General features: G+C 43.4%; 1 protein-coding gene, 1 long non-coding RNA gene, 1 other non-coding gene and 1 pseudogene across 3 annotated transcripts in view; all 4 read left to right on the forward strand.

Moving 5' to 3' along the window:
• The first annotated feature begins 1,051 nt into the window (after window positions 1–1,051).
• On the forward strand, window positions 1,052–1,190 carry LOC117854361 (small nucleolar RNA Z247). The gene has a single exon (XR_004640287.1). It is a non-coding gene; the product is annotated as a small nucleolar RNA Z247 (small nucleolar RNA).
• An 8,838-nt stretch (window positions 1,191–10,028) lies between these two features.
• On the forward strand, window positions 10,029–14,182 carry LOC117853132 (3-oxoacyl-[acyl-carrier-protein] synthase I, chloroplastic). Its single transcript, XM_034735504.2, has 7 exons — window positions 10,029–10,547; window positions 11,872–12,303; window positions 12,560–12,733; window positions 13,159–13,272; window positions 13,346–13,447; window positions 13,553–13,619; window positions 13,707–14,182. Exons 1-7 carry the CDS (start codon window positions 10,116–10,118, stop codon window positions 13,772–13,774), a joined length of 1,389 nt encoding a protein of 462 aa, XP_034591395.1. The 5' UTR covers window positions 10,029–10,115; the 3' UTR covers window positions 13,775–14,182.
• Window positions 14,183–17,532: 3,350 nt separating this feature from the next.
• LOC140222482 (uncharacterized) lies at window positions 17,533–36,458 on the forward strand (annotated as a pseudogene).
• A 32,407-nt stretch (window positions 36,459–68,865) lies between these two features.
• Window positions 68,866–72,089, forward strand: part of LOC117851974 (uncharacterized) — a 7,377-nt gene continuing 4,153 nt past the window's right edge. The window contains exon 1 of the long non-coding RNA XR_004639689.2: window positions 68,866–69,056. This is a non-coding gene — a long non-coding RNA (uncharacterized lncRNA). The remainder of the gene's footprint in view (window positions 69,057–72,089) is intronic.

The following is a 72,089-nucleotide window of genomic DNA, read 5'->3' on the forward strand; positions in this document are numbered from 1 at the left end:
ACGATGAACAGTACTAGCACACAGGGCGCTGCAGGTCAGGTAGTAGTAGCTGAGCCATCACGCGTCATGTGCCATGAGATTGTGGACGCGACGTACGTGGGTCCGTACGCGTGTGTTTCTGCTCTGACCATCCATCACGAGTCGCGCGAAGCACCCGGCAGATCGAACGGTCGGATGGACACGACGGCCGGCCGGCAAGCACGGGATGCAAGTACATTTGCCTGCCTGCCGCCCGGCCTGTAGATGGCTAGATGGACCTGTCTTGTCCTAAGCTTGATCGTCTGGGAACCTAAATCTCTATTCTCTGGCTGGCATTTAGTACTCGATGTTAGAGATTGAGTTTTAAATGTGTTGGGAGAATATCTGTTCCCGGAGATACGTCTGGTAGTTTGTTAGCTTGTACTTACCGTATACTCCAAGGTCTGTAACAATCTATTGTATTTCATACGTAAGAATCTTTGACGTTCATATAACACGAACACGTCGCTGCCCAGGGCAATGAACGACGTTCCTCCCACGCTTATTGCCCCCTGAATACTTTCATGGTATACAAAGCCAAAACCAATCTATAGCCTCACCTCCAAACCACCATAGCCAGCTCCTCCAACTTTAGCTTCTCCAATCCATTGGTGAGCCACACCATTACCGAGAAGCTAGCCAAGAATAATCACGTGCTATGGGAAGCGCACGTGCTAGCAGCGGTGCGAGGCGCGCGCCTTGAAGGCTATCTGACCGGCGCCATAGAAGCTCCGGCAGCACTCAAAGACACCAAGGTTCCCAATCCACTTCTCAATGATTGGAAGGCTATTGACCAGCAGGTCCTTAGCTTCCTTCTCGGGTCAGTTTCAAGGGACGTGCTGTCTCAAATGGCGTCCAAGAAGGCCGCTGCCAAGATATAGGGGGATCCAAGAGATCTTCTCCTCCCAGACGCGTGCACGAGCAGTGAACACGCGGCTTCAACTGTTGACCACCACAAAGGGGGTCCATGATGGTTGCTGAGTACTTCACAAAGATGAAGGCCTACGACGACGAGATGTCGGCTGCCGGAAGAGAACTTGATGATGAAGAATTGGTGGAGTATATACTGATGGGTTTGGACTATGAGTTCAATCCGTTGGTGTCAGTAGTGGTGGCCAGAACCAGTGCTATCTCCCTGGGTGAGCTGTATGCCCAGATGCTCACCTTCGAGACAAGACTAGAGTTGATGCAAGATGGTGGTCAGTCAGGATCATCCGCAAACATGGTGAACCGTGGAGGAAAAGGGAGTGCAAACCGTGGCCGAGGTGGTGGCCGCAGGCGTGCCCCTGGGTGTGGACCTCCCAGCCCTCCTGGTTGAGGGCGTGGACACAGCCCTGTTGGTTCAAACCAGCACTACAGCAACAATGCAGGAAGCTACAGCAACAGCAGCAACAACAATAAGAAGCATGTCTGCCAAGTGTGTTTCAAGAGGGGACACATGGCGGTTGACTGTCGGCATAGGTTTGATGAAAATTTTGTTCCTGATCAAAAACTTGTAGCTGCTGCAACAGGATCTTATGGAGTAGATTCCAACTGGTATGTTGACATGGGAGCTACAGACTACGTGACTGGTGATTTGGACAGACTCACAGTTCATGACAAGTACAATGGAGGAGATCAGATTCATACAGCCAGCGGAGCAGGTATGGACATTAGTCGTATTGGTCATTCCATTGTTAAAACCCCTAGTCGATATCTGCATCTTAATAATGTTCTTTATGCTCCTGAATCTTCAAAAAAATCTTGTGTACGTACATCGCCTAGTTTCTGATAATTATGCCTTCCTTGAAATTCACCCAAATTTCTTTTTAATCAAGGATCAGGACATGAAGAATACTCTACTTAGAGGGACGTGTCACAAGGGACTGTATCCACTTCCTTCTTCACCTCCATCTAAACAAGCTTTTGGAGCCACAAGCCCACGTTTGCAAGGTGGCATAGTCGTCTAGGCCATCCATCTTCATCTATTGTTGAGGAAGTCATTAGTAATAATAATCTCTCTTGTTTAGTCGAGTCTAAAGTGAGTCTATTTGTCATGCTTGTCAGAAAGCAAAGAGTCATGAGTTGTCTTATCCTAAGTCTTCCAGTGTATCAAAGTACCCTCTGGAACTTGTGTTTTCAGATGTCTGGGGTCCAGCACCAGACTCAGTTGGGAGAAAGAAATATTATGTTAACTTTATTGATGGTGATAGCAAATTCACATGGATCTATCTTCTTCATTTTAAGTCTGAAGTTTTTCAAAAATTCCATGAGTTCCAAAGCTATGAGATTGTATTTGTTCAAACTGGGGGAAGGGAATATCAAAACTCAATTCCTTTTTTAATAAAGTGGGGATAGCTCATTTAGTTTCTTGTCCTCACGCTCATCAACAAAATGGTGCAGCCGAGCGCAAGCATCGTCATATAGTTGAAGTTGGCCTAGCTTTGCTTGCTCATGCCTCTATGCCCCTAAAATATTGGGATGAAGCCTTTCTTGCAGCCACATATCTGATTAATCGGGTTCCTAGTAAAGTCATTCAGAATTTCACTCCCTTTGAACTTGTTTTTCATCAAAAACCTGATTACTCCTCTCTGCGGATTTTTCGTTGTACTTGCTATCCCAACCTACAACCATATAATTCACACAAGCTTCAATTTCGCTTGAAGCAGTGTGCTTTTCTTGGGTATAGCAGTCTACATAAGGGATTTAAGTGTCTCGAAATTTCATCCGGACATGTGTATATCTCACGTGATGTGGTTTAATGAAACAGTGTTTCCGTTCTCCCACCTTAACCCCAACACAGGAGCCCAGTTACGAGCAGAAATTTCCCTTCTCCCGTCTAGCTTGATAAATTCTAGACCAGCTAGCATTGGGGTGGATCAAACTTTGAATTCTAGTACGACTAATAGTCCTATCTCTGGTGAAGCTATTGTTGAAAATCAGGAATAGGTACTACCAGCTGGAGGTGCACGTAGCAATCCAACTGCTCATGCTGAACACGGAGAGGTTTCTGGTGCTGAAATCCAGGGCGAACCCTCCCCGGTATTGCATGCTGCAGGTGGCAGCGGATCCCCTCCAGCGTCTGTGTGGCGTACGGCTCCCGTACACACGCGTGGCGAACCGGGCAGCGATGCATGCTGCCCCATTCCACGAGCTCAAGCGCGGGATCCAGGGGGTGCTTCTACAACATCGCCTACGGGATCTGTTGCGCTGCCTTACTCTATTGCAGAAGATGTGGCGTCTGGGGCTGATGCTCTAGATGTGGCGCCAACAAAACCTGTGCATCAAGCTCCTCCTGCTGCAGACAAATTAAAGACACGTTTGCAAAGTGGGATCAGAAAACCCAAGGTATATACTGATGGCACTATTAAATATGGTTTCTTTACATCTACAGGAGAACCACAAAGTTTAGATGAAGCCTTGAATAGTAAAAATTGGAAAGATGCAATGGATGTTGAATACATGGCGTTGATGAAAAATAAAACTTGGCACCTAGTACCACCTCAAAAAGGAACAAATATTATTGATTGCAAATGGGTCTACAAAATCAAGAGAAAAGCAGATGGAAGTTTGGATAGACATAAGGCTCGCCTAGTTGCAAAAGGTTTTAAGCAATGTTACGGCATAGATTATGAAGACACGTTTAGTCCAGTTATAAAGGCTGCTACTATTAGGACTGTTCTATCTATTGTTGTCTCTCAATGGTGGTGTTTACGTCAGCTAGATGTACACAATGCCTTTCTTCATGGTTTTCTAGAAGAAAATGTCTACACGAGACAACCTCCTGGTTACGAGGACTCATTCCTTCCAAATTATGTGTGCAAGCTTGACAAAGCTTTATATGGTCTCAAATAGGCGCCAAGAGCATGGTATTCAAGGCTAAGTACAAAATTATGTGATCTTGGTTTTAAGTCATCCAAAGCAGATACTTCATTATTCTTTTATACAAAGGAGATGTTATATTTTTCTATTTATCTATGTGGATGACATAATTGTGGCGAGTTTATCATCCAAGGTTGTTTCAGCATTGCTTAGGGACTTAAATCAAGACTTTGCACTTAAAGATTTGGGTGATCGACATTATTTATTAGGAATTGAAGTTGCAAAGGTATGTGATGGTATACTCTTAACTCAGGAGAAGTATGCTTCAGATTTGTTAAAAAGAGTTGGTATGGCATATTGTAAACCTGTTAATACTCCCATGTCAACTAGTGAGAAATTGACCATAGAAGAAGGTTCTTTACTTGGTTCTAGTGATGCTACAATATAGAAGTATTGTTGGAGCTTTACAGTATTTGATTCTGACCAGACCAGATATTGCATTCTCAGTTAATAAAGTTTGTCAGTTCTTGCATGCACCTACCACTGTTCATTGGGCAACAGTAAAAAGAATCTTGAGATATGTCAAGTATTCTGTGCGGCTTGGTCTTAGGATTACTAAGTCAGCCTCTACACTGGTTAGTGGTTTTTCAGATGCAAACTGGGCAGGCTGTGTTGATGATAGAAAATCTATAGGAGGATTTGCTATATTTTTGGGACAAATTTAGTCTCCTGGAGTGCTAGGAAGCAACCAACAGTGTCAAGATCTAGCACAGAGTCATAATATAAAGCTATTGCTAATGCAACAACTGAGATTATGTGGATATAAGTATTATTGCGGGAATTGGGAGTCCCAAGTCCAAGAGCTGCTAAGTTGTGGTGTGACAATATAGGAGCAAAGTATTTATCTGCAAACCCTGTGTTTCATGCAAGAACAAAACACATAGAGGTTGATTATCACTTTGTCAGAGAACGAGTTCTTGAGAAATTATTGGAAATTGATTATGTTCTCTCGGGAGATCGGTTTACTAAACCCCTTTCTGTTCGACAGATAGAAAACTTCAAGAGCAATCTAAACTTAGACAGGTTAGATTGAGGGAAGGTGTTAGAGATAGAGTTGTAAATGTATTTGGAGAATATGTGTTCCTGAGAGATACGGCTTGTAGTTTGTTAGTTTGTACTTGCCGTATACTCCAAGGTCTGTAACAATCTATTATATTCCATACGTCAAGATCTTTGACGCCCATATAACACGAACCCGTCGCTGACCACGGCAATAAGCGACGTTCCTCCCACACTTATTGTCCTCCGAATACTTTCACTCCATTGTTGGTCGATCCTATGGCTAGCTAGGTCCCAACAAGTTGCCTTTTGATGAGTCCGGCTACAAGTTCAGGTTCGGGACCTCTAGATAGCTCCTTCCTCGCTCCGTGCGTGCATGCATGGGCTGTCGAGAAGAGCTGTGCGCGGAAGCGACATCTGAGCTGCTAGGGGGGACATCTGCGTCCGTGGTGTAAACGCTAAAGCTCGGGAGGACCTGCAGTACTGGTCGGCTCGGGAGGGCAGTATGCGTTGCTTTCGTCGTCGTAGCGTAGGGGCTACCTAGGGGCGATCGATCTAGGTGCGACGAAGAGACACCGATCGTGAGAGGGTGAAAGCTGATGTTTCGGGTCCCCGGCCGGAGATCTCTCAGGTCGTGTCACAATCAGTGTAGTGCGCAGACCGGAGAGATACTGACTGCTCCGTCTGAAAACGTGAGTTTTCTTCAGTCAGGAGGGTAGGGATGTACTTGGGTCCATTTTGGATTCTCGACCTCGCATTATTTTCAGCCCACAAAGACGGGATTCGGGGGGCGACATGCTGTATGATTTTGGGCCCCCTACTTTCGTTGTGCGATGGGCCCAAGAAGTAATATCGCATCCGTGCGGCCCATGCATCATGCAGCAGCAGGACCGGCCCACAAAGAAAGTTAGAGCTGCTGCAACTGTAACCGGTCCAGGTCCACAAAGTTAGGAACACTGTACAGCGGGGTGGCACTGCAGGTCTGCAGGCTGGCGAGATCGATGAGCAGCGGTTGGCCGCCTGACGCCCTGAACCCCTGACCCTGACCTGATCGATATCGTCCGCGGCTGTCACGTGCTGGAGATCCAAGGCCTTGTTTAGTTGGCCAAATTGGGAGGTACCAAATTACTGTGCTGGTACTGTAGCACACTGTAGCGTTTCGTTTGTATTTGTGAATTATTGTCCAAACATTGACTAATTAGGCTCAAAAGATTCGTCTCGCAAAGTACAACAAAACTGTGCAATTAGTTTTTAATTTCATCTACATTTAGTACTCCATGCATGTACCGCAAGTTTGATGTGATGGGGAATCTTCTTTTTGCATAGTGCCAAAGTTGGAAGTTGGGGGTAAACTAAACATGGCCCAAGTTGCAACACCGTAGTCCCTATAGTCCAGTTTGCTGGGTTCGTTCAGTCAGTCACTCACGCACTCACACTACGGTATGGTTTGGTTTCCCTGCTTATTTTTAGCACCCGTCACATCGAATATTTAGATACTAATTAGAAGTATTAAATGTAGACTATTTACAAAACTCATTACATAAGTGGAGGCTAAACGACGAGACGAATCTATTAAGCCTAATTAGTTCATGATTTGACAATGTGTTGCTACAGTAAATATTTGCTAATGATGGATTAATTAGGCTTAATTAGGCTTAATAGATTCATCTCGCCGTTTAGCCTCCACTTATATAATGGGTTTTGTAAATAGTCTACGTTTAATACTCCTAATTAGTATCTAAACATTCGATGTGATACGTGCTAAAAATAAGCAAAATAACCAAACGGGACCTATAACACAGGCGGTAGCATCATTGAAAAGGCGCGAAATCTTGGTGGCCACCCAGTACAGTACACGGCCGGGTCTGGTCGTGCAGCTTCCAGTTCCACCACGCGAAGATCGAGTCCAATCTTCCTGATCCGGCGACCGGCCTGCTCTCTTTATATAGGGTGCTTCGGCAGGACTTCACGAACGGCATTGGCTCATATATAGGGTGCTTCGACAGGACTTCACGAACGGCATTGGCACGAGCTTCTCGAGAAGCTCTACCAAACGCGCAAAGTCAAAACCGGCTTCGCATGCGAAGTCTATTTGAAGCCGCATACCAATTTGTACCGTCCTCCGCCCCATCCACACGAGCACTAATACCAAATTACCTGTGAAATCCACCGAAATCACACCCCAAAATGCCACCCCAACTCACTACCCTGCCACCTACTTCGCCCGTAGAGCAGAGCTGCGGCCAATCGCGTCACGCGGGGCGCGACGGTGGAGTGCCAAGATGAGCTCAGCAATGGCATCGCGCGGAGGCGGCGGGGCCGCTGCCACCAACCAGCTACTCCCGTGCACTGATTTCCACCGCAGACGAGCTCCCCATCTTTCAAACGACCGATTCCATCACGTCCCTATCTCATCCACTAGCTCCTGCGCCACTGAGCTGAGCTCTAGGAGCTCGACCATGGCTGGTCAGGAACAAAGAGCGGAACACTCTCTTCTTATCCACTCCTCACACTCTCTCAGTCATGTCTCTCTTGGGCCTAAAAGGCCGTAATTCTCATGTGAAGCCCACTAAATAATATGGACCAGCGTGCTCCGTGGTCCAATAACTCAGCTAGATAAATTATTTGTTAATCTAGAGTTCCTATTCTTATTTTTCATTTAACAGGGCAAACATAAAACTCGTATATGTACAAGTAAGGGTTATATTGGACATTTGAACTCTTCCCTCTATTTATAAAAGATAGAAGAAACCGTTCTGCCAAATATTTTTTTAAAATAACCTCAGCTCTACCAGAGAAGTTGCTCAACTTAAGGAGCCACAGCCGGAACTATTTTAGCTACAACCACAACCTTACCAAGAAGTTGCTCAACTTAAGGAGCCGCAGTCGGAACTATTTTAGCTGCAACCACAACCCTACCAAACAAGCGCATACTAACCTTTTCGTAGAGCTTACGTCCAACGCGTACTTTCTAGCTAGTTCCTTACACCAACGCTGCCCGTAGCGTCCCGTGGTCCATTGGGCCGTGCTGGCTCGATCTGATCTTGCAAGCTGCCGGCTGGCTGGTACCTCCTCGTTCTGTGGGGAGGAAGAAATGGCACATCATCAGCACGGGATGGGCACGGCAACTCGACTCCGTTCTTGCCGAGACAAAATGTCAGACGGAGTAACGTATGGGACTCTCACAGCAATTAGGTACCTCTCCTAATAAACATAAACCCAGGGTACAGTCTTCAGTAACCAGCAGCACAGTAGCAAAAAAACATCGTCTCCAAAAGCGCACGTGTTGACCAACCAGAGTAGACAAAACCTTTGTACTGCTAGGACTTTATAGTACTTATGGATCGATACTACCGGCTGTACAAAATCTGCAGGATTCATTCATTTCATTCAGTACTCCGTTCCTCGGACAGATTCCTGCCGAACCTACCGAACATTTCCTGCTGTTCATGACGCGCCGCCGCCCCGGATCCCCCTGGGCCTGCTAGCCAGGTGGCCCAATTGAATGCCGAGGCCGAGGAGGCAGCTCACCGGCTCGCGAACGCGGCAAGCGTCGCCGCAGCCTTCTGCTGCTCTCGCGCGTTCGGCTTCGAGGTTTCCAATTGCGGAGAAATCGAGGGAACCGGGGGCCTCACATGCGCCCCGTGTCCCGTGTCCCGTGTCCTCCGCTCATCTGACGTGGCAGCTCCCTGACCTCGGCGTCGAGACAGCGGTCGCAGGGAAACTTGGAGCTACGTGAAACTGGAAGCGGAACGTGGTGCGTGCACTGTGGAGATCTCGATCAATGAGTGAGTGACGACCGCACCCCGGAACATGATTTGCAGGTTTTTAAAATCGAAAACAAATCATATTACAAAAACATATGTACACGCACACTCTATCGTTATATGAAGTTACAATAACAACCTTGGTGTTTGCAAGCATTGCACGCACATCACAATTAAGTTCCTTAAATAAATTTAGAAAACTATAAAACTATTGCGCCGAGTCTACGACTCGAATCTGGTTGGACAAGTTCCACACAAGGTATCTATTGACTATGGGACTAAGCTCAGTTTGCTTAGACTTACTTTTTTGACATGCTCATTAGGGATGATTATAAGATTGGAGTAGAGTTTATCAACAATTTTGAATTGTGTACATGTGGGATTTGTGGTGCTTCAAATTTGAATAACATCACAGATTGTGTCATACGTGCACGTTGAGGCTCGCATATTTGAATATCTAAAAAGTATATTTTTAGGGTAACAGAAATTAAGTATTAAAAATCATGCATCGATGCTGTATGAGATATGAAAGATGTTTGGCATCTTCTATATAGTGATTACGTGTACACTGATTGAAAATCGCAAGTTCTTGCACTTGCCTTTCCTATTGCTTACCGCAACTCGCCCGTACAACTTTCAAATAAAGAGTCAAAATTTGCAACTTTATGTTATAAAATGCAAGCGGGCTTAAAATTTAAACATTTCAAAAAGAAAGGAGGGAAAATGTACGCCAACTTTTGACTAGCATCATATTACTTCTTCAAATCAACCGTACACAATGGACCATGGCCAAAATAGTGTGAAGCATTAGATTACCTAAATCCATATGCACAATGTTATAGCTGTTTTTTTGGTTAAAGTAAAGACAATACTACATGATTCCAAAGTAGACAGAAGCACCTAACCACTTTATTGCAGTGGACAAAAGGAGGGCTAAAAGAAGCGGTAATTAATTTGAAGCTTTAGCTTGATCAATGGCCACATTTTACTCGAGTGCCAAACTCATAAGTCGTAAGAATTATAAACTCTCGCTAACAAGATCAATTTAACAGGAAATTAAAGACAATTGAAAGTCATACCGTTTCCCACAAACGGCAGCCATGAACTTTGCAACATTGATCACAAGGCACGTTCCCTTGATGAAATACGTGGTCTCGGGGGCAGAAAATCATTGGTCACAAGGGCAAAGGCAAACAAGAAGTCCCATTGCAAAGTCCGCCCCCGTTCCGTTGAGAAAGAGGCAAACCCCGTTGCCCGTCTTCGGCTCCTCCAAAGTCCCCACAACACCCCCAAACCCCCTTGTGGGCCCCACGACCCCACCCTCCATACATACAGGCGGACACGGGCACCGCTCCGCCACCAGCACACCACTCGAACCCCTTCTTCTCCCCCCCTCCCCCGCCTCGTTTCCATCGCCGCCACCCTCTCCTCCTCCCTCCCCACCTCGCCGCCACCAACACCGCCGCCGCCATGCAGAGCCTCCTCCTCCCCACCGCCGCGGCGGCCCCGGTGGCAGCTCCGCGCGGCCGGCGGCAGCCCCCCGGGCGCGTCTCCGTACGCGCCTCCGCGACGGCGGCGGCGGCGGCCCCGCGGCGGGAGACGGATCCCAAGAAGCGGGTGGTGATCACGGGGATGGGGCTGGTCTCCGTGTTCGGGAACGACGTCGACGCCTACTACGACCGCCTGCTCGCAGGGGAGAGCGGCATCGGCCCCATCGATCGCTTCGACGCCTCCAAGTTCCCCACCCGCTTCGCCGGCCAGATCCGGGGGTTCTCCTCCGAGGGGTACATCGACGGCAAGAACGACCGCCGCCTCGACGACTGCCTCCGGTACTGCATCGTCAGCGGCAAGAAGGCGCTCGAGTCCGCCGGGATCGCCCACGGCTCCAAGCCCATGGAAAAGGTAGCTCGCACTGGAAGCACATCTCGGGTTGTTGTTTAAAATGCAGCACCTTTTCTGGCAGGTAAAGCTGTCAATTGGCAAGTAAAGCTGGGAGCTTTCGGTCAGATACAGTTTCTCGGGGTCTTGCGCTTTGGATAGATCAGGGGACGTTGGTTGGTTGATTGCGTGATGGTGACTACATTTTCGTTCTTTTTAGATTGAGATGTGGTCTCTGAGGATAGTGAGAATCATTACCTTAACGGGATACAGAGACGTGTGAACAGTGTGGTAGGATATGCCATCTTACTATCTTAGCTTGGTGTGCTTGTCTGGATTCTAAAGATTAATGATCTCAATGATACTGGTAGACCTCGAGTGGCAAGAAAGTAAAAGTGGCATCCTTGATTATCGATTGTAGTTGCATGTGGATGGGTTCTTCTAGTTGTGCTCTTTGATGCAGAACAGAGGATGAAGATTTTCTTAGGCATTGAAGCAGGTGAATATTAGTATTGGTTTGGGTAGTGTTAGTTGCTATAATAAGACTGTCTTGCTTTGTATGGAGTGAAGGAAAATAATTTTGTTTCGGTTGTTAAGGGTAAGTTGAATTCAGTTTTGCTTGCGACATGGGAACTCCTGAACTAGGAGCATTGCTTAATCTAGAAAACGTGACAACCTTCAAATTTTAGCAGAGCTACTCATACCAGGATTTGTTCAACAGTAAAAATGTATGGTATATTGTATATTTTTGGGGTAGTATGGTGCGCGCCATGCTATTGTTTGTCTGTACAGGCTAAATCATACATCAATTTACATTGCAACTGTTGTGGATTAGAGGATAAAAGTTCTTCGGTTAAATTGGCATTACATCTGCGTTATTTGTGGTGTGTGTCTGATTAACAACTTAGTGGGGATTGAATTGTATAGGTAACAAAGGTGTGCTTTGATATCAGTCAAAACCAACTGTGATGTATTGGAAAGTTAGGCTTGTGAGAGTAACATGCTTTGGGTTGGTTCTAACTGGACTGGTTTGAATTGCACCAAAGGAGCACTTTAATTAAAAAGATATGATTTGGCATAACTGTGGTTAGGCTGTAGTAACACGTGAGCATTGCAAAAAACCTGTTGTTTCATTTGATGATTCCGTTGTATTATTGTGACTTTTGTAGCGAATAAATAAAATTGCCTTTTAGCACATCAAATTTCTTTCGTTTGGACAGTGTTGATAGTTATTTCATTAGCTAATTTTAGTATTCTTACTAATCCTAAAAGATTTGCTTTTGCCGTTGACACTATTGTTGGCGAAAAGGATATTTGGTTCTAATTGGTAAAGCATTTTCTCTGGCAGATTGACAAGGCCCGGGCTGGCGTGCTTGTGGGCACTGGTATGGGTGGCCTCACAGTGTTTTCTGATGGTGTTCAGAATCTTATTGAGAAGGGATACAGAAAAATAACTCCTTTCTTCATCCCGTATGCTATAACAAATATGGGATCCGCCCTGCTTGGAATGGACATTGGCTTCATGGGTCCAAACTACTCCATCTCCACTGCCTGTGCTACCTCGAACTACTGTTTCTATGCTGCAGCAAACCATATTCGCAGAGGCGAAGCTGATATAATGATTGCTGGTGGCACCGAAGCTGCAATTATTCCAATTGGTGTTGGTGGCTTTGTGGCATGTAGAGCACTGTCACAGAGGAATGATGACCCTAAAACAGCATCCAGGCCTTGGGACAAGGAACGTGATGGTTTTGTCATGGGTGAAGGAGCTGGAGTGCTGGTATGATCTATTAACATTATCTGATCTTTTTGTGCTGCCTATAAACTGTGAAATAATTTATTCTTTCTCAACTCCGTTAGAATGTCTTTTAGCCAATTCATATGCTCAGGAATAATCTCTAGTACTGTAATCCTTCTTTTGTGATAAATATTTTCTGGCATTCGATTTATCACATTTTAACTTTGTCAGACATCTTGTGCCACGCCCAGAATATGACAGTTATATTCTAATTCCTTTTTCTGTCAACTTGAAAAAGGTCATGGAGAGCCTAGAGCATGCAATGAAACGTGATGCACCGATAATTGCAGAGTATTTAGGAGGTGCTGTGAATTGTGATGCTTACCATATGACTGACCCAAGATCCGATGGCCTTGGTGTTTCGTCATGCATTAAGCAAAGTCTCGAAGATGCTGGTGTGGCACCAGAGGAGGTAATACAACTTTTTAGCCCTTAAGATACACTCCTAATCGTATTTGTTCTGATTCTGCACAAGCTTTTCTATATTTCTAGTGTTTTTGATCCTTAAATAACTGTCCATAGTTGATTTTACTATTTTTGTATTAGGATTGCCATCTTTTTAACCCAATTATAGTTTTTACTTATTGAGCTGGTGCATAATTGTACGCTATAAATGTTAATTTCCGATATAATTCGTATTTTACAATTTTAAGGTTGATAAGGTACAAAATTAATTCTTCTTTTGGTGTCAGAATTATAATCTTTTAACAATAAACTTAGATTGTGCTTTAAAATTTGATGTACAATATTTCTGTCTTGTAAGTGCTGGTTTTGAGTTGACTAGTGAACTGCTCTAAAGAAATCCTAATTAAATGGATTATTTACATCTATTTGCAGGTCAACTATATCAATGCTCATGCCACATCCACCCTTGCTGGTGATCTGGCGGAGGTGAATGCCATCAAGCAAGTCTTTAAGGACCCATCTGGGATCAAAATAAATGCAACCAAGGTATTTCATCCTCCTATCTATTTTAGCTCAGATTGATTCATCGCCCCATCCTGATTTGTTGTTCCATTTTCAGTCCATGATAGGACACTGCCTTGGTGCAGCAGGTGGTTTGGAAGCCATTGCTACCATTAAAGCGATGACTACTGGATGGGTGCATCCAAGCATAAACCAATTCGTAAGTGTTGGTTTACCACGCCTAGTGAATTTAGCTAGCAAACAAGTAGAATCTGCCAGGTAAATAGTCACTAGAAAAACTGATCACATTCTCTGTTGATTGCAGAACCCGGAGGAAGTGGTTGAATTTGATACTGTACCTAATGTAAAAAAGCAGCATGAAGTGAACGTTGGTGAGCATCAATTTCCACTCACATTAACCTCCCAACCAACCTATTTCTCTCTCCTCTCCTTATATTTGTTGGTATATTGCTATGCAGGTATTTCAAATTCCTTTGGATTTGGAGGTCACAATTCAGTGGTAGTATTTGCACCATTTAAGCCATAAGGTGTTACTTGCTTCACCAATCTTGGTCAGAACAGTGAAGGTCATTCTAGGAATTTCCGCGTTAAATTTTCATGCGTTTTCTTTCGGGGGCAGATTTGTTAGCCAGCAACGTTACAAATGAACAGAGTACTGAGATACATTGCATTTTAGACAACTCGTTGTTCATTTAGATTGAGAGCGGCTGTATAACGTTGTTTGAATCATTTGTAATTGGTTGTACTCTTTTTTCATGTAATGGTAGAGGTGTCCTGTAGAAGCTCATTTGGACCACCTAATTCAATACCATACAGATGTATTGGAGGGCCAGAGTTGTGTTTGTACTACAGGATCTGTACTGCGTTACCATAATTTGTCCCACCAAATCAGCATCCAAAAGCTCTTGATGCATGTGATTCCTGCATTTTTCAATTGCTCTTTCATACAGTTCAACGCCAGGGTTATTGCCTAACAGTATTTTACACAGGCGGTCTAGGTTGTCTGCTAGCGAACCGCCTGTGTAAAATCAGGGAGGTAATGCCCGCATGTGAAATTCCTATGAAACTGGCGGCCCCAATCCACAACATTATGATGTGGTCATATTGCACTCCTAATCAAGTAATCAACAACTAAAGCAACTTGTAGGTGATTGAACTTACCCTATGGCTACGACGTGTAATCTGTTACATAGGTGGTTCTTAACTGATGGTATAACCATCAAAAGATGGTAATTAACTGTAATGTATCTATTTCTTTCAGACGTAGAAGCCAGAGATGGTAGGAATGTCAAAATTGAGGTCAGCAAACGAATTTTGTGCTACGAAAAAACGCCATGGAACATGCCTTGAAATAAATAGCTTCAGAACATTGGGTATGTCGTGTCTGACTTAAGCTATTTTCGACTAAAAGCACTTAGGAGGGTCAAGACTCAAGAGGATGTGCCTTTTGTTGCTGAGAGTCTGGTTGAGAAGGTATTCATGCTGGCTTCGGCTTCGGGGACCATGCTAGTCCCCAGCGCGCTAGGAGCAAACCCAGCCAACGATTTCCAATCGGAGCTGCTGCTTTCCCTTTTAGCTAGCGGCGGGGTTTCCTTTTTGAGGTGGACTGGTGGCTTCCGCATGCATGCACCCGCATTCTCTCTTCCGCGCGCGATAGTTGTTGTGTAGTCCATTCTCTTTCTTTTTTTTTTACGTTTTTCATTAAGAAGAAGAGAGTTACGACGATGTAATTTCAGGAGAGACCTCTAAACGCAGAGATACAAGAACCACCACCTGCGATCTGAAATAGAAATCAATAACAGAAAAAGGAAGCCACACAACCACCACCACACTAAACACGACTTAAACCTACAGGAGAAAAGAACATCGTAAACACACGCACATCACCGATTGTCTAACAATCCGGAGCTAGTGGAGGTAGAGCGAGAATGTCATGCAAGACGATGCCTCCAAGGGGGAAGCGATGCCAACGCCGCCATCGTCCGTCTGTCCACAGAGGAGCATATCAAGTCTTCACCTAGCAAAACCAAATGGATTTGGTGGCTGCAACAATGCCCTCAGCGAGGTGAGCTAAGTTAAGGAACACAATCGTTGTCGGCACCGGCGAATGTCAGGCAAAGCTTTCGCTAAGGTCCCCAAAACTAACTCCACGCAGCAGACCGCAATGCCTGGATGAGAGCCAAATCGATGGGTTGACAGCGAGCAATCCACGACGATGACGATGGGGAACATCCCCAGGCCAGCGATCGCCATCATGACGACCCAAAGACAACCAGGGACGACCGCGACGACCAAAAGACGACAGGGGGGATAGGAGTGGAGCCAAAGCCCTCCCTCCTCCCAGCAGCACTCAATGACGATGATTGGGGATGACCTGTAGTAGCGGCAGCCGCTGTAGGGTGGCGGCAACCCGAAGTACTATGGGGAGGATGAAGACCCATCCTCCCATCCCTTTGCCAGCGAAGAAGACGGCTGGAGTAGGCATGGCTCTACGAGTGACAACCATTGGTAGAAGAGCGAGCAACCCAAGAGCGAGCGACCCACAATGGTAGGACGGGAGGCACCGGCGGCAAGCGGGTCACCCCGGGCCGTCCTTAAAGAGTGACCGGAGCACGACCGGGGTAAGGTAGGGTGAAGGGGGCCGTCCATTTTTTTTCTGCATGCCAGCTTTCTCTTTTGGCATGCCCATCATTCCGGACTGTTGGATAGAGGGAGTAAAAGATGGGTGGAGAATTTACAGTAAAAGCTAGTTTCAATATCATTTTTATGCATGAAAAATATGTTTACTTATATGTAAAGAATACTCAGAAAAGCATTCAATTTAATAAAAAAATGTACAAGTTGTCATATATAACATTACCCCTTTCTTTCCAGGTTAGTGAATTGTTAGGTACCTAATGTGTTCCTTCCATGCGATTTGCCTTCTCCCATTTGCTCAAATACCTGCTTTCCCTACATCTCTTTATCTCGCTTATAAGCAACATTATCGCTGATGCAATAAATTTGCAACTTGAATGATGCAGTAGTGCCGAGTATTACTACACGGGCAGCTGATGGAACAATGCCACCCTTCCTGAGAAATCTTCATCTAATACACGTCGTAGACACAAGTGATCTAGCACAGATATCTCAGGTCCAGGTTAGTAAAATGTGTGTGTACATATTCCCTTTCCTCAAGGAAATGATTTCGCCACATGTTATTTTTGCTTGCAGAGGGTAATACTGCTAATGCAATTAGTGTGCGAGCCGATGGACCTAGCTCCAGCACTGTAGATGCCTTCCCAACAAGTTTCCGTTTGGCATCAAGACGCTCCGTACGCCGTCGTCTATCTTTTCTGCCTAATTGGTATGATCAACCTATTCTCTGTGCGTCTTTGCCTATGCTCCCTCCCTACATGTTTGGCTGGTTTGGTGTATGCAGTCTTATTTGGGTGTTGTTCGTCCAAACAAATAAATAGCAATCATTCCATACTTTTTCCTAGTACGTATATGGCATCTTGTATTTAGCTTCTCTTCGCTATTGCAATGCCAGCCCAAGGTAATTGCTCCCTTTCTTATAACCAGCGACAGGTTCACCACACAACACTCAACCTGTGACGGCTGCAGCTATTCCCCATCGCCGTGAGTTAAAACATACTGTGACTACTCTTTGCTCAGTTTTAATTTGTTATATTCCTTACAACCTATACTACAATTGTGCTGTTCACAGTCCATAACAGATCGGCTATGTAGGGTGGCGTTTAGCAGATCTCCCAGAGCTGACTCTTTGCTGAATCCAGCTGGATTCTAGAGAGAAGTGATTCTCTACTGATTCTGTGAAGTGATTCTCTGAAATGAACTAAGAGGTTAGGATCTGAAAAAAATAGCTTCTCCTGATTCTATGAAGTGATTCTCCATCTTGATTTTAAGTGTTTATGCTAGAGAATCAAAGAGAATCACTTTCAGCCACAGAATCACTTCTCTCAACGAATCAGCTTCCATAGAGAATCAGAATCAGATGGAGCTCTACTAAATATGCCCGTAATTCCTGCTTTCTCCTTTCCTTTGCACATAACTTCCTTTCATAACCCCTCCCGTCCATAAAAAATAAATCAGCTATGCAAATGGTGGTGTAAGAATGAGCAGCACAAATTTGTCTTATCAAAAGTTCATAGACTCTGGTTATGCAAATCTTTTGCTTAGAAACCGTGTCGATCAATGGCTCGAAAAACTTAGTGACATAACTTTCATGCACAATTTGCCGCAACAAATCCCTACTGACTTGTAAATTCCACCATCTGTTGCATGTATGCTGCGAGACCTATAATTACATCTCTTGTATTCTTATTTTTTTTATTTTTTGGCACCATTTACACGGCATTGAGGCTTGGGCCACCATCTCGCACGTGCCATTACTGTGGAGCATTGTTCTGGTACGAGGAGCACGTCAGGAGAACACGACAAACACCGCGTCACCAGTGTACAACAAATGCTGCAAAGAGGGGAGTGTTACCTTATTGCCACCTTATAAACCACCTCCAGAGCCTTTGCATAGCTTTTTCACTGGAATGGACAGATCGCTCTCTACTCATTTCTTTGAAAACACTAGGTCCTATAATTCAATGTTTGCCTTCAAATCTATGGGTGTGTTAGGGTAATTGATTCTGTCAATGATGGCCGTGGACCATATGTCTTCAAGATAAGTAGTCAGCTGTGTCATCGCATTGGTTCACTATTACCAAGAGAGGGAGAACAACCAGAGTATGCTCAGCTATATATTTTTGACACTGATAATGAGATTAGAAACAGGGTCCGTGTTGGTACCTACAAAAATAGCAATAATTTCAAACCCAATGAACAGATCCTTGCTTCACTTGTAGACATGTTCAATACTCATAATCCAATTGTCCAGCTGTTTAGGACAACCCGTGATAGGATCGCCAAAGGCACCGATGATAAGTACATCATAAGGTTGTTTGGTGAACCTGACGAGCATGGTGATGTGTTTAGTGCTCCTGTAGCCTCCGAAGTTGTTGGTTTAGTGGTAGGTGATATAGGTGAGAGTGATGGTGGTCGTGATTTATTGGTACAACATCAGTCTGGCCAGTTGCGAAGAGTTCATGAAATCACTGCAAATTCATGGCAATGCAATATCCAATTCTGTTTCCATATGGGGAGGATGGCTACTATAAGAACATTAGGTATTGACAGTGCCGTCGATCAGAAGCTATTAAGCGAGGTAATATCACTATGGTTGAATTCTTTGCATATAGATTGCATGATCGGGCTGGTGACTGCAACACGCCAATGCAATGCAAAAGAGGGGTACAAGCTTATTTGGTTGATGGGTATTGCTGTGTAGATGAATCAAGACTAAGTCACTGCAGGACCAAATCATTTCAACAAAAGTACAGGATGGCTTCATTCAAAGATATTCGTGATAGTGTAAACAAGGGTATCACGGAGGCATCAGAGGTTGGGTGAAAAGTATTGCCTTCTTCTTATGTTGGAGGCCCATGGTATCTGTACCAAAATTACCTTGACTCTGTTGCCCTTTGTCGAAGGTTTGGCTGCCCTGATTTGTTTATCAGTTTCATGGCAAATCCCTTATGGTCAGAAGTAACAGAAGCATTGGCTTCCATCTCTGCACAACACCCAAGTGACAGGCCCGACATTGTTGACCGTGAATTTCACATGAAGTTAGATCTCTTGATGGATGACATTGTGAAAGATTTTTTTGGCCCTGTCATAGCAGGTACATGGTTCCTATTCATACATTGTCCACTATTTATTCTGTTATGTCCATTTCCATTGTGTTTTTCATTCCCATTTCCTTCCAACTGTATACACTAACTCTTGCATAGTAATGTCTTCTTGCAGTTGTATACACAATTGAGTTCCAAAAATGTGGTCTTCCACATGTTCATCTCATAGTCTGGTTAGACAAGGTTGGATCTCTAACATCATATCGACAAACTAATATCAGCACAACTTCCAGATCCAACAATTGATCCAATTGGCTATGAAGTTGTCTCTACCTTCATGATGCATGGCCCTTGCGGTGCTGCAAATCCATCATGCGCATGCATGGTTGATGGTCAATGCTCCAAAAACTATCCCAAAGAATATTGCGAGAAAACTACAATCTTACAGAATGGCCATGTTGGTATGCCCGACCAAATAATGGTATAACTACAGAGAAGAATCACATTGACCTTGATAATAGTTTTGTTGTTTCCCACAATGTTGACTTATTGGTTAAGTATCAGGCACACATAAATGTTGAAAGAGTTAATCGTGATGGAATGAAAAAGTATCTCTTCAAGTATGTTGCCAAAGGCTTTGACTGTGCAAGGGTAGTCATTCAGCGTTGGCGACAACCTGCAGACTCTTCTACCTACGAAATTGATGGGATACGCACTTACCTGGAATGCAGATGCATAGCTCCCAATGAGGCAGCTTGGCGTCTACTCCAATTTCATATTCACCATACAAACTTTCTGTTGCCTACAAATGTTTCTTTCTATATTATGGCATTAAAAGAAAGTTTTGTCGTGTACAAATGATTTGTACGTAGTGTTCTATGAAGGTAGATGCCTTGTTTGCTGTGAAATTTATTTTAGCAAGAGAAGGTTGATGCGACTAATGCCGTGCTGATAGTGCAAACGCTAATAATTCATTTAAAATTTCTCTAATTTAATTTAGTTTTACCCGTTATTGTATTGCAGATTTCTTATATGCCATAGTATATTCTATATTGGATTAAGTCACAAAGACTAATGCTCCATGACTAGGTCAAGTTGGTATCTTACCATCAAAATAACACAACATACTACTCCATGACATAGTTACAATTGTGTCATTCAATTTCCTCTTTCGTGTGGTACCCGCAACAAGTACTTGCAACAACGCAAGAAAATATATATAATGATCTATTTGCCTAACTTGTTGGTATATACAAAATTTATGAACATAACTTATGTGTGAAAATATGTATATATAATAGTTTTCTCGCATCCTAACTTATTGGCATGGCACACATTTATCCACATAACTTATGAAAGGTATATGCACAACATAAGATAAAAACTTGAGGCCATAACTTACATAAGTTGATATGAAACAACGTCATTATATTATTGATGCATCTTATATGTATATGTATAACTTGTAGCTTGTAACTTATACACGCATAAGCTCAACTCTTATATAAACATAAAAATAAATGGCAATGCAAACACATAAAAAATTGAGATTGAGTGTCAGATTATATTATATTTATTGACAGACATGAGTTACGTGTATACATGGGTAAGGATATATTTAGGCTTATAAAAACATAGCCATCAAGATCTCCTCATATCTCTAACCAACCATATTAAGGGGTTGTCCGGTAGCCTCACGCGGACAGGATCCACACACACGTAAGACATACAACTACCTAAATTGTCTTATAACTCATATTTAACTTTTGTGCATAATTTATAACCGGTATATAACTTGTGACATATAAGTTGTGTGTATAACTTATAGTTTCCGTGCATAAACTTATACCATTTGTAAGTTATAATTCTATTCATAACCTATGTGCAACTCATACAAAACCAAACTTGTGCACAATATATCGTCCTAACTTACTGACATGATAAAAAAATTATTTACATAACTTCTGCATATATAAATGTATAAAAATAATATCTCAGACTAACTTATTGCCACGACAAAATTACATCATAATAAGGTTTGCAAAAATAATGTTGTTCTGTCATTACGAGTATTCAACTGTTGGGAAAAGAAATATTTACCGGCCAATTATTTGTTGATAACTATTATGTATGACTTTCAGTAACTAATCTATGTATCCTATACAATTTCATATTTCTATGGAACCTAGTGTGAAATGGACATCCAGAATATGTCTCTAATCATGAACTACCAATTCATCATGGCTAATCAGGCAAATGGAGGAAAACACTAAAAAAAGTTGGATGTGCAGTAAAAGCAATAACCTAAGTCAATAGGCATCGAGTCAAGATTGATTAAGGGAGGTTGAATTGCATAGCTGCTCAGGCCACCAAGATCTAAGTCTCTCTAGGACCTTGACCATGCATGAACACCATGTTTCCTGGTCGCAAAAACACCCTGTCGAACCATAATGTGCCTCCAGGCACTGATGACTTGATGTACATCATATTGCCTGCATGACCAAAATGAATGGAACATTGCTAAGTTCTTGATTTCTGCATGTGTAGCATGGTGGGGGAAACAAGTTCTGAGCAATCACATTCAAAAACTAAACCTCACCTTCCAAAAAGTAACTAAACCACTACCCCTCAACCTCGGCTATTCATGTTGATGCTGGTATTGCAGACTCATCAATTGATCCATCATTATTGTCACGATCATTCTCTGAAAACCTTCCAATAAAGACATAGAAACCATATTAGTTAAAGCACAAGATTATTCATTATTGTTTGACTTTTCTGGAGAAATGAAATCAAATACTAGAGAAAATGAATGCTCAACCATTAACACAACGCACATGAGGAAATCTATCATGCTGGAAAAGCAGAAAACCAAGCTAAACATGAAACAGAACGAACATCGTCAATCTCTAATACAGAGTAGCTAGGGGGTCACCACGCCAAAAAGTGATTATCATAGAGTAAAGAATTATACATTGAGATTGTAGAAAGTGAACACAATATTAGTACTAAACAAAGCATCCTAGAGAAGTCCTTTAACTTTCGGTCCTGTAAATATCTAGGTATTATGCTTCCTATCAATCAAGAAAATGGATGAACATGCTGATGGCACTGTAACGACCTCGGTTAAAATCTTTCACGATTAATCTTAATCCGAGTCCCTGACCTCCTGTCTCAGCTTTACCAAGTCTAAGTGCTCAACCTCCAGCTCCGGTTCCGACCCTGGAGATCCGACCCCTCCCCGTTTTCCCCAGTTCCGACCCCGCCGACCCCAACTCACCCGCCGGATCTTGCTAAGTCCTCCCACAACACCTCCCTTCAATCTGAGCAGTGGGCACCGAGACTGACCGGTGGACCCACGAGATCTTTCTCCCCGATCTCCCGCGACAGACGCACTCGAGTTGCATGCCCGCTTCAGAGTTCCCTTGCCGCGTGGCTCCACTTCTCCGACGCCGCCGCTCCGCCCTGTTGCCGGCCACGACCGGATGGATTCTCGAGCCCCCTTCCCCAATCACAGCGGAAGCTCCTCTGCTACCCTTTCTGCAGCACCTCGCCGCCCGCGCCCATCATCACCTCGCTAAACCCCGGCTGCAGAACCTGATGCCGCCCGTCTTTTCCGTTGCCCCTCCATAGTCGCGCCGCCCCGGTCCGCGCTACGCGACGATTCCTCCTCCGCCAACCCAGACCATGGCTGCGACAGCTCCTTTTCCGCCCTGTCAGAGCTCCACCCCCGACAATCTGTTGCTTCGTGCTCGCCCGCGCGACCGCAGCCGCCTGTCTTCTCACCTGAGCGCCCTCGTTTCTAGCGCCATTTTCCCGGTCACTTCCATCAGATCCACCGCACGACGACGCCCGCCTCCGCCAAATCTCAACCACCGGCAATACCCGCGCCTGCGCCGCCCTGTCATCGGTGCCCAATGACCGCCGGTGTCATCCCCAAAGTCCTGTTCCACCGCCCTCGTTGCTCAATCGCCGCCCCGGCAGCGCACTCCATCGTTTCTTCCCCGGTCTTCGCGCCGCTTCCCCTTCTCTCTTCCGCGCAGCTATAAAAGTGAATGCCGGAGCCCCGCCGGAGTTCCCCTTCGCCATCGCTGCCCTCCCGCTTTGCTCCCTATCCGTGCTCACAGCGCCACCGCCTAAGTTTCCGAGGAACCCTCCTCTCCGCTCAAACACCACCTTCCCCGATCCACCCAGCCGCTTGCTCCTCCGCGCTGCGCAAGAGCTTGCTTGTGGTTCACAAGAAGCACCGCCGCCGCCAGAACCCACCGGACCTCGCCGCTGTCCCAAGCCTTAGTCTTTCTGCCCGAGTCTGCTCCTTCCCGACCCCAAGCCTCATCTGGAAGACGAAGGTAAGCTACCGACCCCTTGTCCGCCTCGTCCGACCCCTCCTATCCGCCCGACCCCTATTCAGTCTCGCCCGACCCCATCTGTTGGCCGACCCTTTCTCCGCCTCGCCCGAGGGCGCGACTGTATGTTTTTCTTGAACCGAGGGTATATGTGTAAAATTCGGGGACTTCTCTGAGTCAAGTCTGAGGACCCCTAGCACATCTATCCCTCTAGATTAAGGGTCTGATCATAAGTTCCTTCCCATCCGACCCTTATATCTTGATCTCCACCAACTCAAGCGAACCTCCCCACCCTCCCGTAACTTGCCGCAAGTTTCTGGGCTCGAACTTGCAAGTGTTGCTGTTGAAATAACCGTCTAAATGCTAACCCATGCATTGCATTCGTGTAGAGCTGCGTCTCGCCGACGGCTTCTACGAGCTACACCCGGCGCCAGAAGATGAAGGTGTAGCCGAGCTCTTGCCTCCAGAAGCCGAAGCCGCCCAAGCAGAAGAGCAGCTTCTCTCCTCCTTGTTTGAAGGCAAGCCCCGGATGCATGAATCCCCGGTGTTTTACCAAACTTGCGCATGCCTTCTTTATCATGCTTGTGCATTTACGTATAGGAGTTGTTTGGAACCATAGATGCATAACTTAGATCCCTTGATCTGATCACTAGCTGTTGGACCGAGTAGATGCTTTGCTTAAATAGGAAATGGTAAAAGCCGAGTGATTTCCTGTCACTCGCGAGTTGTAGGAGTTGGTTGTTCCTCTTCTGTTACAACTATAAGGACGATGGACAGGGCAAGGTGTTGGGTAACTCTTTGGTGGTCGGTTGATCGCCCCGTCTGTCTATGAAACTTGCTAAGGTCCGACAGTGGTGGTGTTCGTGATCAAGTGTTTGAAAGTACTAATCTCATACCTAGTATGGGATGGGGAAGCCTAGTACATGATTGAACTAGGGCGTGGCTTATACCCCTGCTGTCCCTGGAACGAGGTTCCCATGGTGCATCATGTGGGTGCAAGTGCGGTCACAGTACGGTAGAGGCCGGGACTGTGGAGCATTGCATGCCAAGGGAAGTTTGGACCTGACACGCGCCTGGGAATTGATGGGGACGGCCGACACAGGAAGCGACCCCTGTGGTGCGCGGATGTCGTGAGATTAGGTTTGCCATGCATAGTTAAGAAACTCGAATCGATTCGTCTGCCTCTCACAGTTTGAGACTGCTTGATCGCTATGTCACCCTGAGTAAGAAAGGAATCTGATGATGACATGGTTGTGATGATATATATATACCTTTTGGTTGGTTCTATGTTGCTTAGAATAAGATGCTAACTTAGATCGGATAATGAACTTAGAACCTGAGCTAAAACTTTGAAAGTAGGGATACACCTAGTGCTTTTGGCAAACAAACCCCTCAGCCAAAGAGCCTTGCATGTCTAGAAGTGGTGGAGTAGGTAGTACTCCCTGTCGGTTAAGTCTTGTTGAGCTTAGTAGCTCAGCCTTGTTGTGGCTCTTCTTTTTCAGGTGAAGTTGCTGCTCCTGAGCCATCCTCTGTTGGCACTTGGCCGCCCCAACTCCCTCCGGGTTGGACGGTTGAGTGGGATCCCTCCTCGGACGGCGAGGAGAGGGATCACTGATGTCCCGGTTGGCCTCACCAGGGATGTCCGACCCCGACGAAGTAGCTTCCGCTTGTTGTTTTACCTTCTGTTGTTTTCTTATAAACCTTGTAAAACTCTAATGTTGTTTTTCGGAATTGATCTAAATGGTTAAGTTGGTTAACTCGGTGGACTTGTTGTATTCTCTGGAACCGCTCACCTTCGTGTGAGTTTGCTATTCGGTCCTGTTCAAGTGGTTAAATCGGATGAGATCCGATGACACTTCGTGTTTACTTGGTTAAGGCATGAGTGTCGCATATCAGGCGACTGAATCATGTTTAATCAAGCCAATCTGAAGTGGATCCGCCACAGGCACACTCGGAAAGAAAATTGGAAAAAAACATGAGTAGAGGATGACATAAGCAATAAGACTTTAAGAGAGTAGCACATCATGGCCGGTGCTTGGTGTGGAATCTAAGATGCAACTAGTTAAATGCTTCTACAAGCGCTAAACAGGAACCTAAAAAAATCCATACCACAAATGTTCGACACGAATGGACTTGTAAGCGCACGCATCCGCCTACACATCCATGCTCCAGCATATGCTCTCCAGCTCTAGCCTCCCTTTAATCTCATCAGTCTCAACCTCATTCATCCGAGCAGTCCGCTACCTACGACCTCTGCCACACCCGGGCCATATCGACCTAGGGATCTCCCTGATCTGCCACCTACTGAACTTCTGATATGGAGAGACGTGAATGAAATGGGAACCCGGGGGGCCTAGATGTGAAATTAGTTAAATCTTTTTCTTTTATAAAAGCTGAGAACTTTAGAAATGCATATAAAATCGCACAAAAATGATAAAATGACAAACTAAAATTTGCAGAGTTCCTGATGACATCTAGTTTATTTAAAAAATATTTTTGTGCATGTTACTGTTCTATATTTGGCGCTATGATTTAATTGGTCTAGAGGTCATTAAATGCTTTATAAATCGTATAGTGCTCTAAAAATTGTGGAACCACTTTTTTTAGCTTCCTTTTAACATGCATGTTCCAGATCTACAACTTGTGTTAGTAGGATCTATGGTATTCATACTATTTCAAATGCGAATGCTTAATTGCTGTCTTAAGAGTGTTATTTGCATGGTAATTAGTGGAAGATTGATAAAATGTTGGAACCACTTATGTTGGTCTACCTTCCTAATTTTGGGTCAGGCAAAAATTATATGCACTTTCAAAGATATTAGTTTTAATACTCAGATTTAATCGAGAAACGTGGATGCACTGAACTTGTATTTTTCATAAAGAATGCATTTGAACCTGATATTCGAAATTGCTACCTTGTGCATTGTGTATGTCTAAAACTGCTGGTTATATACATCCACCATTTGATGCCATAGAAACCATTTTCTATAATCATGAGGTGTTGCATATTACTGGGAAAAGATATTGCACAGATGTACTGATAGTTTTCATGTTCCATCATTAATGAGAAGTGTATGATGTCTGAAATGTTTTCTCTGTAGGGAACAATATGCAATTGTATAGGCACAAACTTGAATCCTAAAATATTCTTCGAATACGTCTTACCTGGGAGAAATCATGCTAGATTCAGTAGCTCTGAAACTTATTATGTAGCTCTACTATGCCCTGCCATCCCACTTAAAAATTTCTAACCAGCATGTTAGGATTTTTGTTCATGACCAAATGTGAGATTGGCCTTATGCCCAATTAATCACGCTAAAACAATTGTATAAAAAAGGGGAAAACTATGAAATCACTTTTGTTAGTCTACATGCATGATTGAAATCCTTAGTCAAATAGTCACACCTCCCAATGACATGAGGTTAGTCCTGTTGTTTCCTTAATCTTGTTCCCTTACGTTTAGAAATATGCTTGGTCATGGAGATGTGGTTGATATTTCCTACGTAGGCATATCTAACTTAGTATATACTTAGCTAATTGTGGAATCAAATCTTGATATTATATTTATACATGTTCTGTCAATTAAAAATAATGCCAACCATGTTATCTCAGGAATTTCTTTGGTAATCAGTTTGTGTTCATTTTCAACATATAGATTATTGGTGTTGTTTCTTTCTGTTCTGGACAGGCCTGCACTAAAACACTTATGCCTCATTAACTGTAGATATGCTGTTGTTGGGTTCCTGACTTCTTGCACTAGATATCCTCCCAAGTTTCATGCATTTCATGAGCATTTGCACTCATAGCATCATCTCTAATGCATGCACACATTTCATTCTTTTAGAGAGCAATTTACTGGAGAACATGACCCTTAAGCCGAGGCTAGCATAAAAGTCGAGTTTGAACCCGAAGAGAACCAAGGCAAGCAGCTAAACATATTTATCTCCTACTTTTGAAATGAAATTGTTGCTTTGCATCGCTATGGGTTATAATAACTTAACCTTGCAAATTGCTTAGCCATGCTTAGGGCCTGTTTGGAGCCGCTTATTTCCCGCTTATTGGTGAAAATAAGCGATAAACCCACCCAAACGCCTTGCTTATTCCCCACTTGTCACGTAAGCCGCTTAGTGGAAAATCTGGAATTGAACTAGGACTGGGCTTATCTCCTACGCGGGTCTGGAGACGCTTCTGGGGCAAGCGGAGCATTTTTCCCCCGGTACCCTCGGGCAACGCCGCCTCCAGGCGACCGCCGCCGCTCCTCCCGCAACCGCCGCCGCTGCAGATCCCGCCGCCGCCGCTCGGGTCGCCCGGCCCGCCTCCCTACCTTCGCCGGGCTTGGCCCCCACCGCGCCGCCCGCAACCGCCGTCGCCTCTCCTGCAGATCCCGGCGCTGCCCCCCTGCAGATCCCGGCGCCGCCCCTGGGGTCGGCCGGCCCGCCTCCCTACCTCCGCCGGCCGCCCCTGCCAGGCCCCCGCCGCGGGCCGCCCCACCGCCGAACGCCCCCATCGCGGGCCGCCCCGCCACCGGACGCCCCCGCCGCGGGCCGCCTGGGCGCCGCCCCTGCCGCCCCCGCCTGGGCGCCGCCTCCGCCGCTCGACGCTTGGGATCCGACCCCGCCGTCGGACTCTCCTGCCGCCTGGGCGCCGCCCCGCCGCCGGACGCCCCCGCCGCCGGACTCCCCTGCCGCCTGGGTGCCGCCCCGCCGCCGGACGCCAGAGCCGCCTCGGTTTGGACCATCCCCCCAACTTATTACGGGTTGCAGTAGCTGGGGAAGTTCGAGCATTGAATGGTTGAAATTGGACTTGGCAAGTTTGGGTAGTTTAGCAACTTTCTGTTAACTCTAGCTAATCTGAAGGGGGCTATATTGACCAGATGAATAGCATACGGTGTAATCTAGAGCATAGCAAGCAGCAACAATGGATGGACAATACCATTTCCCATATTATTGTAATGTAATTTCTATTTAACATACTCCAAAGGTATTAGAATTATTGTCTTCTCCTCAGATTCACAATAAAAATGAGCTATTATCAGCCTTAGGGACATTCAGGTCAATTTACCAACTTGGACAGACAATCGACACAAAATAATCAGGATTGCCAAACACCCTGCTTATTCAGACAGCAGATTCTCCAGGCAGCAGGCTTATCAGATAAGCTTGCTTGTCAGATAAGCGAGTTCCAGAAAAGCGTATACAAACAGGGCCTTAGTCATAGAATGATCACTTAGTAAAGGAAATGGTCATAGGTTAATCAACACCTTTTCTAATAAGGTTCTTTAATGTCGTTGAACAAATGAACATGGTGGGTAAATTTTGGATACGTGATTTGAGCGGTGTGTAGGAGTTGCAACCGCCAGAACTCACAGGTTAACACATGAGTCAAGATAAGTTAAGAGCGTCTTAAATAAACAAGTAAGTGGATACAAAATAACTGGGACGTGACTAAGATTGGGACAAAATTTGTATTCATTATTATTTCACAAAACTTCATTAATAGGGTTGAAACACTCAAGTAATAAGTAGGGTTCATTGAAGGTAGAAAACTAAGGAACATCGTTGTAAACCTCGAAAAGTTCTAAGTGTCATTTGGTAAAAGAGGAAACTCAAACTTGAATAAAATGCATTGAATTGGTTGAAACTTTGGAAATCCATATAAAATCATAGAAAAATGATAAAAATGTGAAATAAATTTTGCTGGTTTCCTAATGATCATACCTGACTAGTAAAAATACTTGTTCTTGTGATATAGGCATTTCTGTTGCTTAATAAAAGTACATGTTGTTTAATCTCCTTATTGTAGAATAAATAGTTTGCATACTCATAAAATCCTGATAATTTCATAGTAGCCTCTAGTAGTGTTAATAGCACTTCTGTAAAAGTTTCAGAGCCATATTGTTAATAAAACTTTAGTTAAAAATCAATCTTCATATTCTGCAAGTTAGTGTTGTTTGATTTTTAATAAATTCTGTAAAAGTCAAATGCATCCCAAAGTTTTACAGTAGACCACTTGTGTAGTAATGAGACTTCTGTAAAAAGTTCAAAACCATATATTAACAGATGCTTCCAGAAAATTTTATTCATGTTTAAAGGCTAGTTTAAATTAATAATAACAATTGTAATTAGAAAGGGGTAAAATAGTAAATGCTTAATTGTATTGTTTAATAATTCAGAAACAGGATAACTTTCCAAATGAATGCTGAGAAACCCCAAAATGACCCCACTTTTCTTTTGTGAATTCTAAGTTATTAAAACCTTATATGTGTACACAATTGCCATCAAAGTCAAACCCGAGTTTTAAATCACAAGACACCTTACTTTACGAAGAATTAAAGATTTAAAATCTTGCCTAGATGAATGTGGTCGAAAATGCACCCGAAGCTTTTACAATATTTGTGAAATGCAATCTACATCCTAGAAGATTATAAATGAAATCTTATGCATATGCATCTCGTGTAGAAGCTAATCTCGCTGATGGAACGTACGAGCTCGGCCTGGAACGCGAAGAAGGACACCCTCCTGCTGAGCTGAACATGATCGAGATGAACCAAGGTCTGAACCAAAGTTCAGAAGAGCCCAAGGCTAATTTAGGGCAAGAAGGTAAGCCCCAGAGCATAACCCTAATTTCTAAAGTTTATGCAATACTTCTGTTACTTATGTTTGTGCATTAAGTTTATAGGCGTTGCTTGAAACCTTAGTTGCATGATCCTAAGTACCTATGTTTGAATACTAGCATGATAAGTCATGTAGTTGCTATGCTAAATAGGGACACGGTAAAAGTTGAGTGATTTCCTGTCACTCGTGAGCTATAGGAGTTGCCTGTTTATTTATGCTGGAATCATAATGATGACGGGTGGGGCCAGGCAATATGTTCTAAGTTGGTGGATTGCCCCGTGTGTCTAGTGGAAATTTTGCTAAGGTCGAATCGTGTCCGTGTTCATGGTCAAGTGTTTGAAAGTACTAAACTCATACCTAGTATGGGATGGGGAAGCCTAGTACCTGATTGAACCGGGATGTGGCTTTATCCCTGCTCTCTCTGGAACTGAGTTCCCCTGCGGCTGCATGTGGGTACAAGTGCAGTCATGGTATGGAGACGTTTCGGGACTGTGGGGCATTGTATCGAAGGGAAGTGGGCCCTGTCCACATGCTTGGGGATTGATGGGGATGGCTGACATTTGTGGACCCAGTGTGGTACGCATATGTCGTGGGTTTAGGTTCATCTTGCAAGGTTAAGAAACTCGATTCGAATCATCTGCCTCTCACAGTTTAAGACTGCTTGATCACTACGCTGCACTGAGTAAGAAGTGGCACAAAGGATGATGATTAATACTGATACTTGAATTAATTTTTCTTGTTCACCATGCTTGCTTAGAATAAGTGCTTACTTAGAATGGATAATCAACTAGAATTTGCTGCTAAAACTTGAAAGTAAGGACCTACTTTAGATGCTTTTAGCAATACAAACCCCTCAGCCAAAAAGTCTTGCATGTCTAGAAGTTGGTGGATTAGATACCACCTGATGGGTAAGTCTTGTTGAGTATTTGTATACTTAGCCTTGCTTGTGGGTATGTTTTCATGTATGGATGTGAATGAGTTGGCTGCTAGTCTGACTTGGCCATCCCAACTTCTTCCAGGTTGGACTATCAAGTGGGACCCGTCCTTGGTCGGTGAGGAACGCAGTGACTGATATCATGGTAGGCTTTACCATGGTATTCTTGTATCGATGTTAGACTACCGTTTTGTTTCCGCTGCTTTGAACTCTGGAACTCTATTTTTATGCACTTGAACCTCTGAGTTGTAATAACTGAATTTGGGACCTGTAATATTTATCTGGATTGTTGTAATCTTTGGACTCGCCTTCGTGTGAGTATGCTTTGTTTTGATCCGAGACAAGTGGTTTATCGGGTGAAACCCGACAGACTACCATTTTAACTTGATTAAAGTGTCTGCTCGGATATGAGGCGACGTTGAGTACACTTTAGCCGAGTTAATCTGGGTGGTTCTGCCACAGCTAGCATCAGAGCCGGAAAAGCATACCCCAAAGAAAGCAACAAGCCCTAAACACCTTTTCAATAAAACTTGCAAGAAATTTGTGTTTGAAAAATGCGTAAGTTTGTTAACGATAAAAGTTAGTACAAGAAGCCCTAGGGGATTATGGGTTGATCAGGTGGCTAATTAACTATTGGTTATCTTATACTAACTCCCAGCACATTTACTTTCTGTCAAAACTTACTTTCTTGCACAACGGTTGGCGCATGGGTACGACGATTGCTGTAATGTACCCACGACACCATATGCAAATATGGTGGCGGTACCCACAAATATAATGGTTGGCGCAGGGGTACGGCGATTGCTGTAACGTACCCACAACATCATGTGAAAATATGATGGCGGCACATAAAAAGTGAATACGCTATCCGGCGTATGAACGTTGCCCATACAACGGAAATCGTGCGGGTGCTGTTTCTATAGTGAATGGTAATGAATGTGGACACTTTCATGGTATAAAAGGTTCAATTTGTATACGTGATCTTCTACAAGTACACTAAATGCACTTACGTTAATTTAACGAATGATTAGAAAATTCGACTAGTTATTATAGGGAGAGCCGTAATTGTTGCCTTGCCACCAGCACTAACCCCGTAAAGTCCAAGAAATTGGCAGTTGTTTTGATTTGTGAGGACGAATAGGTCATGCTTGCATCATATTAAAACTTGCAAAATGGGAATGAACAATAACCTTTGCATGAATAACATGTTAAACTAATGAGGTTCTCACAAAAATTCTTGCCAAATCACTTAAGGATTTTCTAGTTGTCATGAACTTCAGCTGCTCACTGTCAGAATTTTTCGGGCTAGTAAATGATCCTTGCTCCAGAAACCTCCTATAAGAAAGGTGTTCAACACTTAGCATGTGAGATACTATAAAAATTTCATAAAAGTTGGCCAAATGGAACTCGAGTTATGATCAAATTAGTAACCTACTGTGTGCTGGAAAATTCAGAATGCACAGTAGATAGAGATTGAATTTTTCAACCCCCTTCCACTCAGTTTCTGTCCAAAGTCATAAAAACAAAGTTGTAGACCACACAGTAGAGCACCTTCTGGTAAAATTTCAAAATTTTTGGGTAAATTCGGACCATAACTCTTAACCCCAAGGTCCGAATTGTGAAGCAATGTTGCAGAAAATTTCAGACTAAACCACAATGGAAAAATATGAGTCTATGACTCTTTTAGAGGCTGTTTGAGGAAAATTTTCAAATAACAAACTTGTGACTAAATACCTAAGGAATAGTCTGGTAAAATTTGGGAAAATTGGATGGTTACTTCTCGAGTTATGACCATTTTACTATCTATACAGAAAAATTAAAAGAAACTAAAGTACATAATGCAAGTTATGTCATGTTCTTTAAGTTGGTTGTTTGTTGAAATTTTTGTGTGAGCCCAATATATTGCTTAGAACGATGTGAGGAAGCGTCATGTTGCATCCATACATTGCATACATCTTAATGTACCTAAAAGATAACCCATATATACGTTTTATCTTTTGGAGCCATTTTATCATGGTTTTCTTGTTGTTTTGATGTCCAAATCTGAGCCAAAATCAAGTACTTTAGTTTAAACCATATAAACCGTTGTGCAAGAAAGTAAGTTTTGACAGAAAGTAAATATGCTGAAAGTCAGTATAATATAACCAATAAGTTAGTTAGCCACCTGATCAACCTATAATCCCCTAGGGCTTCACGGACTAACTTTCATACTTAGCGAACCAACGCATTTTTCAAACGCGACTTTTCTGGGCAAACTTTATTGAAATGAGTTTTTAAGGCTCGTTGCATTCTTTGGTGTATGATTTTAGCTGTGATACCAGCTGTGGCAGAATCACCCAAATTAACCCAGCTAAAGTGTAATCAACATCGCCTCAAATACAAATAGACACTTTAATCGAATTAAAATGGTAGTCTGTCGGGTTTCACCCGATACAACCACGTATTTCTGATCAAAACAAGCATACAACTCTCGTGAGAAGATGAGCCCAGAGATTACAACAATCCAGATAACATATTACAGAGGTCCCAATTTAATTTATTACGAACCAAGTGTTCAAATCATAAAGAGTGTTCAGAGTTCAAAGAAGCAGAAAAAGAAATTTATAGTTCTAACGATGATACATAGTACCATGGTGAAGCCTTCCATGATATCACTCACCACAATCCTCGTTCACTGAGGATGGGTCCCACTCAACCGTCCATCCCGGAGGGATCTGAGACGGCCAAGTCACATTGGCAATCATATCATCCACATCAACATTACCTGAAAACATAGCCACAAGCAAGGCTGAGTATACTAATACTTTACAAGACTTACCCATCAGGTAGTATCTAATCCACCGATTCGTAGACATGCAAGGCTTTTTGGTTGATGTGTTTGTTTTGCCAAAAGCTTATAAAGTGGATCCTTACTTTCAAGTTTTAGCATCAAGTTCTAGTTGATTAACCATTCTAGGTAAGCTCTTATTCTAAGCAAGCATGGTGAAACAAGCAAATTAATCAAGCATCAATATTAATCATCATCCTTTGTTCCTCTTCTTACTCAGTGCAGAAAGGCGGTCAAGTAGTCCCAAACTGTGACAAGTAGAGGATTTGTATCAAATTTCTTAACCTTGCAAGGTGGAACTAAACACATGACATATGCGTACCCCTATAGTTCACATATATTAGCTGTTTCCATCGATCCCTGGCACATGTCCAGGGCGCACTTCCCTTGGATATAATGCCCCAACGGTCCCGGGCGACGCCGTACCAAGGCTGCACTTGTACCCACATGATGCATTAGGGGAACCCAATTCCAGAGAGAGCAGGGAGTATGTCCATGCCCCGGTTCAATAAGATACTAGGCTTACTGATCCCATACTCGGTATGTGTCTAGTACGTTTAAACACTTGACCACAACTCTAACACATTTCTACCTTAGTAGTTTTCCTCTAAACAGACGGGTCATCCACCATTTCAGAACATATTGCCAAGCCCCACCCGTCAACCTTATGATTCCAACATAAGTAAACAGGCAACTCCTATAGCTCGCGAGTGACAAGAAATCACTCAACTTTTACTATGTCCCTATTTAGCATAGCAACTAAACGACTTATCTTACTAGTATTCAAAACATAGGTACTTGACAGACCAAGTTGAGAAGTGCCTTGGTCTATTTGTGATGAGTGATTGACAAGATGATTTGAGGCTTTACCAGTTGAGTTGATATTTCATATGTGCATGATTATGCTAACGGCTAACCGGATGTGTTGTGTTGTGTGCATTGTGTTGTGGTGTTTGTGTAAACCATATATTGTGTGTTGTGTCTCTTGGCTTGGGATGTGCAGGTGTAGAATACAACATGGCGATCGACGACATGAGGTGAAGGTCAAGCGAAAGGTTCATGTCGATGTACTAGGGCTGTGAAGGGTGGACACGAGTAGGCTTGGACCGAGGGACCCGAGGAGTCTGGGCGGAGTCATGGGCAATCCACATGGTGCACGAAAGAATAAGTGTAAATGGACAGGATGGAGATGGCGTTGGTCGAGTCAAGCGGGACGGAGGCGAGTCGAGTAGGCAGCCCGGGAGCTGGGAGCGAAAGACTTGGAGGCGTCGAAGACTTGGTGGAGGCTGGACACACGTCGACATCGGTGAGTCACGCCTTGCGGGACGTGCAAGAGGGTTTGACCGGTTTAACCTTAAAATCGGGGGTGAGTCACGCCAAGTGGGTGTGCAGAGGGTTTGGGTGGTTTGGGCCTCAAAACCACCGCGCAGGCAGGTTTGCCGGTTTGGGCCTCAAAACCGGGGGCGAGTTCGGTGCGTCCGGACGGCGCCGAGTCGGAGGACACGTGGCACCATCGCGAAGCTTGCATCGAGGCGAAGTGAAGTCGTGAAGGCGCCGGGTCCATCCGATGAACGAAGAAAAAGTTGAACGGTTTTGCCCCTAGGGGGTTTGGAGTTGTATGCTTCATGTAAGGGCAACTTGGAAAATAGCCAAGTGTCTATATATATGAGAGATGGCTGGTTGGGGCAGCCATCCCTTTGGTTGTTTTGGTGGGGGTTTTTCTCATTTGTTTTGTGAGAGCCTTTGGTAGAGGGAGAGAGGGATAGAGGAGGGATCTTTGTGTTGATCTTTTTGCCATCCAAGCTTTGCTTGTGCTTAGGATTGGCTTGTAACCGGACATGGTGGAGTAATCCAAGAATCAATTTCATGCTCAATTGCTTCTCCTTCTCAATATCTGAAATTTATCCTTTTCCCTATTTTCGGAGCATTTTTGAGTGAATTTTTGGATCTCATGATTGTAGAATATTCCGGAAATTTTCGGACCTCCGGAAGTTTCCGAAGGTTTTTTCGGAAATCTCTAAAAATCCGAAATTTTCCGAAGGTTTGTCCGGATTTTTCCGAACTGTGGTGTTGGTTTTCAAAGTCTTTCTTCTGATACTTTTTTGAGCTCTTTCTTGCTTCCACTAATCTCAATTTGGGCTCCTAGCATCATTCCTAGGTTCATTAGCTTGTGTATAGCTAAGTGGACTTGATCTTGCTAGATGAGAGGTTTGTGGTTGTGTTTGGAACTTTAGCCGAGATTCCTTGAGAAAATTTGAATCGGCTCCAATTCAGCTCCCCTCTGGTCACCTTTCTGGTCCTTCAATTAGTATCAGAGCTTGGTTAAGGATCATACCACCTTAATTGGCTTTGTGATCCATAGGGCGACAAGCGAAACGGCGATTTTGCTTGCGGATTTGGTTTTCGAGAGTTGAGCTTGCTTTCGGCTAATCCTAACTGGTGCTTTGAGCTATGGCACCAAGCTCTTCGTCTTGTGTTTCATTGTCCTTAGGTAGGAGGAGTTCGGAGATTGAGTTGGAACCAGAAGTGGAAGCGGTGATGGATCTCCTTGAGAACTACCAGGATGGTGATCTCACGAAGGGAAAGTTCTACCGTGAGCTAAGAGACATGAGCCAAGGTTTGCTTGCAAAATGCATCATGGTTCTATGCAATCGTGTTGATGATTGTGAAGATGAGAATGAGGGAAACATAGAGATATCTGATGCTTCTCGTAGGAAGAATGAGAAGATGAAATGTTCTCTTGCTAGGTTGAAATGTGGAATTGCTCATTGGAAGTCACGTGCTTTAAATCCTTGCAATTCTTGATGCCTTGCTTAAAAAGAATGATGAATTGAACTCTTCTTTTGATTGCTTGAAATCTAAAAATGACATGTTGAAATCCAATACCTCTATGCCATGTAATTCATGTGTTGCTTTGAATAATGATTTTGATAAGGCTAGAGATGAAATGACTTTGTTGAAGTTAAATGCTTCTTTACCATGTGTTTCATGTGAGTCTTTGCTTGCTAAAATTAATGAACTAAAATTGACTCACACCACATGTGTAGATCAACTTGAGCATGCTAGGGCTGAAATTTGTGAAATGAAGTCTATGCCTTGTATCATGTGCTCTTTGGTTCTTGATGATGATGCTTGCCTTACTTCTTGTGATAATCATGATATTGTGCTTGATGTGAATGATGATGTTTCTTCATGCGGTCTTATTTGCATATCATGCATTGAATTGGAAAATGAAGTTTTAGCTTTTAAGCAAATGCGTGATGATATTAGCGCCAAGTTGGTTGAGCACAATGAGATGAGTGCCAACCTTGAGAAAGAAAATGAACTCTTGCGTACCACATATGCTAAGTGCATTGAAAAGGAGATGGATAATTTGAGAGATGCTCCATGTGGTACTTGTGATTGCCTCAAATTTGAAAATGAGGTTTTGGCCACAAGATGCAAGAGTCTTAGTGCTAAGTCTTTTGATTCTCGTAATTTTTTTCGCTCTGATGTTGGTGTTTCCAAAAGTGCTTCTTCTCAATTGGAGTTGGCTTCTTGTGTTGAGCGTGAGTCTTTGGACGATATCACTTGTGCTAGTGCTTTGGATAGCTCTTCTATAGCTACTCCTAAGCTTGTTGCTTCTTCCGATATTGCCCAAGACAATTCAAGTGGCAAGGGTGCTTCTCACTTTTTTGGTACTCATACTCCCAAACCGAAGTTCCATTGCACCTTTTGCAAGAAATATGGGCATACTGTTGAGTTTTGCTTTCGCCGTGTCAAGCATGAGCGACGTGTGCATGCCAAAGCTTTTAGGAATCCATGTAGCCTTTCCCATGGCATGTGTGAACCTAATGTGGGCACCAAGTCAAATGGTGTTGTTGATGCTTCTTGCTCTAAGTCCCAAGGGACTTCTCACTTGAATGAGAATGGTGATTCGTCCTCTTGGACCGTGTCTCCAAAAAGGCCTTTGTACCATTGCTCTTATTGTGAGAAAGATGGGCATCAAGAGAGCTTTTGTTATCGTCGTGCAAGACAAATGCGGCGAACTCGTGCTTCTAGGCCTTTGGGTTTTCATAGCCCGTCTCCTGGCATGAGCACTTGTGAGCCTAGTAAGAAGCCACATTTCATTGATGGATTTTATGACTCCTTTTCTAGTGAGTTAGGTCATGCTCGTAGACATACTTCTAGTTCTTCTTATGTTGGTCCACGACATGGTTCTCATGGTGCTTGTGTTGGTTCTTCTCTTAAGACCTCATGGGATCATTGCCTTTTTGCTAGTGGTAGTACTTGTTCTTCTTCTCGAGTTGCTCCTTTGAGGCATAGTTCCAAGGGTGTTTCAAAATCATCTCATTTGAACCGGCATTTGCATCATGCTAACCCACATGATAAGTTGAGTGCATCTTTTTCCCGTGTGACTAAGTTTTGGATTCCCAAGTATATGCTTGCTAACCCTTTGGGATCCAAGACTCGGTCTTCTTTGTCCCCTCATGTGTAGGTACAGGGATGCGAGTGGAGGACATGAGCTCAAAAGGACTTGATCTTTTGCTTGAGGTGATCAATACTTGATAGTTCTTCGTACTGTTTGGATGTACACTTGTATAGTAAGTTTTTTTCCTTTCGTGTATACTAGCTTGTGGACTCTTTTGCATATTTTATCCTCGTATCATGCTGTGAATATACCATGGTAGGCTAGCCACTTTTTTCATGTTAGCATGTGTGATCTTCATGTATATCTTGTCATGCTAGCTTTGTAATATATCTTGGTGGATGATCCACATGAATATCGTGCTATGCTTTAGCTTAGTCTTTGTATTGGGTATGGCATATTGTTCATTTGGTATCATTTTAGCTTAGTATCTTTGTATAATCCTTTGCATCTTGTTGACATATTTGCTTACCCAATCTTTTATTCATAAATGTAGAATCATGTTGTAATGCTTTAATTCATCTCATTGGTATCATCATTGCATTGTGTGACATGAATTGAGCTTTATCTTGCTTTGGGCTTTCCTTGTCTTTGGATTGCATTTTCTCTTCTTTTTTATTGGAGTTAGAGCTTTTCTTTTGCCCCTTCTTCTTCTAGCTTTTCTTTGCTAGGTGTCTTTGGTTGAGGGGGAGTTTGGCTTCATTCGAGAGGGGTTTGGACCAAGGACTTGCTTTGATTTTTGATATCCGCTTTTGATCTTTTAATTGGTATCACATTTGATCTTTCAATTGGATTTCATTTTCTTCAAGTGATATCAATTTTTGATCCTTCAATTGGTATCCTTTCTATGGTACTCAATTGGGATCCTTGGCAGTTCTTCTTTTGCTCCGAAGTTTTCCTAGATTGGTTTGACCCTTATGTGCTTTCTTCATTTTGAGTCGAACCCCATCTCTTTTAGGTTTGCATTGCATTTGTATCATATTACATCATGTACACTTTGCACTAGATGAGCTTCTCCTATATATCTTTAGCGTTTCCTTAGTGATTGTGTAGCAATGTGCAGTTATGCTCTTGATGATATTGTCTTATAAACATGATGAGATAACTGTTTTTGAATCCAGTGCTATTTCTAAGCTATAAACTTGACTTGCTTATCACCCATGAGTAGTTTCTTGGTTATGCATTGTTCTTGCTTGGATGCTAGTTCCATGTTTAGCTTTTGCTTGGAATTCATGTTCTTTTCAATTGGATCAAAGATCTAGGTATCATTGCAAATGTTTAGCCCATGATGCACCCCTTGGGGAAGCATGGCTTCTTTGTGCCGCAAAGGCACTTCATGTGACTTGGTTAATGTGAATGAAAGAAAAAAATTAGTAATTCACCAAGTTTTTGTGCTTAATGTTGATATTATTGCTTGCTTAGTTGTTACATGATGTCTACCAAAAGAGGTAGGCACATGGTTTCAACAAGCCTTGACATGACTTGTGATGCATATGTGGGTGTTTGCAATGAACTCTTGATGAGAATGTATCTTCCTTGTATGAGCTCTGATGACCTAGTTTAATTCTTGCTTGAGTGATTCATGACGAGGTGCTTGCTCATGTGGTGATAATTTTATAAACTGCAAAACTTGACAACTTGCTTTTTCTTTTGCTTATGTCATAATATCCTCTTGATGGCGATGCAATTGCTCTTTATGATCTACCTGCTTGTGCATTGTCTCACTTGTAGCCTTTGTAAATGCATTGTCATATATTTGAGAAGCTTGGTAGGTTATACACCCATGGCATGCATTTTGTGCTCCCATGTGTATCTTATGTTTGCATTTAAGGGGGAGTCTTGTTATTTAATGGGGAGTTTTGCATTTGAGGGGGAGCATGCATTCTTTTGTTCTTGTGCATGCATTTCATTATGGCATGTTTTCAGGGGGAGTGTATGCATATTTTCAGGGGGAGTGCATTTGTTCAAGGGGAGTATTTGCGAGCTTTTCATGCTCTTGTGCTCGTTTGCCGGTCGTGTTTTTACCTCTTCTTGAGGAGCCGGTGTTTGATTTGCTCGTTTGTTGGTCACGTTGAGCTTTTTTACCTCTTCATGGGGAGCCGGTGTTTGGTTTGAACTTTTGATTTTCACATGATTGGTGTTGAGACCTTTTTACCTCTTCTTGAGGGATCATGTGCTTTCGATATTCAAATGATTGGTGTTGAGCCCATTCTGCCTCTTCTTGAGGGATCATGTGTTCTTTGTCTCGGTTGTGTCGAGCCATTGCTTATGTCTTTGGGGACCGAGACTTTTCTAAGTTAATTTGGCCTTTGTGATGTTTCTCATGCCGAGTGACTTTAATCTTTGCATTTACATGGGTTTAGATCACTTAGATGAGAGTTTTGCTTAATTGGTTTCACAACTTGGCTCTTATGGCTCTTCTCATCTCAAGTGACTTTGATATTGGCTTTTACTTGACGTTTGATCACTTGGCTGAGATTTTTGACTTTTGCCTCTCAAACCATTTCTTTGTGCTTGAATGTTGTGAACACACTCATCAAGGGGGAGATTGATAAAATCAAGTTGATATAAACCTTGATTTTATAGTGATGAGCATTTGACAAATGTTGAAATGGCTTTGACGACATTATGGTATTCATGAAGCTCTTGTGTCTTATCGGTTTCATCAAGGGGGAGATTGAGAAATGGCTTTGATGCAACCTAGAATTTTTGTTTGGAGCTTGCATGATCCCTTCTCATTTCAAGTGGCCTTGTGTTTTCTTTTACTTGGCTTTTGGGGCACTTGAATGAGTTCTCTTTTGCTTTTAAATCATACTTTGTCAATGCAATTATCAAGGGGGAGATTGAGAGACCAAGTTGAGAAGTGCTTTGGTCTATTTGTGATGAGTGATTGACTAGATGATTTGAGGCTTTACCGGTTGAGTTCATATTTCATATGTGCATGATTATGCTAACGGCTAACCGGATGTGTTGTGTTGTGTTGTGGTGTTTGTGTAAACCATATATTGTGTGTTGTGTCTCTCGGCTTGGGTGTGCAGGAGTAGGATGCGACATGGTGGTCGACGGCATGAGGTGAAGGTCAAGCAAAAGGTTCATGCCGATGTACTAGGGCTGTGAAGGGTGGACATGAGTAGGCTTGGACTGAGGGACATGAGGAGTCCGGGCGGAGTCATGGGCGATCGACATGGTGCACGGAAGAGTAAGTGTACACGGACAGGTTGGAGATGGCGTCGGTCGAGTCAAGCGGGACGGAGGCGAGTCGAGTAGGCGGCCCGAGAGCTGGGAGCGAAAGACTTGGAGGCGTCGAAGACTTGGTGGAGGCTGGACACGCGTCGACATCGGTGAGTCACGCCTTGTGGGGCGTGCAAGAGGGTTTGACCGGTTTGACCTTAAAACCGGGGGTGAGTCACGCCAGGTGGCTATGCAGAGGGTTTGGGTGGTTTGGGCCTCAAAACCACCACGCAGGCAGGTTTGCCGGTTTGGGCCTCAAAACCGGGGGCGAGTTCGGTGCGTCCGGATGGTGCCGAGTCGGAGGACACGTGGCACCATCGCGAAGCTTGCGTCGAGGCGAAGCGAAATCGTGAAGGCGCCGGGTCCATCCGATGAACGAAGAAAAAGTTGGACAGTTTTGCCCCTAGGGGGTTTGGAGTTGTATGCTTCATGTAAGGGCAACTTGGAAAATAGCCAAGTGTCGATATATATGAGAGATGGCTGGTTGGGGCAGCCATCCCTTTGGTTGTTTTGGTAGGGGTTTTCTCATTTGTTTTGTGAGAGCCTTTGGTAGAGGGAGAGAGGGATAGAGGAGGGATCTTTGTGTTGATCTTTTTGCCATCCAAGCTTTGCTTGTGCTTAGGATTGGCTTGTAACCGGACATGGTGGAGTAATGCAAGAATCAATTTCATACTCAATTGCTTCTCCTTCTCAAGATCTAAAATTTATCTTTTTCCCTATTTTCGGAGCATTTTTGGGTGAATTTTTGGATCTCATGATTGTAGCGTTTTGGGGTGTTTTTCTTGGGGCAAATTGGTGCTAGGACATGTGCAAGAACATTTAGGATGATCCTCTAGCAAACCCATGCACGAGCACCTCGGATTTTTAGATTTCCCAAAAATCCCCTGCTTGTGCCCTTCTCCAAATCCATGGAATCTTGTGACCAATTCGTGAGCTTTTCGACTTGAAACTTTGGGAATACCTTTGGTATGTTGTTGTGAGTCTATGATTCAAATTTCGTGATTTTTTGGAGGTCGTTTGATCGAGTTTCAGATTTTTCTTCCCTCCTCACGAAGGCTGAGTTTTGGGATTCCGGAATATTCCGGAAATTTCCAGACCTCCGGAAGTTTTCGAAGGTTTTTTCGAAAATCTCTGAAAATCTGAAATTTTTCGAAGGTTTGTTCGGATTTTTCCGAACTGTGGTGTTGGTTTTCAAAGTCTTTCTTCCGATACTTATGTGGACTTTTTTTTGCTTCCACTAATCTCAATTTGGGCTCCTAGCATCATTCCTATGTCCATTAGCTTGTGTATAGCTAAGTGGACTTGATCTTACTAGATGAGAGGTTTGTGGTTGGGTTTAAAACTTTAGCCGAGATTCTTTGAGAAAATTTGAATCGGCTCCCATTTACCCTCCTCTGGTCGCCTTTCCGGTCCTTCAGTACTAGGAGCATGCAACTAAGGTTTCAAGTAACTCCTATGAACTTAGTACCATAAGTATTGCATAATTTGGAAACCAGGGTTATGCTCTGAGGCTTGCCTTCTTGTCCTACGCTAGCCTTTGGCTCTTCCGTCACTTGGCTCGGGTCTTGAGTGGTGTCAATTAGGTTCAACGCAACAGCAGAGTGTTCTTCTTCAGCCTCCGGAATCAACTTATATGTGTCGTCCGCGAGATTAGCTTCTACACGAGATGCATATGCATAAGATTTCATTTATAACCGTTCATGATATAGGTTGCATTTCGTTAATTATTGCAAAAACATAGGGTGCATTTTTGACCACATTCACCTAGACAAATTTATACACCTGTCTTTCTTTTTGGCCACATTCACCTAGACAAGTTTTTAAGCACTTCTTTCCCTTTAGCCACATTGACCTAGACAAGTTCATCACAATTCTTTTCTTCGCAGAACAAGGTTGGTTGTGAAGAAAACATGAGTTTTACTTTGATGGTGATTGTGTACACATATAAGATTCTTACAAACTTAATATTCATAAAACAAAAGGTGGTGTCATGTGGTACTGATTAGCCATCTTTTTAAGAGTGATCATGTTCTGATGAAAAACATAATTAATCAATTGCTAGTTTACCATTCCTAGTAGCAATTATTATTAATAATTAAACTAGCTTTTAAAAATGAATAAATGTTTCAGGAAGCTTCTGTTAAGATATGAATATGAATTTTTTACAGGAGCTTTCCCTCTACACAAGATATCTACCATAAAATTTGAGATGAATTGGACATCTACAAAATTTACTAAAAATCAAACAGTGTTAATTTGTAGAACATGTAGAATGATTTTTAACTAGGTTTCTATCATTAGTTTGGTTCCACAAATTTTACAGAAGGTTTACCAATAGTAACATATGCTATTGTGAATTTTTTAGGGTTTTATAAGCATGGGAACTATTTATCCCATAATAAGGAGATTAAAAAACATGTATTTCATTTAGCTATGGAAAACACATATTTCACAAGAACAAGTGTTTTTACTAGTCAGGCATGAGCATCAAGAGCCTACTAGAATTTATTTTGCATTTTTATCGAATTTCTACTAATTATCATGCAAATAACAAGATTAAGACAACAATTAATCATTTGAATTTAAAATAGTATGGACATCATGGATTTAATTAACACAAGTTACAGATCTAGAACATGCATGTTAAAGGAAGCTAAAAAAAGTGGTTTCACAATTTTTAGAGCATCCTATGTTTTATCAAGCATTTAATGACTTTTTATACAAAATAATTTCTATTTCTACATGCAGGAGAGTAACATGTAGATGAACATTTTTAAATTAAACTAGACATCATCAGGAACCTTACAGAACAAGTTTCATATTTTTCTCATTTTTCTACAATTTCCTATGCATTTTCCTAGTTTCAGCCATTTAAATGGATTTTAAATCAAAATCTGAGTTTCACTTTTACAGAACGACCCCTTGAGTTTTTAAACCCTCAGAACCAGGCCCTTGCATTTTACACCTAAGACCCTAGGATACTTTTTGGCTTTGCAATATAGTCCTTTCGGGGCCGGCTGGCGACGCGGCGGCGCAAATCCGGCGAAGTCTGGCCATGTGGGTGCGGGCTAAGGGTGTGAGTGCGACAAGGGGCTCACCGCTGGGGTTTGCGCTGTAGGGGTTGAGGGTGGAGGAGGTCCGGCGAGGTGGCTCGGCAGTGGAGCTCCGGGCGTGGCTCAGGTGCTTCTTCTCCGGTGAAGGTGGCGGCGGAGAAGATCGGGGAAGGGGCTAGGGAGTTGCTGTGAGGCTCAAGTGGCACGAAGGAGGGTTTGGGCGGCACTGGTGTGGCTTGGGAGGGGGTGCTCGACGGGGCGGCTCAATGGCGCTCGGCGGAGCTTTGGTGCGGGTGAAGGATGGCGCCAGCGAGCTGGGGCTTGGCCCTTTTATAGCGGCAAAGCGACGCGAGGAGGAGTGAGATGCCAGGGTGAGCTTGTGGCGCATTGGGTAGGTCGGCGGTGGCTCGACACTGGCGGCAGGAGGGGGCGGCGCGTGACTGGCCAATGGCGGTATGCGGTGCACGGCGTGGCGTGGCCCGCGCCCTGGGGTTGGCCAGCGAGGATTTGCCTTGCGGAGGGGGAGATCGTGCACGCGAGGAGTGGGCAGCAACCGGCTCATGTTTTTTTTGTCATCGCCAGCGGTTGGGCGACGGGGAGGAGGTAGGCGGGCGGCGCCACGTGGCACCGGCGTGCTCGCCATGCACGGTCACTGCTCATTGGCGCATGTGGCGCGTACGTGTGGCGCGCGAATGTAGCCCCTTTGTGCCTGTTTTGCTTTCAAATTTTGAACTAAACTTTGAAAAATTCAAATATAAAAGTTTGAGGTTGAACTATGGACTCCAACTTCTACAAAGGCTGATGGGTAAAAAACGCAACAAATTTGGAGATAAAATTGTTGAAACTTTGGTGGAACGCCGGCAAAGCTGATTTGAATTTTGACTTGAATTTAACCCAATTTGGACCTAGTTTATGAATGCCTTCCACTCAAAATCAGAGAAAGTGCAAACTAAGAAAGTTGTTCAAATTGAAAAGTTATACAGCTTTTATGTTGGCCAAAATTTGAGTCTTTATACAAAAATCTGTTTTTAGATCCTACCCTAGTGAGTGCCATTTAGGTGGTGTTTTCAACACTTAGCTAGATTTTGAAGTGTTTTTGAATTTGACAGTTAGCAAATTTGAATTTTCACTTAATATCTTGATGTTATCTTTGATTTGGCCTTTTTATCACTAGGGATGTCACAAAAGTACCTGTCATTTTTGGTGCACCATCTGGAAGATTGGCGAGAGTGGTGAAGTTATGCCTCCCTTGCTTGACTTGGACTTTCTGCCTCTTGCCCTTGTTCTAGTTTGAGCATTGTCTCTGGTTTTGGGGCCTATTTTGTGGACACTCCTTAGCAAAATGATTTGGGCTGCCATAGATGAAGCATCGGTTCCCATTGCAAGTGCGAGCTAGTTGCGGAGCATTTGGCATTGGGCCCTGTGACTAAAAGTTAGGGAAACGTGGAGCTCCCTGCTGCTGAGGTGGCCTGATGACCCAACGTCTAGGCTGAGAGGTTATCTGAGGAATTCGAGGTGGAGCATTCGGAACCAGCGAGAACTTCAGAGTCGAGGCACTAGCTGATGGCATTGGAGCCTTCCTCTTCTTGTCTGCTCGATGAGCCAAGATACAGTCCTCTTGAGAGATCGTCAAGTTCACCAGCTCATTATAACTATTCACCTTAATGGGATTCAGCGGTTCCCTGAGCTTGGTGTTGAGACCTCTGTGGAAATGGTCCCTCTTCTTTTCATCGGTGTCAGCATGATAACCCGAGTACTGACATAAATCATTGAAGGCCTAAGCATACTGAAGCACATTGCGCGTGCAGTGAGTGCTAAGAACTCGTTCAACTTTCTCTCCATTAAACCCCTTGGGATGTGATGGCCTCTGAAGGCAACATGAACTCGTCCCAAGAAACCACGCGATTGGCTGGAAGCATAGCATGATAATGGTTCCACCATAGTCGTGCTGAACCACGAAGCTGCTGTGCCGTGAACTTCGCCTTGTTCTCATCAGGACAAGGTGCCGTGAGTAGCGAGAATTTGGATTCGATAATGCGAATCCAAGCGTCTGCATCTAGAGGGTCCTCTGTCTTGTGGAACAAAGGGGGCTGGGTACCCAAGAAATCCTCATAGCTCGCGATCCGAGGCTGGTGGAAGTTCCACCCACCCTGAGGTGGCTGCTGCTGCTGAACAAAATGCCGCAGCAATTCCGTTTGGGCAGCCAGTATCGCCTCCATAGAAGGCGGGGGTGGTGGTGGTGTTTGCTGCCTGCTGCCGCTAGGCGCAAATCCACCAGGGTTCTTGTGCATTCCCTGCACCATCTGTAAGGTTGAACTTTTCTATTAGTCACATAATTTTCAGACTTGCTCACAAGAAGATGAAACAAGGTAAATCATGTGCAGAATGTTAAAGTTCAAAATGCAGTTAAACAATGTGGGCAGAAAACTATCACTTAATATAAAATTCATATCTCCTGACTCAAATATCCATAAATTCTCATCTTTGGTCAGTGAGTAGGAAATTTAGTATACTACAACTTTGGTATTCAACTTAGAGACCAATTCAAGTACTATCTAGGCTGAAAAATTCCATATTTACATCTCTGTCCTGGCTGTTTTTCAGCAGGCCGAGCCGTGATGTTTTGCTCATAGCTCGAGCTGGAAAAGTCCAATGATGCTGAAATTTTGTGAGCACTTAGATTGTAAAATTTTGAACAACTTTGGTATGCATAAAACAATCATAGATTAAAGGAAACTTGGTTAAAAATTCAAAAACATTTCTCCTGCAGAAGTTGGTCATTCATATGCCAGGTTACATCGATGTCAAGTTTTCGGGAACAACCCCCATAATCAAATGTCACAACTGTAGCATCTGCTACACAAAAGAACACTTGACTCTAAGTTAGCCTATTACATCCATGTCCAAAATTAGGCTACACCGAGGAGTATACACAAACTATCGCAAACATCTATAAATCGTCGAAATCGTTGACCGAAGATACACTAAGCATGGGAGAGTGAGCTCCCCAAGGTGGTAGCTGTGGTGCTCCACTCTCCACATCCATGCTAGAGATACCCTCCATCTCCTCGGGATCCTCATCCTCCTCCATGACCGCTGGAGGGGCCTGCATAGCTGCCTCCTGCTCATGGTGTATCTCAATATGGTCATTAGCATCCTCCAACTCCATGTTGAGATCATGGATCTGATCCTCCAAGATCTCAATATCGGTCACTCTGTCATCCAACTCGTGCTGAAGCTCTCCCACCTGGGTCTCCAACTATGTAATCCGTATGTCTTTATCAACCAACTCAAGCGAGAGGTCGACCATCTGGCTGTTCCTTTCATTGAACGCGATTTGATTTGCTTGTGCCAGATCGGTCAACTTGGCCTTTGCCTCGCCTTGGAGAGTTTGCAGGTGGTATAGTGCATTCATGCACCATGCCGAAGTGAAGATAGTCTCGTGAGGGAAAATGAACCCTAAAAGCTCCATGTTGTCCATCCGGTCAATCCACATGGGGTCATTTGACTGAGGTGACGGAAACAACCCCATGGGAGCCATAGCAACCTCCTCGGGGTGCTAACTACAAAAGGTAGTGAGCCCCTGAAGAGCAGCCATCTCCCAAGTGTCGTCAAGGCGGTAGCCACGTGCCTCAACCTCCAAAGTTGGCCACTCGGGGTGTGCCTGGTCGGGGAGAAGTGAGAGGTGCACGCGGCAACGGGGCATGCCACACTCCTCGTACTCCTGTCTAGTGTAATGGGGAGGAGTGGTGTATCCTGCCGAGCTCAAGATGCCCCACAAGATGGAAGAAAAACCCTCCCAGTGCAGGCAGTTCGAGTGAATTCTCCCATCCAGATCCACCACAATGTACACAGGGTCAGCCATCTAGAAGAACAAAAACCGAGGGAGTGTGTGAGAGCTAGAAAGTCACTTATCCAAGAGTGAAAACAGATTTCTGGACAGATAAAAGAATGGCCATAACCTGGAAAGTACCCATCCAAAATTTCCCAAACTTTACCATAATGTTCCTCAGATATTTTTCTACAATGTTGTTATTCAAAACTTTTGCTAAAACAGCCTCTAAGAGGGTCATAGACTCAGATTTTCCTACTGTGATCTAGTCTGAAATTTTCTGCAATTGTGCATCACAGATCTGACCATAACTCTCATACCAATCACCCAAAAGTCATGAAATTTTACCAGAAGGTTCTCCACTATATTATCTACAATCTTGATTTTATGACACTGGACAGAAACTGATCCCAAGGTGGTCGAAAAATTCATCTGCGCACTCAGAAATTTTCAGCAAATAGTGGTTTACCAATTTGAGTCTAACTTGTGTTCTACTTTGCCAATCTTTATGAAATTTTTACAGCATAACCCATGATAAATTTGGAACATCTTTATTATAGGATATTTCTGGAACAAAGATCATTTAATAGCCCAAAAAATTCTGACAGTAGGTAGCAGCACTTAGTTGACGACTAGATAATCCTTAGGTGATCGGCAAGAGTTTTTGTGAGAGCGACATTAGGTTGATATGTTACCCATGCAATTTTTTTTCCAATTTCCAAGTTGTAGGTTTCTAACATGATGCATGCATGACCTATACATCCTCACAAATTCAAAGAATTGCCAATTACTTGGACTTACGGGGTTAGTGACGGTGGCATGGCAACAATTTATGGCTCTCCATATAATAGCTAGTCGAATTTCTAACCGTTCGTTAACTTAACATAATGCAGTTAGTGTACCTATAGAAAATCATTTGTACAAATTGAACCTTTCGTGCCAGCACTCATGAAAGCGTCCCTATTCCTTACCATTCACTATAAAAACGACACCCGCACGATTTCCACTGTATAGGCAATGTTCATAGGCTGAATAGCGTATTCACTTTTTATGTGCCACCATCATATTTGCATATGATGCCGTTGGTACGTTACAACAATTGTCGTACCCCTGCGTCAACCATATTTTTTTGGGTACCACCACCATATTTGCATATGGTGCCGTGGGTACATTACAGCAATCGCCATACCCCTACGCCAAACATTGTGCAAGAAAGTAATGTGCTGGAAGTCAGTATAATATAACCAATAAGTTAGTTAGCCACCTAATCAACCCATAATCCCCTAGGGCTTCACGGGCTAACTTTCATCCTTAACGAACCAACGCATTTTTCAAACGTGATTTTTCTAGGCAAGTTTTATCTAAATAAGTTTTTAAGGCTCGTTACTTTCTCTGGTGTATGCTTTTCGCTCTGATACCAGCTGTGGCAGAACCATCCAAATTAACCCGGCTAAAGTGTGCTCAACATCACCTCAAATGCGAATAGACACTTTAATCGAATTAAAATGGTAGTCTGTCGTGTTTCACCCGATACAACCACATATTTCCAATCGAAACAAGCATATAAGACTCGCATGAAGATGAGCCCAGAAATTACAACAATCCAGATAAAAGATTACATAGGTCCCAAATTAATTTATTACAAACCGAGTTTCAAAGCATAAAGTAGATCAGAGTTCAAAGCATAAAGAGTGTTCAGAGTTCAAAGTAGAGGAAAAGAACGATCAGTCTAACGTCGATACACGATACCATGGTGAAGTCGTCCATGATATCACTTACCACGGTCCTCACCCACCGAGGACGTGTCCCACTCGACCGTCCATCCCGGAGGGATCTGGTTCGGCCAAGTCTAGCAATCATGTCATCAACATCAACATTACTTGGAAACATAGCCACAAGCAAGGCTAAGTATACTAATACTCCGCAAGACTTACCTGTCAGGTGGTGTCTAATCCATCGACTCCTAGACATGTAAGGCTTCTTAGCTGAGGGGTTTGTTTTTGCCAAAGGCTTGTAAAGTGGATCCTTGCTTTCAAGTTTTAGCATCAAATTCTAGTTGATTAACCATTCTAGGTGAGCACCTATTCTAAGCAAGCATGGTAGATCAAGCAACTTAATCAAGTATCAATATTAATCATCATCCTTGTTCATCTTCTTACTCAATGCAGCACAGTGATCAAGTAGTCCCAAACTGTGAGAAGCAGACGATTCAAATCGAATTTCTTAACCTTGCAAGGTGGACCTAAACACACGACATATGCATACCACGGCGGGTTCACATATATCAACGGTTCCTGTCGATCCTTGATGCGTGTCCAGGGCCCACTTCCCTTGGATACAAGGCCCCACCAGTTCCGGAACGACACCATACCGTGGCTGCACTTGTACCCACATGATGCATCAGGGGAACCCGGTTCCAGAGAGAGCGGGGATAAAGTCCACGCCCCAATTCAATCAGGTACTAGGCTTGCTGATTCCCCATACTCTTAGCATGTGTTTAGTACTTTCGAACACTTGACCACGAATGCCGACACATTTCGACCTTAGCAGATTTTCCTCTATACAGGCGGGGCATCCATCATTTCAGAACATATTACCAAGCCCCGCCAGTGAACCTTATGATTCCAACATAAGTAAAAAGGCAAGTCACTCGACTTTTACAGTGTCCCTATTTAGCATAGCGACTAAATGACTTAGCATGCTAGTATTCAAGTCATGGGTACTAGGAGCATGCAACTAAGGTTTCAAGCAACTCCTATGAACTTAATGCACAAACATTAGTAACATAAGTATTGCATAATTTGGAAACAGGGGTTATGCTCCAGGGCTTGCCTTCTTGTCCTACGTTAGCCTTGGGCTCTTCCGACTCGAGGTGCGGGTCTTGGGTTGTCTCGACCAGGTTCAACACAGCAGTAGAGTGTTCTTCTTCAGCTTTCAAGATCAACTCGTATGTGTCGTCAGTGAGGTTAGCTTCTACACGAGATGCATATGCATAAGATTTCATTCATAAGGTTTCATGATGTAGGTTGCATTTCGTTAATCATTGCAAAAGCATATGTTGCATTTTTGACCACATTCACCGGGACAAGGTTTATAAACATTTCTTTCCTTTTAGCCACATTCACTTAGATAAGGTTTATAAACATTTCTTTCCTTTTATCCACATTCACCTAGACAAGTTGTAACCATTTCTTCTCTTCAGAATGCAAGCGTGATTGGAAAGAAAACACAGATTCTAATTTAATGGTGATTGTGTACACATATAAAATTTGTAGAAACTTATCATTCAAAAGGTAAAAGGTGGTGTCTGTTGGTACTGTTTAACAACCCTTTTAAGAGTGATCATGTTATTGAGGACAAGCAAAAATAATTACTTGCGGGCCTATAGGTCCTAATAGTAATTATTATTATTGATTAAACTAGCATGCAACATGAATAAGTGTTTTAGGGAGCATATGTTAAGATATGAACATGAAATGTTTACAGGAGCTTTCCCCCTACACAAGATATTTACTGTAAAAATTTGAGATGAATTTGGTATTTACAGATTTATGAAAAATCAAATTGTGTTAAATTATAGAACATGAAGAATGATTTTTAACTAGATTTTCATCCTTAGTTTGTTTCCACAAATTTTACGGAAGGGTTACCAACACTAACATATGCTACTATGAATTTTTCAGGGTTTAATTAGCATGAAAACTATTTATCCCATAATAAGGAGGTTAAACGACATGTATTTTCTTAAGCAATGGCAAACATATATTTCACAGGAGGAAGTATTTTTACTAGTCAGACATGGACATCAGGAATCTAACAAAATTTATTTTGCATTTCTATCGATTTTCCACTAATTATCATGCAAATAACAATATAAAAAGAGCATTTAAGCATTTGGATTTCAAATAGTATGAACACCATAGACTTTACTAACACAAGTTGCAGATATGGAACATACATGCTAAAAGAAAGCTAACAAAATTAGTTTCATAATTTTTAGACCGCCATATGATTTATAAGGCATTTAATGACTTATAGACAAGCTAAATCATAGCACTAGATGTAGGACAATAACATGCACATAAACATTTTTAAATTAAACTAGACATCATTAGGAACCCAACAAATCAAGTTTCACATTTATATCATTTTTCTACAATTTCCTACGCCTTTTCCAAGTTTCAGCCGATTTAATTAATTTTAAACCGTAAAGGAAAGACATGTTTCGTGACCAGGCCCTTAGATCTTTTGAAACTTCACAATGAGGCCTTTACGCATTTACAATAGGACCTTGGGACAAAACACGGCCTTGCAATGTGGCCCTTGGGGCCAGCCGGCGGCGAAATCCAGCAAGGTCCGGCCGTGGGGGTGTGGGCTAGGTGTGCGAAGGTGATTTGGGGCTCACCGCTGATGTTTCCGCTGTAGGGGTTGAGGGCAGAGGAGGGCCGGTGATGGGGCTCGACGGAGAGGCTTCGGGCGTGGCGCGGTGGCTTCATCTCTGGCGAGGCAGCAACGGATATGGCCGGCTATGGGGTCGGGAAGGTGGAGTGAGGTTCTGGTGGCGCATTGGAGGGCTTGGGTGGCGGCGGTGTGGCTCGGAGGCAGGAGCTCGTCGGGGTGGCTTCAATGGCGTTCGGCGGAGCTTGGGTGAAGGGCACAGGCGGTATGGGCGTGCCTTTTTATAGCGGCAAAGGGGAGGGTCGGGGCTGCTGTGCTGAGGTGAAGGCCCTAGGCGCATTGGCCAGGCAAGTGGTGCACTAGCAGTGGTGGCAGGGGGTGTACACGCGAGGTTTGTCGGCAGCCGTGTGATGCGCCGGCGTGCGGCGTGCGTCACGTGCTGTGGTTGGCCGGCCAAGATGTGGCGTGCTAGGGGCGAGATCATATGTGCGCGGAGTGGGCAGCTGCTGGGCTCGTGCTGTCGCTTAACGGCCGTGGGTTGAGCAAGACGGCGGAGCTAGACGGGCGGCGCCACGTGGCGCCGGCAAGTTCGCCGTGCGCGGTGACCATGCTCTGGGTGCACATGTGTTCCTGAGTGTCGTGCGAGGACAAATTCTTTGTCCTGGTTTTCTCCCAAATTTTTAACTAAATAAGGAAAACTTCAAATATAAAAGTTTGAGTTCAAAATATAGACTCCAACTTCTACAAAGGCTGATGGGTGAAAAACATGCTGAATTTGGAGATAAAACCATGTGAACTTTTGTAGAACACCGGGCAAAGCTGATTTTGAATTTGACTCGAATTTGACCCAAGTTTGACCCAGTTTTTGAACACCTTCCACTAAAAATCAGAAAAAGCGCTAATTATGGAAGTTGTTCAATTTGAAAAGTTCTACTATTTTTATATTGGCCAAAATTTGAGTTCTTATATAAAAATATTTTTTTTATTTCATACCCAAGTGAGTACCATTTAGGGGGTGTTTTTAACAGTTAGCTAGATTTTGATGTGTTTTTGAATTTGACACTTGGCAAATTTGAGTTGTCTCTTAATCTCTTTGATGTTTCTTTGATTTAGCCTCTTGATCACTAGGGATGTCACAGGAACACGTAACATTCAACATTGTGGAGATGTGTTATCCATACTTCGCTATCTTTGGCAGGGGATTCATTAACAAGTTTGACGCAGTAATAAGACAGTTGTTCTTGTGTATGAAAATCCACAAACATTGAAAAAGGTGCAACACCAGGCTAGAAAAATGTACACCACCTAGCAAGCCCTGACGAGGCTGAGCTATCAGAAAAGAAAAACCATACATCGAGCCTAAAAGAGACAAAGAAAAGGTGAAAATGAGCGCCAACGGTGAAACTAAAAGAGTGCTGCTAGATGACTGTATTCTAGACAAAGCTGTAACAATGGGGGCCAACCTCGAGCTCGATGAAGAAAAGAAGCTAATTGAGTTCCAGAACAAAAACAAGGATGTCTTTGCATTGTCCGCAAGTGACATGAAAGGGATCGACAGGGATATAGTAGAACACAAGCTAGAAATAAACAAAGGCGTGAGGCGCAAAAAGCAAAAGCTTCAAAAAATGTCAGAGGACAAGATACAAGCTATTAAAGCAGAGGTTCAAAGGCTAGCTGATGCCAATGTAATACGCTCGGTCATGTACGCTGAATGGCTGGCAAACAGAGTCCCAGTCAAGAAGAAGAACAACAAATGAAGAGTGTGTATAGATGTTACTGATCTAAACAAGGCTTGCCCAAAAGATGACTTCCCACTAGAAAGGGTTGACAAAGTGGTAGATGATGCTGCAAATAGTGAAATGTTGTCACTACTAGACATGTTCTCAGGTTATCACTAAGCACGAATGAAAAAAGAAGATGAGGAGAAGACAAGTTTCATAACTCCATTCAGGACATACTGCTTTGTAAGAATGCCTGAGGGCCTCAATAATGCAGGATCAACCTTCTCAAGAATGATAGCAATAGTCTTGAGTAAACAACCTTGAAGAAACAGCCTAGCCTACGTGGATGATATTGTTGTAAAAAGTGGAAATGAAAAGATCATATTCATGACCTCGTGGAAACCTTTGCCAATCTTAGGGCAGCAAACCTAAAGCTAAATCTGGAAAAATGTGTATTTGGAATTCAGCGAGGCAAGGTTCTTGGATGCCTGGTCTCAACCAAGGGCATCGAGGCTAATCTAGATAAAATCCAAGCCCTCATCGACATGAAGGAACTAGTTTTAGTAAAAGATGTGCAAAAGTTGACAAAAAGAATAGCATCTCTCAACAGATTCATCCTAAGAGCTGCTGAACGAAGCCTACCCTTTTTCCAAGTGTTGCGAAGCTCCAAGAAATTTGAATGGGGGGAACAGAAGAGCAAAGCTTTCGCAGAACTAAAGAATTATCTAACAAACATGACGAAGCTGTGCTTGCCCAAGCCAAAGTCCCCCTTGCTGCTTTACCTGTTAGCCTAGAACTCCGCAGTCAGTGTCGCCTTGGTACAAGTAAAGGAGATCGAGGGCAAGCCAAGAAAAATGCTAGTATATTTTGCATCGAAGGCGCTGTTAGGGTCAAACCTGTTCTTCTTAGAGTTAGAAAAAATAGCTTATGCTGTAATGATGGCAGCACGCAGGCTATGACATTAGTTCGAGGGTCACAGAATAGTAGTGGTCACCAACCAGCCTCTTCACAACCTATTCACAAACAGGGAAGCCTCGGGAAGAATAACAAAATTGGCATCAGAACTGTCTGAGTACGTGGTGGACTTTGAAAAAAGAAGCGCAATCAAATCTTAGGTCCTAGCTGATTTCATAGTAGATTGGACATCTCCATGCATTAGGCAAACTGAGATCGAGGTCCCATGGATCATACACTGCAATGGGGCTTGGTGTGGCAAGGGGGCTGGAGTGTCCGCCATCATCACTTCACCATCGGGTGTGAAAATTAGATACGCCGCAAAGCTTGATTTCAAAAATGAAGTAAAGTCCACCAACAACACTACTGAATATGAATCATTGCTTTTGGGGCTAAGGAAAATGAGAGCCCTGGGCCAACAAGTATTCATTGTGAAATCAGACTCAAAGTGATACGAGAACACATCGAGAAAGACAGCAAGGCTAGAGAGCCAGAGCTCGTAAAGTACTTATCCACAGTGAGATCAATGGAGAAATATTTCAAGGGATTCATCATACAACACATCCCTATGGCAGAAAATGGTGAAGCAGATAGACTAGCAAAAGCAGCAGCACAAAACTAAGCCATGCCTCCTGACGTGTTCTACGATGTGATTCACTCACCATCAGCAAAGGAGCAAGACTCGTGGTTGTAAATGCCATCACCAGATTTGACTGAAGGGCTCCAATCATGGCATATCTCAGGGGACATTATGAGCCTCATGACAAGGCTGAACTAAGCAGAACAAAACAAAGGGCTAGGGGCTATGCCATAGTTGATGGATAATTATACAAACCTGGAATATCAGCTCCTTGGTTAAGATGCATAACCTCGGAGAGTGGTAAATAATTACTAGCTGAAATCCATAGTGGTTTTTGCGGTTCTCACATCGGAACCAAAGCCTTGGCGGGTAAAGCCATAAGGCAAGGTTTCTTTTGGCCAACTGCAATCCTCGATGCTCGATGCTTAGTGAGAACTTGCGAGGCTTGCCAAAAGACAGCCAGTCAACAAAAAGCACCTCCACTACTAGTACAGTTGATACTGCCAACTTGGCCGCTGCAGATATGGGGTATGGACTTGGTGGGACCACTGCCAACCACTCAAGGCAACTGCAAGTTTGCAGTGGTGTCAGTCGACTACTTCACCAAATGGATCGAGGCTAAGCCATTAGCAAACATAACCTCGAGCTCTGTGCAAAAGTTTTTTTGGCAGAACATCATCTGCAGATTTGGGGTTCCTAGAGAGCTAATAGTAGACAAAGACGAGCAGTTCGATTGTAACGATTTCATCAGTGCAAGCATAGGAACTAAGGTAAAATTTGCCTCAGTATATCATCCCTAATGCAATGGAGCTATAGAAAGAGCAAATGACATAATCTTTTCGAGCATAAAAAAATGCTTGTATGACCAAAAGAAAGGAAAATGGGTAGATGAGCTTCCAAGAGTCAGATTGTCTCACAACACCACAACCTCAAGAGCAACAAGCTTTACACCTTTCTGGATTTTGTATGTCTCTAAGGCAATGACACCTGAAGAAATCAAGACTGAAAGCTTAAGAATGCTAAAGATTGAGGTTTCCTCAGACAATGGAAAAATCGATAAAGACATGATAGAGCTTGACATACTCCAAGCAGCAGAGAACCTTGACAAGTACCAACAAGAAACAAGAAAGTGGAGGGATAAGAAGGTAGTGAAAAAACAAATCAAGGTGGGAGATCTAGTTATCAAAAACACAAAAAATTGGGAGAGCCTCGGGAAGTTACAAGAAACTTGGGAAGGGCCATATGTTGTCACTTGAAGCAACAGACCAGGATCCTTTTACCTCGTAGATAAGCTTGGAGTAGAGTTGCCACACTCTTGGGATGTGGACAACTTATGCAAGTATTACCCTTAGTCTCTACACTTACAAAAGCCTTCTACTTGTGAATCTATAAACAATGTCGAGGGCACAAAATTTACTTTATTGTATTTACTTTTCTGCAAACATACCGTACTCTTTTCCGTGCTAGGGGGGCTCCACACTGGAGGAAAGGTTTTCTAACAAGGTGGATCCATGTAAACCCTTTACATTCTAATGAAGTACAATTCCCCCTTTATCTTATGATTGTCAAGCCTCGAAGAGGCTATTAGCTTGCGTTTCTGCGCAAGATCCAGGCTAATGCAACAAGAAGTTGTGAAACCTCGCATTTCTGTGCGACGAAAAACTTGCATTTTTGCGCAAGAAGGACTTGCATTTCTGTGCAAGATCCAACCTAAAACAACAAGTTGCAAAACCTCGTATTAATGTGCGACAAAGAACTTGCATTTCTGCGCAAGCATGGGGCATAAGCAGCAACAAGTTGCAGCACCAATTTTAAAATTTTAAAACACTTGGAAAACTTGCATTTCTATGCATACAAGCCTTGCATTCCTGCATGAGAAAAAACTTTTATCTAACCTCGCAGGTTTACAAGCTGTGTGTAATCAACATTAATAAATTTTTTTCCAACCTCACAGGTTTATAAGCTTTACAGTCGAAGCAACCAAAAGTTGTAATTTTGACCCAACTTTACGTTAAAGTTTTTAAGTCCACAAAACTTGAAAACAAGTTTTTGTCGACTTATCATCAGAATACTTGAGTACGAAAACTTTGCTAGAACGGACTTCAAAAGACAAGGTGCCAAGGAAGACACAATCTCTAATAACCCAAGGATGACACAATCTCTAATAAAAAGAGGCACTGACCAGTGCATTTCACACAAAGGAATGGGGGGGGGGGGTTGACGTTTTTTTGCAACAGGGTCTTTTTGGCAGAACCACCCAAATTAACTTGGCTAAAGTGTTCTCAACTTCGCCTCATATGCGAATCACACTTTAAGCAAGTCAATTCGGCAATCTGTTGGGTTATACCCGATAAACCACTTGTCTCAGATCGAAACGAAAAGCATCTCACGCGAAGGTGAGTTCAGAGATTACAACATTCCAGTACTTAATACATAGATCTGAATTAAGTTATTACACAATCATTTTTCAAAAGTGCTTAAAGTAAAAGCTCAGAGTTTAGAGCAGCGAAAATAAAACGACAACTAGACGTCGCGGCAGATACATCATGGCAAAGCCAACCATGACATCAGTTACCACGATCCTCGCCGACCGAGGACGGGTCCCACTCAACTGTCCAACCTGGAGGGAGCTAGGTTGGCCAAGTTAAACTTGCAGCACGTTCATCAACATCTAGTTCATTACCTGAAAGCAACGCCACAAGCAAGGCTGAGTATACTAATACTCAACATGACTTACCCGATAGGTGGTAACTACTCCACCAACTTCTAGACATGCAAGACTTTTTGGTTGAGGGGTTTGTTTTTTCCAAAAGCATCTAAGTAGGTTCTTACTTTTCGATTTTAGCAGCAAGTTCTAGTGGATTAGCTTTTCTAGGTAAGCAACCTGTTCTAAGCAAGCAAGTTGAGCAAACATTTTATTCCAAGAATCATCATCATTAAGTAATCATTCTAAGTTCCACTTGTTACTCAGTGTAGCACAGTAGTCAAGCGGTCTCAAACTGTGAGAGGCAGACGATTCGAATCGAGTTTTTATACCTTGCAAGGTGAAGCTAACCCCATGACATTCGCGTACCACGACGGGTTCGCTTCACTTGTTAGCCATCCCCGTCACCCCAGCTACGTGTCGGGCCCACCTCCCTTGGATACAAGGCCCCACGGTCCTGGACGACGCTGTACCGTGATTGCACTTGTAACCACATGATGCACCAGGGGAAACTCCATTCCAAAGACAGTGGGGCTGTCCGCTCACGTCCCGGTTCGATCAGGTACTAGGCTTCCCTATGCCATACTAGGTATGAGATTAGTACTTTCAAACACTTGACTGCGAATGCCGACACCTTTTAGCCTTAGCAAGTTCATTACTAGACAAACGGGACAAAACCACCATATCGAAACCAATCCCGGTCCCGTTCGTCATCCTTATGGTTGTAGTATGAGTAATCAAACAACTTTAACTCGCGAGTGATAGGAAATAACTCGAATTTTACTGAGTCCTATTAGCACAGCAACTACTCGGCCTATCATACTAGTGTTCCAAACATAGATACCTAAGATCATGCAACTATGTTTTCAATCAACTCCTATGATCGTAAATGCACAATCATAAGAAGCAGAGATATTGCATAATCTTAAAGATAGGGTTATGCTCTGGGGCTTCGGGGTTATTCCTGGACTAGGTTAGTGAGAGGATCGTCGAAAGCTTCGGGAATCTCCTGCTCGACCTCGACATGGTGCAACTCTGTAGATCCTTCCTCAACAGCAGGCGTCAACTCGTATGTGCCATCTGCGAGGTTCGCTTCTACACGAGATGCATATGCAATGTTCAAGTTTCACGAGTTTGCGAGCAAGGTGGATTTCAAGTTAAACAACATAACCAGTGCAGCGACCATATTCACCTGGAATAGCATTTAAACTTAACTTTCTTTACTAAGTAAAGTGCTTTCGTGTTTTACCTCGGGGTGTATAGATGGTGATTGTGTACCCATTTATTAAGTTTATTTCTTTTAATTTCTAAAAAGAAAATTGGTACCATCCTAGGGTGGATTAAGTTAACTTTGGAAAATTATCCTATTTCTGAATGTTTTTCTGTATCTTAGTGTGTATTTACCATTTTGCCCTTCTCATTAACTACTTTGTTTTTATTCCTTTTTCTAAGTTTAACTTCCATAATTTATTTCAGTTTCATATGATCATATATGGGGATGAAAATGTTACAGAGACTTCTCACTATCATGACTGAGCTACTGTAAAATTTTTGGGCTTATTTGATTACTACAAAAATCCTTCAAATTAAAACATCATCCTAAGGTAGAGTGCACATAACTATTTTTATTTCAAGTTCTACAGAGGGTTTGACCTTGAAATTTCTACAGTGGGTTACACAGGTGTGACAGAGGCTTCTTTAATTGTTTCATGATTTTTGGTGAAGTAAATCTATTTTCCATATTTTTCCTTCATTTAATCTTGTATAAAAGTTTAAGCATGTTTCACTCAGTTTCTTTCAGTGGCCAATATTTTTTCTAGCAAGCGTGTTGCATTAGTGATCCAACAAAAGTAGTTTCATATTTTTCTCTATCTTATTCCATTTATTATGCAAAAAATTAGATTTCACCTTAGATTTTAAAGTTTATTCTTAAACAGTGTGTTAAACATCTAGACTAGGGTCAAAACCATTTTATTTAGCACAATCTTAACATAACAAAGCTAATAGAGGTGGTTTTATCATTTTATCATTTTTGAGTGATTTATGGTGCATTATTGGCCTAAACATAAAATAAATCCTAGAGAAATAACCATAACAGTGGCATGCAGAAAATAATTTTTTGTGAAACTTCTCAACTCAGAGAGTCTAACAAAGTTTGTTTTTTCTACACATTTTCAAAGTTCAGCCGATTTAAATCCATTTTAATTCAGAAAAGGTTAAAACATTTTACGTTGGGGTCCCTGAGGTTTCAAATTATCATAGAAAGGACCCTGAGAAGATTTCAATCTTCACAGAAAGGCCCTTGCCCTCACCGGCAGCATCTCCGGCCGATTGCCGGCGAGCGGCGGCGCGATAGGGGGCGGAAAGGGTCGAGGCGTGCTGTGTGGCTCACCAGGCAAACTTGCGCTGTGGGGATTGGCGGCGGAGGATGACCGGCAGCAGAAATTCACGGTGGGGACGAAAACTGCGGTGGCGGGCTCCTGCGCCGGCAAAGTGGCTATTGGAGAAAGCTTGGCGGCGGCTCGGGGAGCTTCATGCGGGCGTGGGTGGCGCTCAGGGTAGCTCAGCGGGCGACAGCGAGGCTTGGGAGGGGCTTCTCCGCGGTGAGGTGCTACGACGGAGCTGGGGCAGAGCGGCGCGTGGTGTGGAGCTCCGGCGAGGCGCAATAACGGCTTTTATAGGCCCGGAGGTGGTGCGGGCATGTGAGTGGGTGCTAAGGGCGCATGGAGGGGCGCGGGCACGCATTGGGTGTGAGGGGGGAGGGCTGGTGAACCATTGGCGGGTAGAGGATGACACCGGGGGTTGGCTGGCGAGGCTGCCGGCGCACGTGGGTGGCCTCGCGGCCATTGGCCATGCTAGATAGCGAAGCGCGGGGATGCTCTTGGTTGCGTGCAGTGAGTGGTAGGGGCGGGGATCGTGTGGTCTTGTCTCGACGGTGAGAGACGGAGCGCGAGCGCCGGTGCGGTGGCAAAATGTGGCGGCGAATGGCGGCCATGGTGTGCATGGCGCGTGAGGCAAACACGGTCATTGGCCGACGAAGATGCGCGGCAATAGGAAGGGATGCGCGCGCGCAGCTACTGGGCGAAAGGTCGGGTTGAAACGTCCCGTCGCCGGCCGTCATTGGCGTTCGCGCCTGTGCGAATGCGCGGTGGCAACGTGGCACGTCGCGACGTGGACGCGCGGTGACCGCGTGCTGGCGAGCGGGGTGGAACGCCGTGGCGTGCAGGGATAGGGGATTCAAATGGGTTTTCTGCAAAACTTTCAAATCAAACTCAAAAATTTTCATATCTAGAAGTTGTAGTCCTAACTCCAAACTAAAAATCCTATAAAGACCATAGGTTCAAAACTGTTATAAAATTGATGTTATGCTAAGCCAAAGTTCTCAGGAACACAGGTTTAGGGACTTAGCGCTTTAATCGGTTTTTGTGGGTTTTGCCAAATTTCAAACTGAGTTTTCTCCAAATTTTGTGGGAAGCTCCAAATGTAGAAGTTGTTGTCCATACTTCAGACTCCACCTCTTAGAAAGGGTTCAGGTTCAAAAATATTGTGGATTTTAAGATAAACACATACCAATTATGAAGAAATAGCTGTTTTTCAGGACTTACACATTTTTGGATTGAGTTTGAATTTTAACTGAACTTTGACTCAATTTTTTTGAAAGGGTTCCATTGCAAACTAGCAAAATCTCAAATAAGCAAAGTTGTGTGTTGTGAAAAGTTCTACAACTTTTGTAGTGGAAAATTTTTGAGTTGTTATATAAATTTTGAATTTATGAACTGCCCCCAATTTAATCCTTTTAAGGGCATTTTGGTCAATTTAAGTACTTGCTCTAGATTTCAATTTGGTCATTTGGGGTTTTTGGCATGTTTATGACAAATCAAACCTAGTGTGAGTGTTTTTCATACTTAGAGTTTGCTTTGACTCGATTTGATCACAATTAGCCCCTAATGTGATATTTCTTTAAGTGTTTAAGTGTGATTGTGCTCAAACAAGAATAAGTTTGAAACTTAGATGCTAATTACCCTTGAAAGCACTCTAATTATAATTTTTAAAGACTAACCCAAACTAGGGATGTTACACTCTTCATGCCTTTGTGTAAAAAATACGGCAAGGCAATAAATCAATAACCCCTCAAGGCTAACAAATGTTGAATAGGCACCCTCGAACTTGCGCATGAACAAAAACGCGAGAGATGCCAAACACGACCTTTAACAACTACATTTTAATAGATAAGGTTGGAAAGATACCCTATACAACAAATGTTTACAACCAACAAATATAACAACCACCAAATATTTCACTTATTGACCCTAAGCTCTACAACAAACTAAATCCGGCCTCTAGTCTACACCTCGTGTTGCCTAGAACCGCCAGCTTCATCTTTTCCCCTCGCTTACTCTCCCTTGGCCTGATAAAAAAAACAGTAAGAAAACAACTAAAAAAGGTACGGAACATAAAACAAGAAATAAGAATGCAAACCTTCGCAAGTTGATCGCGAGCAACCCGCCTCGCATGATCACATCCGGAAGCTGTCCAGAATTGTTTCAAGAAATTCTTCTTCACAATTTTAACACTTTTTGATAGCTGAGTGCCCCAAATTTTAGAAAATCTGGAAAGCCTTCACCCTCCAACAGCTTCAGCGTACCCTCGCAACAGAAACAGGTTGCATGGTCACTAGCTCCAGCAATGACTAAGGACAAGGATTCAAACTCTTGATCCATCCAATCAAACATCTCCTTGGCTTTGTTCAGTAGGGAAAGGAAGGGGCTCTGCACCAAACTCTGCCTAAGCAAGCTTATATCTGTCGTAAATCTCTGCAAATCTAGTTTTCAGCACCTGCTCCGCTCCATCAATAAAACCTTTTTGCTCCTCGAGGCTCTTGCCAAGTGTATGAATCATTGTATGCTTCTGAGCGCAGGCTTTTCTCAAAGATGAAATAGTTGTTAAATCTTTCTCGATAGTACTCCACAATTTTTCTAAAACTCCAAGATTGTCTTGCAAATTCTTCTCCAAATTTTCTACCCTTCGAACAATGTCACTGCACGTCTTCACAAGCAATTCTTTTTTCTTCTTCAAATCTATGTTTTCCTCAGAAAGTGAGGTCTTGAGATCATTTAAAGCCGTGTTCTCCTTTAACCTCACAATCTCAGACTCGAGTTCAACAATCTTGGTGCTGCAGCTAAGTGCGGCCTTCTCCTTCTCCTAAAGCCTGTCAATAGCAACCTTGCCAGCAATCACAACCTAAAAAGAGAAACGATGAAAAACAAGTAAAAAATTGAGAAAAAAACCACATTGCTAAACCACCAAAACCTCAGTAGTCGCAAAAGCAATACCTTATACCCGAGGGTAGCTGTTATTATTACCAGATGATCAGGGTTGTAGCACTGCAAAGACTTCTCGTACTCGTTCAAAACAATGAACATCATATAAGCAAACAAATAAACAAGAATCAAACAAAACAAGAGACATCATCAAAATACTAACCCTCAGGAAAAGACTTAACCCTCGCAGGAACCTCAGGACTTTTCTCATTTTCCTTTGCAAAATCCCCCTTCTCAGGAACCTTGAAAGAAATATCAGTTTTAGCCACCCCTAAAGCTACCCTCGCCGTCTCACCTACAATCCAAAGTGAGTCCCTCGATCTCCATAGAAGCGGCGGATTGAAAGGATCATCATCCTCACCTGACCCGGGCGTATGAACAGACAATAATCTTTCCTTAATATCCGTGCCAAAAGCCTTGTTGTAGTCGAGCACACATTGAGGTGGAGCGAAGCCCTCGGTTACATGATCCACTCTTAGAAGCTTCGAGGGCTCGCTGTATGGGTCTCCAGCTGCACCAACAGTATTTTGCAGTTCCATAAAAAAATTAATAGAGGCACCGTTGGAATCTACAAAGCTTAATTTAGGAGAAAATTTGATGATATTTTTACCTAGCTTAGCAGGCACCGGGTCAGGTTTAACACTCTTAGCAGTAACAACAGCCTCGGGGTGCAGCTCTTCTCGAGGAGACTTTCTCTCGGCCTTGAACTGCAGAGATGAAGCCAAAGACAATTCTTACTCCAGTCTTCTTGCTAGCTTTTTTCAATTTTAGCCTAGCTAAAGCCACGTAAGCTTCGAGCTTTGACATCATGGCATCCGGCCTAACCTGAGGCTCGCGCATTGTCAGCGCAGGGCTCTGGACAACCTCGAGCTTTTTGTCGGAAAAGCTCAATTGCTGATCGGCAGAAGAGCCCTGACCAAGCAAGCTTTTCTTTTTAAGAGCCTCGAGGCCAGAGGCCTTGGATTTCTTGCTAATCTTGACCACTGGCAAAGAAGCCAAGTCCTCAACTTTCTTCTTCTTCTTCCCCTTCCCCTATTCCCACCAATTTTAACAGAACCAGTCGCACCTACCTTGCGCATCCTCTTAGAGGGGTTGTGAGGTTTGGTGCAAGGTTCAACCTCTATGCCCATCTTGGACAGCACACAGTTCACTTGGAGACCGTGAGTATCAAACGTGAGCAAATAAAAACTCACTCTTGTGGCAAGGCCCCAAGATATCCACAGCTCACCTCTCAACCTCGTCAACAAAAAAAACAAGCATTAACTCCCCCCGTTAACCTCAATCCAAAAAGAGGAAATGGAACCGGTCTAGGGTACGATGGCACTGTCTTCATCACAACTTCCTTTGGCATATTTCCGCGAGAAAGGGGCCAGATGTCCGCAGCCAAGAATTCTTCAACTAAGTCTCGCCTGGCAACAGACGAATAAGCAAGAACAAAGGCATCCTCGCAAACCCGGAAAGCCTTTGTTTTCAAGAAAGTTGGAGCAGTTGTAATGTTGAAAGGATACATTAAGCTGAAGAAAGGGTAGAATGGCTGACCATAACTAGAAGCCTCGGACATATCTATCTTGATGTAAAACCAATAGCTAAGCCACTCGTCGTCCCATCTGTTCTTTCTCCGAGTCATGAATGTGCAACAGCCAAACTGCTTGCCACCTCCGCCGATCACATTCGAGCCAAGTACGTCGGACAACTTCGCCAAGGTTCCCTGCACCAGCCAGATGTGCCAGAGCGTGATCAAGCAGCAATGTGGCCCTGACCCCGCAGCGAACTGCACATACCTTATGCAATGCGATGACTACACCAACACGACCGGCTACCTCGGCAAGGACACGTTCACGTTTGGTCAGACTCAGGTCCCCGACGTGGTGTTCGGTTGTAGCGAGGCGAGCTACGGTGATTTCTTTGGCGCCTTCGGCATCCTGGGCTTCAGTAGGGGAAACCTATCCCAGGTGTCCTAGCTCCATCTCTCCTGGTTCTCCTACCTTTTGGTTTCGGATGGATCCGAGAGTGACAACCTCTTGCAGTTCGGCAATGACGCCGTTCCGCAGACGGAGAACAACCACTCAACTCCCCTTCTCATCAACGAGGCATACCCTAACCTTTACTTTATCAAGCTCACCGGCATAATGATCAACGGCCGGTAGCTCAACGCCATCCCAGCTGGAACCTTCGACATCACAATTCAAAGAAAAGTTTTAAATTTTTGGAAATTTCTCTCAAGTTAATATTTTTTTGAATATTACAGCCTAGGGCATATTGCACTTCTACGTATGTGTGGTCCTGGAGTCCTTGAGCTCAAGCATATACTGCACTACTGCATTAATTAGTCGCTGCTAACTTCACGTCTTGTTCTTCAAGCGCTTCACTCGTGATGTGCTCCACGACATCTTTAAGCAGATGCGCTCCATCGAGTTCACTGTCTATACCAACTCTACGACTCTAGCTCCATAGATGGAGGCTAACCTGAACCAATGGGTTGGCGTTGTCCAGCTTGATAGCATGTACCCTACCGTCGTATCTTCCTCTGCCTTGAGCAACTCTTTCTCAAGCATGCCTAGGCAAGCATGCTTGATAGAGAGGGATGTCATATCTTCGTTTGAGTTGTTCCGTCTTTCAACCGCCCAAGGCAAGCATCATAGCCACTTCAAACACCACATGTATGAGTAATGTTTCGGAATCATGTTTATCCTAGCCATTTATTTTGAGAAGTTGTGCATCAAAACACACCTTAGTTCTAGTTTGGCCCGGTGTTCTTGATTCCACTCTTAAACAGGACGAGCAAAGATCTAAATGTCGGGGTGTGACGGCCATTATACACCATTCGGACTGCCAACCATTGCAAATGATGATGGAATTTAATGTAGTTAGGATATAAATATTTATTTAAACTAACGAGTTCCACAAGTTTTGGTGGTTTGGGATGTTTTGCAGGATTATGCTCGAAAAATGCAAGAAATAATATTAGATGGAGCATATGCAAGGACGTGCACCATAGACATAAGATGGTACCATTTGTAACATTGTCAAATTCTCAATTGGACATCACCATGTTAAAGTGCTCGTCAAGATGATCAAAATGGATACTTTGATCACCCAATTTGGAGTCCGAGTGATTTATGTTTCTGCTGCTGGGTTCTCTGTTGACTATCATTTTTCGCCGTTAGGCTCCAGAACCAGGGTGTTAGGCTTCATTGCGGTTCTTTTTAAACCGGCAGTGATAGCCCTGTACGCAGTAATGGTTTTCAGTGAGGGTTGCCTATTCAAAGAATTAGTCGAGAGCAGACCTCGCTTTGCCAACCTTAGGCCAGTTTTATGAGGGTTTCATAAGAGTTTTATGAGTATTATATTCTATACCACATCTACAATTTTGATGACTTGCCAGGTCATTACGTGGAGAGAGGAGAGGGAGTGTTATCAGATCAGAAAAGAGTTTCATCCCCATGATACTCATAAAGGCTCGGTTACCAAGTTCTAAGTCTTGATTGTAATAAAATTATGCACTGAGACTAGCCTTATGAATGCCATCAGGTAGATACTATCACTGGTGGAAAACTCACCTTTAGTCCCGGTTGGTAAACCTCATAGCTCTCGAAAAATCAACTAGGACTAAATATTCAGAATTAAAGGTCCCCCTAAAGATCCCCTTTAATCCCAATTGGTACTACCAACCGGGACTAAAAAGTTTAAAAAAAATAAAAAAGGTGCCGCCCGCCCGCCCGCGCCCGTGCCGGCCCAACGCCACCCGCCCACGCGCTCGCCTAGAAGAATGGGAGAAGAGGATAGAGGATGAGGAAGAAGATAAGGGAGAAAGGGAGAGGAGGAGAAGATAAGGTGGAGAGAGAGAGGGGGCCGCATGGAAAGGGACCTTTTAGTCCTGGTAGAAAACACCAACTGGACTACCCCCCGTTTAGTCCCAGTTGGTGTTTCCAACCGGGACAAAACGCCCCACTAAATTTTTATGCCCCCACTAACCGGTACAACCGAGACTAAATGGGGTATTTAGTCCCGATTGATATTACTAACAGGGACTAAAGCTCCCGCGTCGGTGGCCATCGGTAATGGCCTTTTGACTCAGGACTAAAGGCCCTTTAGTCTCGGGTCCAAAGACAACCGGGACTAAAAACGTTGAATGAAAGGTCTCTTCTGTACTCGTGTATCAAGTCTGTGCGGAAATCCAAGACAGATACCTCATGCAAGGCTACAAGTAAGACCTCATTTGGATACCAGGAACTTTAGCCCTGTCACATCGGATGTTCGGATGCTAATTTGGAGGACTAAACATGAGTTAATTATAAAACTAATAGGAGAACCCCTAGGCTAAATCGCGAGACGAATCTATTAAGCCTAATTAGTCCATGATTTGACTCATGGACTAATTAGGCTTAATAGATTCGTCTCGCGATTTAGCCTAGGGGTTGTGCAATTAGTTTTATAATTATTCTATGTTTAGTACTCCTAATTAGTGTCCAAACATCCAATGTAACAGAGGTTAAAGTTTAGTCCCTATCTCCCAAACAACCCCTAAACGTAAACGGGCACAGAGAAGATACTCCCGTGTCATAGGTGTGAAAATGCGACTCAAATTTTCTCGGCCTTGTTTTCCTGTATCCTGTACACTAGCTGTAACCAACTCAGATCCAGCCATCGAAGTATCTTTCGAGAACTTTGTACTCTTGCCGCCCTCTTGCTTCGTGTATGTCTCTTGACTGACTCCAGTGAAGCATCGCCATCTGTAAGTTGCTTGTATGGAGACGTTCTTTTAATCTTCTCACACGGTAGCAGTGTCTACTCCTATGCTTGCTACCACAAAAATGACAAATAATATCATCATCTTCTTATGCCCGGCCTGTTGTGATGGGCGTTAGGTAGCAAACAAATACTGAGATGTCCAGAGTAAACGGCCGGTCTACGGACTATGGAATTTCGCATAGGTTTCTGGAACACAAATGTAAAGTGGAAAGCGTGTACCTGATGCTTCCAAGAAGAGCACGAATAGGTTATAAAAGCGTAGCATAATGCTGCAATGTATGCACCACACGCTACCGAAACTCCTTTAGTACTGGTTGTGCAACCGGTACTGATAATTCAGTACTAAGGGGCTTTTAGTACTGGTTGAAATAACCACCCTTTAGCACCGGTTGGAGAGACCAACCGGTACTAAAGGGCCTGCCATGCCGCGCGGAGGGGCGGCCTAACCGGTACTATTTTTTTTCTTTTCTTTTCTCATTTTCTTTTCTATTTCTTTAGTCTATATTCGTATCTCGTATTTATTTCCTTTACATGTACTAGTTCTAATATGCTAATATATATAATGTTCTATTTATCTTTAATATTACATTTGAGATACTATTATATATAGACATATTGTGCATACACATATATGAATAATATTACATTGCCTCAACTTTCCAAGTTCAATATTTCGTATCTACTATTCTGAACCCAAGTCATGACGGTGATGTAGATTTGATTCATCATTATGAAACTCCCCCACTGGATTTATGAGCTCATCCAAAAGAAATCCACAGAGTTGTTCTTGAACTTCCCTGATGCAGTTCGTGTCGAGAACTATTTCCTTCATGTACATCATTTGTGTATATACAAATAAATTGAACTATAAGCAAATAAATTGAAATACTTAATCTAATTGAAATATAAGCAAATAAATTGAAATACTTAATCTATTTTTTCTAAGTATATACACATGAATTGATTTTTGAAGTATATACACATGAATTGATTTTCTAAGTAGAACTAATTTATTGTTAAGAATTTTGTATATGTACGGTTAAGTCGTGGTCGGTCATACGCGGCGGACCTACAAAGCTGTGGATGAACTCACATACGAAGTATCCGCATAAATTAGTACCCGGCTCATGTCTCCAACACTATATATATTGAAAAAAGCTCATGTCTCCAACACTATATATATGAAAAAAAGTTATGAAATATTTTTTGTGTTAAAGGAAGTGTCACGAGATGTGAAAATTCAACACATACCGGAAAATCAGTCTTCGAATAAAGTTCCTCCCATTCACCCACGTGATTTCGACAGAATCGAGCCCATGCTTTGTTCATGGCGTCTATGATGTCATTGTATTCTTGTTTTCGTTTCCTCAAAGATTCGAATACATATAGTAAGCTCATATCAGGTACGACAACAATGAGTATCCAATGGAAACTGTGCAGCCAAATTAAAGCTAGTCAGTCTTATGTTTAACTGCTAGTTCGAAAAAGAAAGAGATGGGAGACATGCTTACTTGAAGTTGTACGGTAGTATTATGTACTTCTTGTAATGTTGCATGTCGAGTAACTTATATATATTATTCAAGCTCCGATTTTGTTTATCTCCTAGAGTTGACTCGTTTACAACATCGGGGTCCATGAAGCCTACTTGATAGTATCCTTTCCTCCCACAAGTTTGAATCACCATCCTGCATGATACAAAATTGAATAGGAGTTAAGTCATCGCACAATGACTAGAGTGGGGATTTTGAAGTTATAGGATATTAAAGACTTACAAAACCCAACAACTGATGAGTGACTTGTTAAGTGTGTTTTAATTGAACAAGAAATACAATTCCTCCAGCAGCACATTTATGATGTCTTCCCTATGGAAAAAAATGTTGATCACCAATCTGAACTTCGAGCATGGCAAAACCCTAAGCTGAAGCCTGCATGTACCATTGGTGCAACTTGTATATCTTCATTGGGAGACGATCCACCAACTGCTGCCACACAAGCGGTTTCTCATACTCATATTTCCATTTAGCAGCCCTAGGGTGCTTTGCAATATGATCCTCCCCTCGAAGTTGAGTTGCGGTCAGATTTGTATCTTTAGCGAATTGCAGCATGTTCCTATCAAACTCAAAAAGCACCTGGAGCGGGGCAACTGATTGGTTGGATTGGGCTTCCGAGTTGAGGAATAGTTGACCCACTTTTCTTCCTCTTCTTAGAAGCCTTTGTTATCTATCTGTCATAGTCAGATAGAGGTGGTTTCTCTAGCTATTTCCTTTGCTCTGCCTCCATGCTTCTGATGAAAGCCCAAAGTTTACCCTTATCAAGTGGTGGCTCCTTCTTCTATTTCCTTCGCTCCACACAACTTGCGTAGAAAGCTTTTTTTCAGCATCCACTGCTACTCAGAGTTCCTCATCTATCATATCATATGGCTTCTTGGGCGCTAGGTTCTTCTCCTTCTACTTTTTTTGCTTCTTCGTAGCCGCAGTAGGTAGAACTGAAGGCGTCTTTCACCGTGTAGCCATGCTCATAGGAGGTGGAGGTGAACTCATGCTTGGATCCCTGTCTGGTAGTGGACTCATGCTAGGATCCCTGTTTGGTAGTGGAGAGGATGCCCTAGCAGATGGCGTAGGTGATATGGCCCTTGAGCATTGATGAGATGATCCCAAGGTTAGAGGATTCAGGTGTGTAATCCTTATGTAGCACTTGGGTCACAGAATCCAACCATGGATGGCTTCTTCTTGATTCTTTCTCCTATCATCTCTAGGGATCTCCAGTTCCTGGTCATCCCAACTGTCGACCACTCAGTCCACCATAACTTTGGTGTAACCGCGAGCTAGAATCTCCACGTCCTGAAGTGTTTGGCCTTGCGTCGGTTGCTCAACCACACCATAAGCCACCACAATGAGCTTGTTTTTCATGGGAGTAACAAGCTCACTCTCCCAGTGATGTCGTCCATGGGGTGGCATTGGTTGTCCTCAAGTATGTCAGAAGATCCTCAAGCTGGGGCTTCCGTGGAAGCGACATTTCTTTGACGTTGAGTGGGGCTTACGTCGACATGCGGTCCTGATGCTGCATCAGCTGCTTGTTCACTGGCTTGTGGTCCTCCATATATGGAGCGACCAGGGATGATTATTGTAGGACCGTTAAATGTGCTTTACGAAATGTACTCTCATCGATGTCCATCCAAGCTTTCCTCCCTAGTGTGCCCTTTCCCTTCAATCTCCCCTCATGGTGCGATACAGGGACTCTGATCGATCTCAGGTCATCAATAAAGTCAACACAAAACTCAATGACCTCCTCTATTCCATATCCCTTTGCAATGCTTCCTTCTGGATGGGCACAGTTACAAACATACTTCTTCAGAATTGCCATAAACCTCTTGAAAGGGACATATTGTGTAGAAATAGAGGACCGAGAACAAAAATCTCTTCAACAAGGTGGACTAGAAGGTGGATCATGATATTAAAAAAGGAAGGTGGAAAGACCATCTC

Source organism: Setaria viridis, chromosome 4, assembly GCF_005286985.2.
Source record: "Setaria viridis chromosome 4, Setaria_viridis_v4.0, whole genome shotgun sequence".
NCBI lineage: Eukaryota > Viridiplantae > Streptophyta > Magnoliopsida > Poales > Poaceae > Setaria > Setaria viridis.

Bases quoted from the DNA above. Each gene is read 5' to 3' on its own strand.
- LOC117853132 (XM_034735504.2), top strand. From the start codon at position 10,116: ATGCAGAGCCTCCTCCTCCCCACCGCCGCGGCGGCCCCGGTGGCAGCT. The intron at 12,304-12,559 runs GTATGATCTATT...AACTTGAAAAAG, and splicing joins GTGAAGGAGCTGGAGTGCTG to GTCATGGAGAGCCTAGAGCA. The intron at 12,734-13,158 runs GTAATACAACTT...ATCTATTTGCAG, and splicing joins CTGGTGTGGCACCAGAGGAG to GTCAACTATATCAATGCTCA.